This window comes from Salvelinus sp. IW2-2015, linkage group LG4p (genome assembly GCF_002910315.2).
Source record: "Salvelinus sp. IW2-2015 linkage group LG4p, ASM291031v2, whole genome shotgun sequence".
In the NCBI taxonomy this organism is placed as follows: Eukaryota; Metazoa; Chordata; class Actinopteri; order Salmoniformes; family Salmonidae; genus Salvelinus; species Salvelinus sp. IW2-2015.
Genome location: NC_036841.1, coordinates 23,946,710 through 24,018,798, shown reverse-complemented (window position 1 = coordinate 24,018,798; position 72,089 = coordinate 23,946,710). Strand labels below are relative to the sequence as shown.

General features: G+C 42.2%; 4 protein-coding genes and 1 long non-coding RNA gene across 6 annotated transcripts in view; all 5 read left to right on the top strand.

Annotated features, from left to right (window-relative positions):
• Positions 1-2,465, top strand: part of nlk2 (nemo-like kinase, type 2) — a 96,299-nt gene extending 93,834 nt beyond the window's left edge. The window contains 1 exon segment of the mRNA XM_023982922.3: positions 1-2,465. This exon segment is cut by the window's left edge and continues 429 nt beyond it. The gene's annotated coding sequence lies outside the window, so the exon portion shown is untranslated.
• Positions 2,466-11,510: 9,045 nt separating this feature from the next.
• Positions 11,511-13,318, top strand: lyrm9 (LYR motif containing 9). The gene is made up of 4 exons (XM_023982921.2): positions 11,511-11,763; positions 12,098-12,260; positions 12,411-12,503; positions 12,610-13,318. Exons 2-4 carry the CDS (start codon positions 12,135-12,137, stop codon positions 12,622-12,624), a joined length of 234 nt encoding a protein of 77 aa, XP_023838689.1. The 5' UTR covers positions 11,511-11,763; positions 12,098-12,134; the 3' UTR covers positions 12,625-13,318.
• Positions 13,319-26,837: 13,519 nt separating this feature from the next.
• On the top strand, positions 26,838-43,207 carry LOC111960728 (uncharacterized). Its single transcript, XR_002876896.1, has 3 exons — positions 26,838-26,924; positions 41,167-42,854; positions 42,968-43,207. It is a non-coding gene; the product is annotated as an uncharacterized lncRNA (long non-coding RNA).
• Positions 43,208-46,971: 3,764 nt separating this feature from the next.
• Positions 46,972-63,766, top strand: nos2b (nitric oxide synthase 2b, inducible). Of its 2 annotated transcripts, XM_023982918.2 has the most exons (26): positions 46,972-47,061; positions 47,334-47,390; positions 47,487-47,585; positions 47,771-47,910; positions 48,352-48,514; positions 48,685-48,776; positions 50,377-50,518; positions 50,672-50,811; positions 51,611-51,785; positions 52,009-52,110; positions 54,955-55,149; positions 55,287-55,369; positions 57,220-57,364; positions 57,684-57,788; positions 57,899-57,948; positions 60,118-60,292; positions 60,540-60,672; positions 60,803-60,881; positions 60,988-61,178; positions 61,307-61,476; positions 61,722-61,932; positions 62,121-62,208; positions 62,355-62,476; positions 62,636-62,784; positions 62,951-63,145; positions 63,288-63,766. In XM_023982918.2, exons 2-26 carry the CDS (start codon positions 47,334-47,336, stop codon positions 63,336-63,338), a joined length of 3,252 nt encoding a protein of 1,083 aa, XP_023838686.1. In that variant the 5' UTR covers positions 46,972-47,061; the 3' UTR covers positions 63,339-63,766. The 2 variants fall into 2 exon arrangements, with proteins under 2 accessions (XP_023838686.1, XP_023838685.1); XM_023982917.2 differs by lacking the exon at positions 46,972-47,061 and having other exon boundaries at positions 47,283-47,390.
• A 3,447-nt stretch (positions 63,767-67,213) lies between these two features.
• LOC111960726 (small ribosomal subunit protein mS23) lies at positions 67,214-69,052 on the top strand. The gene is made up of 5 exons (XM_023982916.2): positions 67,214-67,404; positions 67,693-67,872; positions 67,974-68,051; positions 68,155-68,278; positions 68,430-69,052. The coding sequence occupies exons 1-5, from the start codon at positions 67,361-67,363 to the stop codon at positions 68,565-68,567; spliced, it is 564 nt and encodes a 187-aa protein (XP_023838684.1). The 5' UTR covers positions 67,214-67,360; the 3' UTR covers positions 68,568-69,052.
• The last annotated feature ends 3,037 nt before the right edge of the window (positions 69,053-72,089 follow it).

The window sequence follows — 72,089 nt, the reverse complement described above, 5'->3', positions numbered from 1 at the left end:
TCTGCCTGCATTCCCAGAGGGCAACGCACAGCTCCCGTCCACTTCCATACATGCATAGTCATCACTTATTTATTAAAGGAGGGAGACGCGTTCCGGAAAGGGTGTTCTTTTTATATATAGCACAGGATTTAAGACACTACCTGCTCACGCTAGTTAACCCCCCCTCCCTCAGAAATCATAATGTTCAATTAGAGATAATGCTTTTTATTTATTTGTGGTGTACTGTTAAACAGTTTAGTCAGAGGGTTTCATTGTTTGTTTTGTCAAAAAGAAATCCTGCTCTATTGCTGTTTGTTCTATGCCTGCTGTCCCCCGGGTTAGAAGTCAGTATTTGTGAAGAGATGTGTGTGCTCTGCATGCCACTTGGTTGCGATACGTATGGCGAGAATACGTACACCCCACCCGGCACACACACTCTCATGACTAACCCAAATATGGTGCTGTGTCAGTATTAGCTGGGTAAAATCTGGTAACCCTGGAATGTGGTTGCATCAAAGAATAGGCTATTAGTGGGAAAGAAGCGCCACTGAGAGCTGAAGATATCCTCCGCTCTGGGTACAGTAACATGGCGGGGGACAGAGAGAAGGTAGTTTAGGGTACATATTGACATTGTGGTATTCAGCGCAGATTTTGTGCTACAGGAACAAGAAGGCCATTTTGGGGTGGTACTTGGTCGTTGCGTTTTCTCTCTGGAGACTCTTAGAGACCGATTTCAAGTAATATGCTGTTAAACGTACTGTACCATATGAACAGGCATGTTAAGAGTGTAAGGGATACAGTCATTCACTGGTTCCCCTGCCATGTCTTCTGAATCTATAGTCCTACCATACACTGTCCATGTTCTGTCAACACATACCTAGTTAAAGACAGACAAGCAAAATAATACGAAGATCAGCCAAACCAAAATTATTTAATTATTCTAAAGAGAAAGCGAAACCAAGATTTAAATAAATAAATAGATGTTTGATGATACGGGGATGCTGCCATTTCTGGAAGATGTTGATTTATTCCATAGGGTCCCAACAAGTGGGATGTGTGCGTGTTACTTATACGTGTGTCCTGTCACGTGCAAATTAATATGTTTAACTAACTACAGTGAGTTGCTTTGGTGAGGGGGTGTCACCTTATAAAGGGAATGGCGTCAAAGAGATAGATATTCCCATCAATGAATAAGGTCAATGAATAATTGACCCAGTAATATTAGGTCTACTTTAAGCCTCACTCCCCATAGCGATGTTTCATGTCACCCACATTTGCACCTACGCCAATAAAATAAACTTGCAGAAGAAAACTATTTAATATATTTTTAGATTATTATTTTCTATTTCTTTCAGTCAATGTTCAATGGCATGATCCATGGAATATYATATGTCAATAGGTGAAAAACAAATAGATTTCAAACCAAATCTACAATGGAGGAAAAGAATCAGTAAATGAAAACTCAAAACAATACTGCTGTATAGGTGTATTAGCCTGCACATTTTTAGGGCTGTGCATTTTATTTTATTTTTGAGACTTGCATATAAATGTATATATTTTTTATGTTTTCCCCTGTACACGAGTGTGTAGAAGACATAAATAATCCAAAACAAACATGATTCAGAAAACAAATGAAAAAACACATAACCAATTATGTTAATTGTGTCTTGTGTGTACTGCAGAGCTGTGGATATATTGAAGTAGAAGGCTTTTTTCTTATTATTATTTCTACCTTAGAGAAACACTTTACTATTGTGTGTATATGTATATAAAGAATTACAATGTTGCTCTCTACCTCTTGAGCTCTATTACTTGGTTTGTTTACCTCCACAAATGTATCATTTCATGTGGAGAATTAAAAATAAAACTTGAATGTCCCTTACAGCTTTTATATATATAAAAAAACAGCTAGTTTTCTTTTTCACTCATTTGAAAAACATTTTTTAATTTGCCAGAGGTAGGATTCATCATGTCATTGTATTAAAATACCCTATCAATAGCCAAGCAATTCCAGACTGTTAGTTGACGTTGAGTCATATATTTGATAGGCTATGACCCTCCCCGTCTCCCTGTGTAATATCTGTGTGAAGAGATTTTGTGTTGAAATGAAGTACAAAAACCCACTGATACTAATTTTCGATATATAATAACAAAGCAGACAGAAATATGATGGTGGTGCTGTGAGAGAGACTAACTTGAACTCTGCAACTGATATTTGGGCAAAATTTGGATAGGTACTACTTGTGCTGTCACACATTTTATAAGACATTTGAAGTTTATACTCAGAGGTAATGTAATTTGAATACAATTTACGATAAATATATCTATAAAGCTCTGCTTACAAGGACCTTAAAGCCAATGTGAAGTTGAGACCGSAAATGACTCCTCGGATGTGCTCAKGTGTGTGTTGGGAAAAATGTCCGGTCTCTAAAAYTGTAGATTTGAAGTACAGTGGTGAAACTCATTAAATGTGACCTTTTAAAGAACTTCAGTGCTGTGGCTCTTGTTATTCTATTTCCTACTTCAGTATAGACCTAGACTGTTATGTAGATCATGTATTATACATAATGTCTGATTTCATCCTGGTTGATTGTGTTGTCTCGTGTTGATCAGTTGGTAAGCATTGATCTTGCAAGGCCAAGGTTGTAGGTTCGACTTACTACTTACTGTAAGTTGCTTTGGATAAGAGCATCTGCTAAATGACCAAAATGTAAAATTGTGTGATTATTTCATGAGTTTTACTGCCACCCACTGGAGGACATTAGCTTAAACAGTCTAAGCAATTCCAAAACTTGTGATCACACTGGTATACAATCAAATCACACATTGCTTTCACATTGGATTTGACCCTTTTATGTTCCATTGAGGGCAAGTGTATATCAATATAGACAGAATCTCAATTATTGTCCATATGATAGGTGCTCTGTGCAAGTCCAACCTCAACACACCTTATTGTGCCAAGTCTAGGACAAAAAGGCTTCTCAACAGTTTTTACCCCCAAGCCAGTTTTTACCCTCCTGAACAGGTAACCAAATGGTTACCTGGACTATTTGCATTGTGTGCCCCCCCATACCCCTCTTTTACGCTGCTGCTACTCTCTGTTTATCATATATGCATAGTCACTTTAACCKTATCTACATGTACATACTGCCTCAATAAGCCRGACTAACCAGTGTCTGTACATAGCCTTGCTACTGTTATTTTCAAATGTCTTTTTACTGTTGTTTTATTTCTGTACTTACCTACAGACACACACACACCTTTTTTTCGCACTGTTGGTTAGAGCCTGTAAGTAAGCATTTCACTGTAAGGTCTACACCTGTTGTATTCGGCGCACGTGACAAATACACTTTGATTTGAAACTTTGATTTGATGGTGACTGTCATGCCATGGTTAGCATCTACATCAATTCAATTATTTATGTCCTTTCTGGAGTACACTTCATCCGGGTTAAGGTAGGGTTTGGCTGAGCTAGGCAGTCATTGTAAATAAGAATTTGTTCTTAATTAACTGACTTGCCTAGTTAAATAAAGGTTAAATTAATCTAAATAAATGAAAAATGTTTACCTGTATCCTGTAAAAAGTTATGATGGTTTAAACATAGTGTGCTCTGTACAACATCAAGCACGACTTGACAAGTTTTCCCCTTTTTATTCCCACAGCAAATTACGTCTCCAGTATGGACATTATAAACATGACCCTTTTAATATGATAATAATTGGACAATTTAAAAGTTTTAATTTGTAAAAAAGATTTGTTAATGGATTTAATTAATGTAAATCTGTTTGTTTTTTATAAGAAAGTATCTGTTCTAAAAACTTGAAAATATCTTAAAGAAAGCATATTAGCAAGTAGTTCAATATGCAAAAATATATATATTTAATGGACACTCAGCGTCCGTGACATTGTTTTTAACCTCTGTTACTGATAACAGAGTTATATGTTCTCAACATAAGAATGTGAGCAGTTTTAATCTTTTATGTTTCTGCAAATGCTTTTACATCCGGCAGGTCTACACAAGGTGAACTCAACACAAAATAATTAAGCTTGTGTTAAGATCAAGCTTGCAGGGAACATTGCTAAGCCCAGAAGCCGCATTCCTCTCTGGACCTCCTCGTCATGTCTCCCCCACAGATATCTCCTCACTCTCTTGTCACCTTTCAATTTGACAGGTGGAGCACTACCCCTTCGTGATTGACATCACTTCAAACCAATGACACTGGGAAAAGCCATGTGCTAACGGAGTCACAATCCCACTATAAAAAAGGGCATATCTTTTTTATAATCAGTGCCAAATCTTAATGCTATATATATTTAGGTATTTGTTAGTCCTTTAATTCAATACTAACAACTAATAGTTCAAATATATCTCCAATGCTAATATTAGATGTGTAAAATGATAACAAAGCAGACAGAAATATGGATGGTGGTGCTGTGAGAGAGGCGGACTAACTTGGACTCTACAACTGATATTGGGCAGGTACTTTGGATAGGTACTCTGCTACTACTTTAAATCTAATTTTACATGCTTGCATTAGTTAGTTGATATGGAATATAGTTCTATGTAGTCATGGATCTATGTAGTACTGTGTGCCTCCCATAGTCTGTTCTGGACTTGGGGACTGTGAAGAGACCTCTTGTAGCATGTTTTGTGGGGTATGCATGGGTGTCCGAGCTGTGTGCCAGTAGTTTAGACAGACAGCTCGGTGCATTCAACATGTCAATACCTCTCATAAATAAAAGTACTGATGAAGTCAATCTCTCCTCCACTTTCAGCCAGGAGAGATTGACATGCATATTATTAATATTAGCTCTCTGTGTACATCCAAGTGCCAGCTGTGCTGTCCTGTTCTGAGCCAATTGCAATTTTCCTAAGTCCTTTTTTGTGGCACCTGACCACATGACTGAACAGTAGTCAAGGTGCGACAAAACTAGGGCCTGTAGGACCTGCCTTGTTGATAGTGTTGTTAAGAATGCAGAGCATCGCTTTATTATAGACAGACTTCTCCCCATCTTATTAGCTACTACTGCACCAAAATGTTTTGACCATGACAGTTTACAATCTAACTCCAAGTAGTTAGTCATCTCAACTTGCTCAATTTCCACATTATTTATTACAAGATTTAGTTGAGGTTTAGGGTTTAGTGAGTGTTTTGTTCCAAATACAATGCTTTAAGTTTTAGAAATATTTAGGGCTAACATATTCCTTTCCACCCACTTTGAAACTAACTGCAGCTCTTTGAGTGTTGCAGAAATTTCAGTCGCTGTAGAGGCTGACGTGTATAGTGTTGAGTCATCTGCATGCATAGAAACTCTGGCTTTACTCAAAGTCAGTGGCATGTCYTTAGTAAAAATTGAAAAAAGCAAGGGGCCTAAACAGCTACCCTAGGAAATTCCTGATTCTAACTGGATTATATTTGATAAGCTCCATTAAAGAACACCCTCTGTGTTCTGTTAGAGAAGTAACTCTTTCTCCACATTATAGCAGGGGGTGTAAAGCCATAACACATATGTTTTWTTTGAGCCAGTAAAGGGGGCTTTACTATTTTTGGGTAGCGGAATGACTTTAGCTTGCCTCCAGGCCTGAGGGCACACACTGTCTAGTAGGCTTAAATTGAAGATGTGGCAAATAGGAGTGGCAATATCGTCCGCTATTATCCTCAGTAATTTTCCATCTAAATTGTCAGACCCTGGTGGCTTGTCATTGTTGATAAACAACAATACTTTCTTCACCTCTTCCACACTGACTTTCCGGAATTCAAAAGTACAATTCTTGTCTTACATAATTAGTAACTTGATTATGCCATTCTCAGTGCAAATTTAGACAAAATAAAAAGACCTAGCTAGCTAAGACAAAGTCAAACAGTTCCTTTAAAAATTGTAATTCATTTTCTTAAATCGTGTTTGTCCGTTTCCACAGGGGCAATTCGAGTTCTAGCCAATGATCATCAGCCCCTCTCATTTAAGTGACAGCAAGCAAGAGGCTTTTCCAGCTTTATCCAATGAGGTTGCAGGGCGGGTCCAACAGCTCAGTGGACACAGCAGAGGTATTCAGACCCTATGACTTTTTTTTCTCACATTTTGTTATACTTGGATGTGTAGTGTCAGCGTTTGTTGCTGGCATGTCACCCCTAAGTTTGCTTATCTTGCCAATGAAAAGGTCATTAAAGTAGTTTGCAATATCAGTGGGCTTTGTGATGAATGAGCCATCTGATTCAATGAATGAAGGAGCCGAGTTGGKTWTTTTCCCCAAATTTTAATTTATGGTGCCCCAAAGCTTTTAACTATCATTCATTATATAATTATATTTGTTTCATAGTGTAGTTTCTTTTTATTTAGTTTAGTCACATGATTTCTTCATTTGCAGTACGTTTGCCAATCAGTTGGGCTGCCAGACTTAATTGCCATACCTTTTGCCTCATCCCTTTCAACCATACAATTTTTCAATTCCTCATCAATCCAAGGGGATTGAACAGCTTTTACAGTCATTTTCATAATGGGTGCGTGTTTATTAATAACTGGAATAAGTAGTTTCATAAATGAGTCAAGTGCAGCYTCTGGTTGCTCCTCATTASACACCACAAACCAGCAAATATTCTTTACATCATCAACATATGAWTCACTACAAAACTTCTTGTARGACCTCMTATACACTATATTAGGCCCAGCCTTTGGAACTTTTTTTTCTCCTAGATATGGCTATTATATTGTGATCACTACATCCTATGGATTTGGATACTGCTTTAAAGCAAATATCTGCAGCGTTAGTAAAAATGGGATCAATARATGTAGATGATTTAATTCCTGTGCTGTTTGTATCTACCCTGGTAGGTTGACTGACAACCTGATCCAACCTGATACAGTTTTTCCTGAGTGGGCAGCTTGATGATAGCCAGTCAATATTTAAATCACCCTGAAAATATACTTCTCTATTGATGTCACATACATTATCAAGCATTTCACACATATGATCCAGAAACTGACTGTTAGCACTTGGTGGTCTATAGCAGCTTACCACAAGAATGGGCCTTAGGTGAGGCAGATGAACCTGAAGCCATATTACTTCAACAGTATTTAACATGAGATCGTCTCTAAGCTTTACAGGAATGTGGTTCGGAATATAGACTCCTCGGATGTGCTCGTGTGCGTTAGAAGAAATGTCAGTTCTTTCGAAAAGTATAGAATTGAAGTACAGTGGTGAAAGTCATTAAATGTGACTTTTAAAGAACGTCAGTGCCAGTCACAGTGAGTGGATAAAAACACTGGGGAACCAAGACAGAAAAAAATTGCCAAATTACAACTTGTGCTGTGATAATTGCGTTGTTTATTCTATAACCTGTTAGTTCATACGCCTTGTGACCGTGATGTATATAGGCCTAAGGCCGAGACAATATGACAGTGGCAGAATAAATTCAACCGCACCTTTCTTTCATAATGAAACTGGAGAGTAACCGCTGTCAGGTGAAGTCCACAAAGCATATTTCATATAACCAACAGTTACATGGTCAAGCGGCAGGTAGCCTAGTGGTTAGAGTGTAGGGCTTGTAACTGGAAGGTTGTTGGATCYAATCCCAGAGCTGACAAGGTCAAAATTGGTTGTACTGCCCCTGAGCAAGGCAGTTAACATACCATTACCCAGGTGCTGAAGCTGTGGATGTTGTTTAAGGCAGCCCCCTGCATTCTCTAATTCAGAGAAGTTGGATTAAATGCAGAAGATACATTCAGTTGGACAACTGACTAGTTATCCTCCCTTTCCTAAATGTTTCTGACATTTTTGGCCTACTAAACAACTATTGATTTAGAACCACGGAGAGTCACCGCAAGTCCCAAAGAAAACAGGAGCTGCCTCCACTATTCCAGCACCATTTTAACATCATCAAATCACCTATGCTTGGTCTACTAGTGACAACTAAAAGATACCACAAACAATTTAGTCCAATCGACAGAAGCTAAATATGATGTGGCTGTCAATGGTTCTGATTTGTGTGTGTGTGTYGACATGTTTAACTATACTTGTGGGGACTTCTGGACCAGAAGTCCCCACAAGAATAGTAAACAAACAAAAATTGGACCAACTGGGGACATTTTGTTAGTCCCCAAAAGGTAAAATGCTATTTGTAGGGGTTTAGGTTTAGAATTAGGGTTATGGTTAGGAACTAGGGTTAGGGGTTAAGAAAATAGGATTTTGAATGGGAATAAATTGTATCCCCACAAGGTTAGTTATACAAGACTGAGTGTGTGTGTGTGTGCGTTCATGAAAATAGAAAAAAACATGTTTGCTCACTCTACTTGTAGAGAAATGCCAATGACATCCTCCTTTCTTACATGTTGACAAACCGGCCTATGACTCTGTCATACAGTATATGTTTTATTTTTTGTTGTACTAGACTACCTGGCTAAAATTCTTGCTCGCTAGCCTAACTTCCTTTCATGGGCGACGTTAGCTAGTTAACATTAGCCTTCGACATCTAGCTACATCTTGAACTTCTATCCTCTCAGTCCGGGGACACAATCTATCAATTTATGGTTGGATCAGAATCACCTTTATAATAATTGGCCAGTATCCAAGTCCAAATCCCTATCTCCATCCATGGCTAATTTAGGAAAGGGTCCACTTTAGCTAGCCAGCCAGTCACCGGAGGACAACACAACGAGATGAAAKAATTCAAGTTGTTTCTGTTAAAGACATATTTCTCTTGATGCGAAGAGATCGGAGTGAAGCCAAACTGGCTTCCCTTGACACTTTTTTCCCTTTCTAGTGCGCAGGAGCATTCACAGGTGAGCTCACTCAGTTTATCTCAGTGCTGATTGGCTATGATTTCATACTTTTTTTATCAAGGGAGGCCAAATGCTCGCTGGCTTCCCTTGCATTCAATGCTACGGCGGCAACAATGTCATACTCTTCATGATCAGAAAGCATCAGATAGATGGCCTACACATAGAGACAGAGGGGCGCTGTTTTGCTCACTCAGATACTTTCTCCAGTGAGATAAATGTATTTGTTTGTGAATGGAAGGAAAATTATGAAAACCTACCTAGACTGTTGAATACAGTATGTAATGAATGTATTATAGATCATGGGGTGTAACGAATTTCTCTTGCCCTGGGCGCTGCAGGACTGATAAAGCGCAAAGGAGAGGAGGTAGAGGTGACGCTCTAGCAGTGGCAGTGCTGTGTGTTTAGGCAACTGTGAGTGTGAGCGAGTGACATGGAACAGGGAGGGAGAGAGGAGAGACCGCAACCAACCAAGCTGACTCGCACTATAGTAGACTAATAGCTGACATAGCTATTAATAGCAGCCTAACTGTTGGCTTTTGGTCGTTGTAGCCTCTCCTTCTCCTTTAACTTTTTTATTCCATTTTAATTCCATCTTCCATTGATTTAGAMATCTGCTAACGTTTTCCCCACTTGGAGGCTCTGACTGTAGCCTATTGCCACTTGTGGTTGGCCAACAACAAGCTACTCATGCCCCTTTTGTGAAAAGCAAAGAGCAGCAGCATAAATTATAAAGTTCTCTCTCTCTCTACTGCAGCAGTCGTGTTCGGATTCATATGGGTCCTTCTGGACAAGTCACTTAAAATTAAACATACCCGTGACAATCAGATCAGATTCGACACAGACCCATGACGTTATTTCGAATTCTGGATCCGGACCCAATCAGGTCCCGGAGTGGGTTTCGGGTATTCGGGTACAAGTGGATCCGTGAAGAGCTCTAGGGTAAAGTGACTAGGCATCAGGATAGATAGTAAAACGAGTCAAATAAAGTAGCAGCAGCATGTGATGAGTGTGAAGTATGTGTGGGGGTGCTTGTGTTGTTGGTGTGTGTGGGGGGACGCGGGGGGGGGGGGGCGGCTGTGGGTGTGGTATATAGTGAGTATACACACACACACATACACACACACACACATACTGCCTTCGGGAAAGTATTTAGACTACTTGATTTTTTCCGACATTTTATGTTATTCTACAATTGATTACATTGTTTTTTTCCTTCAATCTACACACAATACCCCATAATGCCAAAGCAAAAACAGTTTTTTAGTAATTAAAAAAKCCTGAAATATCACATTTATATAAGTATCCAGACCCTATACTCAGTACTTTGTTGAAGCACCTTAGACAGTGATTACAGCATTGAGTCTTATGTATAATGCTATAAGCTTGGCGCACCTGTATTTGGTGAGTTTCTCCCATTCGTCTCTGCAGATCCTCTCAAGCTCTGTCAGGTTGGATGGGCGCTGCACAGCTATTTTAAGGTCTCTCCAGAGATGTTTGATCGGATTCAAGTCCAGGCTCTGAACACTGACCCCGCCGGGGGAGTGGGGAAGGGGATCACTGACCCGTAGGGGGGGGGGGGTAACGGGAACACTGACCCACTCTGGGGGAGGGGGGGGGGACCCTGAGTCTTTGACTCCCCACTGCATATGGTGGTCTAGTCAGTAACAGACAACAGGTATTTCCTAGTCACTATTAGCACCTGCGGTGTTCCCGAAGCAGAACAAGGAGACATTTAGATTAGACCACATACTTTTAATTTATTTTTTTTGTTCAATATGACATTGTACAGTGTACCCTTGTTTTCAAAGGTCATTTCATAGCTTAGAAAATGTCAATTCTCAGGGTTGTTGTCAAGAATCCTTTTATTTTGGCTGGCAGGGGGTCAAAAGGGACAGCAACATGAGTGTTCACCTGAGGTAAAGGGGAATCCTGTGGGAGTGACTGTGTTGATGGAGTGGATGGGTCAGGTGTCAGCAGCGCTGCACAGGGCACACAGACAGCCAGGCGGGGGTGATTCTTGTTTCCCTGCAGTGGCCAGTCTCTATCATTCCATTGCTGTTTTTCTCTCCCCTTCACAATGAGGCCATTCATCAGCACACACAGCGGAACTGTGAAAACCTTTGCCTAGGTGCCCTGAAACAAGGGGCTTGTGGCAAACCAGCTGGACGCCTGTGACTCATCCAACAGGACTGGGGTGCGGACAGTCAAGTTGACTCACAATCACCACCTCACACTGCACAAAGCAGCTATTAAACTAGGGTTGTATTTTATGATACAGAGTAGGATTCTCTCTGTAGATGGCACAGTGCCCTCTGAAACCTGAGGATGAAAGCTTTCAGTTGATGAGCAAGATGATTTATGCTGTTATTCAGTGGGGGTGTTGTGGTTTGCGTTGTTACGTAGGTAGAAAGCACCTGTGTCAACATGTTGTGGGTGTTGGGTTATTCCAWYTCTTAGATTCCTGAAGAGATTATTGCTCAAGTTATTCCAAGTCTTAGATTCCTGAAGAGATTATTGCTCAATTATTAATAGGTTTATAGCCTGTTGCATTCTGTTCTCTTCAAGACATGTTATTTCCATAGCCCAATATTATGGTGCACTATGTTTTCTGATTTATGAATGGAATATTTATCTGGAATATTTTAGAATGAGCAAAAAAAATGTATTCAGAATGAATTTCCTACATTGAAAATATAATTGACAGAATATCCATATGCATTCAGGAACTGTTTATATGTTCTAAGTTTCCGTCAGTGTTGGTTTAAAGAGTACACAAATATTTTATAACTCGACCTCGATTTAACGACGACTTTTATGCGTGCCTATTACAGTTTTACCGCATGCATATTCATTTACAAGGATTTATTTACTAACTAATATTGTTTTTWAAAAATGACAGTGGACATAACGCTACTTTACTTTGAACAGTAGGCTAATTCAAAGAAAAACGGAAGTTGCCTGTCTGCCACCAGTGTCGTGAAGAAGTACAGTAACCGCAAGCTACCAGTAAGTCTACAGTCACAATTGAACATACATTCTGAATCTGATCATTAACTTATACAACAGTATCAATTGATATTGATCACATAAAATTAATTGATAAACGCTTCCAAAAAGGCAAGCACATCTCATTTATTGACGTCTTGTAGGGCAGGAGCGTTGCAGATCGTATTTTTTGCAGTCGGGCTGCGTTTCTCAGCAGATTGCTCGATCATCATGTTAATGCTATTCTTGGAACATTAAACATGTCTTTAGGCGTTGTGAGCTCTGACAATATCAATGTGTGACTGCAATTAAGACTACTTGAAATGTGCCCAGTTAATTGTCCTGCTATTCACAGGAGCATATTGAGGAGGAAGTAATTCTGCACGGGCAGTATGCCCCCATTACCAGGCGCTGAGTTGGTTCGTACACCGGTTCATCTGTATCGTTACCTTCTTAGATGTTGCAAGCAATTGCCAACCCGTGCAATGCAGCAACATTATCAACATGCTATAAGACAGGTACAGTCTGATTGTAGCCCATTACAGTTCTTACAGTGTAGGCTACGTAGTGTATAACTTAGACATATCTGATGGTATTGAATGTTACAAAGAGCTAGGTTATAATGGCCACACTTGGTCAACAATTAGCTTTTTTTTGTATCAAACTAGGGTTACAATAGTCACACAGACGAAGACGATCCTGAGAGGATTCAACTGATCATACAAAGAGCTATATCAGATGCAGATTGGATTCTCGATAAAGTGAGCATTGCCCTTGCTGTTTTCAAACTCATTTTAATTGACAAATCAGACAACAGTATGTGGAAAGACTAACTTTGATAAGTTCTCAATCTGTTGTGTTTTCCAGTATAATAAAAAATGAGATGTGTGAAATAAGAGGACAAGACTGCTGGCTCCATTGGACTTCCATGTGGAACAAGCCTTGATCAAAACAGGATTCAGCTTGTTCTGCCATGCAAGAAACATCCCAGGGACAGATGCATCATGCAATGTAGCAATAAGAGAAGTGATGTTTACCAACCCTCTTTACTGAGGGACCAACGGACAGTCCACATTTGTGTTTTAGTGCTGCACTACACACCTGATTCATCTAGTCAAGGGGTTTGATTTGTTTATTCAGATATGTTAGTGCAGGGCTTGAACCAAAATGTGGGCTGGTTGTCCCGAAGTAGAGGATTGGGAAACACTGACATAAGTGTAGCTGACATTACTAGTCCTCAAAGCAATATTTGCACATGCTGTCCACTTACGTTGATCTAATGTGTTTTTATTGTTACTACAAAGATCTGTTTGTATATCCGCCAATGTTACAATACAGTAGCAGGATGAGAGTTATGTTGAGTCTGTATTTATCATATGTAAACCATAACGCTAGCTACGTTTCCATCCAATTGGCGTCAGATTTTCATGCGAATATTCTAAAATCTGCATAAAAAAAAAAAATTTACACCAAATTTACTTGTTGCGGATACAAATCAGTGCACAATGACTGGGTGCACACACAATGTACTTTRTTGCTTAAGTTTTCATGTACCAAATAAAAATATAAAGTTCAATGTGTTTCCAATCAAATTTGATTCCCTCCCTCTTGTAAAGTTTGTGTCATCATCCCTTCATTACCTGTACCATATTTGAGGAAATACCAAAAATATATTTGTACCATAGACTGATTCATTTAAAACTTAACTTGCAGTAAAGCTTTCATGACTTAATATTAGCTTACAAGTATTTGATAATAGGAGTTGGGGGGAAAGGGACTTGTGCATTGATAAGCACACCAAAGAAACTATATGTGTAAGAAAGACAACACTTGTAATGGCCCACGTCACACCATAGCCTGATGAATTTGATGGTTAACTTTTTCCCTTTTTGATTTAGGCAAAATTGAAAATGTGGCACAGACTCAACATTGATTGTTTCWGCATTGTCTCAAGCAAGAGTTCGGCGCTCGAGCAAGCGGCGCGTGCACGATCAATATCTACCTGGATGAAGCCTGAGTTGGAATGTGAAGCTACCTAATGTCTAAAAAGCCTGAGTGCATCTAGCTAGATTTATAGTGTACTCCTAAGGGTTTTCTGAAGTTAGCTAGCTTCAGTTAACTTCACATTCCAGCTCAGGCTCCATGTTATGAAGGTGGATATTGATCGTGCAAACGCTGTTAATTCGAGGCAGCTTGTAACTGCGAGTTTATAGCGAACGCCAAACTCTTCATTATAAACTGGGTGGTTCAAACCCTGAATGCTGATTGGCTGACAGCTATGGTATATCAGACAGAATAACACGGGTATGACAAAACTAATTACGTTGGTAACCAGTTTCTAATGGCAATACGGCACCTCGGGGGTTTGTGATATATGGCCAATATACCACAGCTAAGGGCTGTATCCAGGCACTCAGCGTTGCGTCACAGCCCTTAGCTGTGGTATATTGGCCATATATCACACTCACAGTTACAAGCCGCTTTGCTTAATTAACCAGGTTTCCATCCAACCTTTTTATGCAAGTAAAGCACAAGGTGCTTTGCTAAGTCAAGTAAAACAAAATATCACCTGTAAATTGTTCTGTGGAACGTGATACAGTACGTTTCCACTGTAAGTAGGCAATCAATAGAAAAGACAAAGGGGCTGTTGTTCATCAATGTGTTCATCAATTCACTGAGGGGGCACAAAGTATGTGAGGATGGCTGGGGATGGTCCGTAGGGGGGCTATGCACCTCTTCTGTATGTTGGAGAATTTCGCATTTTTCAAACACCTGAAACAGCTTCTTCCTGCAATCTAGAGCCATAGTCATTATGCTTAATTCTATGTTTATAAAATGGTATCTTTCTGCATATCTAACAATACTGGAGCCGTCTGTATGCTCCTGACTGGTGTTTCTTTTTTTAAGAAACTAAATATGCTTCTCTGCATCTCTGCTAAAATGTGTAAAAGATTGATAGGAATTTCTTATTCAGTACATTTAGTTATTGCTTACTTTTCTAAAGTCTACCAACCTTGCCAGCAAGCATGACACCTAAGATAGTTAGACAAGCTAGCTACTCTAACTTGATTGATGGCCTGAAATGGCATCTTGGTAATGAGGTTGGGAGATTGGGAACCTACCTGGGCTAGATCGTTATTTATATATTTTTGACAGGACAAATCTGAGGGGGCACATGCCCCTGTGCCAGTGGCAGTCGGTGCCATTAAATATATATATTTTATGAGCATGGCCTGATTTRTATTACAGCATATTGGATGACAGTCATTCCATTCATCCAACTCGATGTAACATGGATAGGTTTTGCCTATTTACTACATGATACTCAAATGTTCCCTATACCCATCATGAGGTTGCTACAACATAACCTATGAATAAAAGTTTACAACGTAGGTGCACAGGTCAAGCAAAATTTGAGTAATCAATGTGACCAACATGTTCTCATCCCTCGGCATCTAAACCTAACGAATGGACATCGTCCAATGGTAAGGGCACTAAACAAAGACGTGGGGACATGTTTTCGCACACACACGCACTTCCGGATCCGGTGTCGATCAACCAGTAGCTTGCTAACAGGTTGATATATAGCTATACTAGCATATGACTTACTTGACTTTTGATTAAATGTTTAGAGAAAGGAGGACCAAAGGGGAAAAATCCCTCTACCTCCGGTTTCAACTGTCAGTTGGAAGAAGAGGGACAGCAAAGGCAATCCAGCAACCCAGATCAGCAAGAAGGCATGCAAAGGGGTCTTTACCTGGTCAGTTTTTAGATATCACCATTAAATCTGACCATTGCCCTCAAGTACTTGGATGAGGATTTTGTACTTGGACAAGTTTTCTACCAGGATGTAAAGATTTATGTATGTCACTGATTGGCCAGAGTTCACACATCTGGTGTCCCATTTACCTGATTAAAAGGAAGGAATGCGAGTCAGCAGTATTTTGGTCCTCAAGCGTAAATTTGAATAGACTCCCTTTCAGCCAATTATGACACAATCTGGATGCACTCTGTAGTATTTAAAAAAAAATCTGACTTTTTTATAAATATGGTTGAATTCTGACACATCTATTAACTTATTTGTCATGTTTTATTTACAGATCTTTTCAATACCACCACTGACTGGACCAGTGTTCCCAAGACAGTTAGTATGTACTGTATAACATTTACTGTCTTTACAAATGTTCTTGACAAACTTAGATTATAATAAATGGTTAGGGTGCTCATACACACTGATTTGTGTGATCAGCAGCAGTCAGGAACAACTCACGATCATACTGTAGATGTAATAAATTTGAGTGCTATAATATCATCAGTCACTTTAAGAGTAGTTTTTCCCCAGTGCTGTGCATAGCCATTAAGCCATACTTATGGGCCTACTGTTGTTATTTACTGATGATGTAATAATGCTACCTCACACTTGAACTTTCAGTTTTTTGTAATGTCTCCCCACTATCAACAGTTGTCTGATGCTGCTTCTTGAAAGAACTCAAGGTAAATGGCGCCCGAAGAGAATGGCTGACATTTTACATGCTCCTGACAAATTGTGCTATTGTTCGTTTTAATTTTTAATTTWWWAAAAATGTAATTTAAATTTCTTTTCTCCCCAATTTCGTGGTATCCAATTGTTAGTAATTACTATCTTGTCTCATCGCTACAACTCCCGTACGGGCTCGGGAGAGACGAAGGTCGAAAGCCATGCGTCCTCCGAAACACAACCCAACCAAGCCGCACTGCTTCTTAACGCAGTGCACCTCCAACCCAGAAGCCAGCCGCACCAATGTGTCGGAGGAAACACCGTGCACCCGGCCACCTTGGTTAGCGCGCACTGCACCCGGCCCGCCACAGGAGTCGCTGGTGTGCGATGAGACAAGGACGTCCCTACCGGCCAAACCCTCCCTAACCCGGACGACGCTAGGCCAATTGTGCGTCGCCCCACGGACCTCCCGGTCGCGGCCGGCTGCGACAGAGCCTGGGCGCGAACCCAGAGTCTCTGGTGGCACAGCTAGCGCCTCGATGCAGTGCCCTAGACCACTGCGCCACCCGGGAGGCCCTATTGTTCGTTCTTTGCGTTGTTTGTAACTTATTTTTTACATAATGTTGCTGCAGCCGTCTCTTATGGCTGACAATAACTTCTGGACATCAGAACAGCGATTATTCACTACGAACTGGAAGAAGCTTTTTCCTTGCACGAGTCCGACGAGAAGGATATACTGCTCTCCTGGGAACAGGCCCAGATCCCCGTCATTTGCGTGAAGAAAAGAAGGAGGAATAGAGGACGCAGATTGGGCTGCCTTCTAAGAATCTGTAGGCAAGCGAGTAAACTCCCACTGCCATCAATTCTACTTGCTAACATACAATCATTGGAAAATTAAATTGATGACCTACAATTATCCTACCAACGGGACAATWAGAACTGTAATATCCTGTGTTTCATCAAGTCGTGSCTGAATGATGACACGGACAATATAGAGCTGCAGGGATTTTCAATGCACTGGCAGAACAGAGAAGCTACGTCTGGTAAGACGAGGGGTGGGGGTGTGTGTCTTTTGTCAATAACAGCTGGTGCACAATGTCCAATATTAAAGAAGTCTTGAGGTATAGCTCGCCTGAGGTAGAGTACCTTATGATAAGCTGTAGACCACGCTATCTACCAAGAGAATTCTCATCTATATTATTCGTAGCCGTCTATTTACCACCACAGACCGATGACTCTGCACTAAGAGCGCACTCAACCAACTCTATGGCCATAAACAAACAAGAAAATGCTCAACCAAGTGGCGCTTCTAGTGGCCCGGGGACTTTAATGCAGGCAGATTTAAATCAGTTTTACCAAATTTTTACCAGCATGTCACATATGCAACCACATGTGCAAATGGAAAAAAATCTAGACCACCTTTACTCCACACAGAGATGCATAGAAAGCTCTCCCCAGCCCTCCATTTGGCAAATCCGACCATAATTCTATCCTCCTGATTCCTGCTTACAAGCAAAAACTAAAGCAGGYAGTACCAGTGACTCGCTCAATACGGTAAGTGCTCAGATCGCACGGATGCTACACTACAGGACTGTTTTGCTAGCACAGACTGGAATATGTTCTGGGATTCATCCAATGGCATTGAGGAGTATACCACCTCAGTCATCGGCTTCATCAATAAGTGCATCGACGACGATGTCACCACAGTGACCGTACGTACATATCCCAACCAGAAGTCATGGATTACAGGCAACATCCGCATCGAGCTAAAGGCTAGAGCTGCCGCTTTCAAGGAGCGGGACACTAATCCGGACGCCTATAAGAAATCCCGCTATGCCGTCAGACGAACCATCAAACAAGCAAAGCATCAATACAGGATTAAGATTGAATCCTACTACACCGGCTCTGACGCTCGTCGGATGTGGCAGGGCTTTAAAACTATTACGGACTACAACGGGAAGCCCAGACGCAAGGTGCCCAGTGACGCGAGCCTACCAGACGAGCTAAATGCCTTTTATGCTCACTTCGAGGCAAGCAACACTGACGCATGCAGAAGAGCACCAGCTGTATGTGATAATGCTCTCGGTAGCCGATGTGAGCAAGACCTTTAAACAGGTCAACATTCACAAAGCCGCGGGGCCAGATGTATTACCAGGACATGTACTCAAAGCATGCGTGGACCAACTGGCAAGTGTCTTCACTGACATTTTCAACCTCTCCCTGACTGAGTCTGTAATGCCTACATGTTTCAAGCAGACCACCATAGTCCCTGTGCCCAAGGAAGCAAAGGTAACCTGCCTAAATGAATAACGCCCCYTAGAACTCACGTCGGTAGCCATGAAGTGCTTTGAAAGGCTGGTCATGGCTCACATCAACAGCATCCCCCCGGATACCCTAGACCCACTCCAATTCGCATACTGCCCCAACAGATTCACAGATGACGCAATCTCAATCGCACTCCACACTGCCCCTTTCCACCTGGCCCTAATTAACATCAACAGGGCTGTAGTAGAGCAGGTTGAGAGCTTCACGTTCCTTTGCATGGGATTTGGCATGGGTCCCCAGGTCCTCAAAAAGTTCTACAGCTGCACCATCGAGAGCATCCTGACCAGTTGCATCACCGCCTGGTATGGCAACTGCTCGGCATCTGACCGTAAGGCGCTACAGAGGCTAGTGCATATGGCCCAGTACATCACTGGGGCCAAGCTTCCTGCAATCCAGACCCTATATAATAGGCGGTGTCAGAGGAAAGCCCATAAAATTGTCAGAGACTCCAGTCACCCGAGTCAGAGACTGTTTTCTCTGCTACCGCACGGCAAGCTGTACCGGAGCGCCAAGTCTAGGACCAAAAGGCTCCTTAACAGRTTCTACCCTCAAGCCATAAGACTGCTGAACAATTAATCAAATGGCCACCGGACTATTATATTGATCCCCTCCCTCCATTTGTTTTGTACACTGCTGCTACTCGCTGTTTATTATCTATGCATAGTCACTTCACCCCAAATTACCTCAACTAACCTGTACCCCCGCACACTGACTCTGGACCGGTACCCCCTGTATATAGCCTAATTATTGTGTTGTTTTTTATTTATTTTTTACTTTAGTTTATTTGGTAAATATTTTCTTAACTCTTCTTGAACTGCACTGTTGGTTAAGGGCTTATAAGTAAGCATTTCACAGTAAGGTCTACACTTGTTGTATTRGGTGCATGTGACAAATAAAGTTTGATTTGATTCAATGCTGTTCTAGATTCTGCACAGTTTATTATAGAAATTGTGAATATCTCCACAGACCTGCAACATTTGCTGCTATCTTGAACATGCACGTGTTCTATGATCACATAAGAAGACAATTGTAGTTACAGTAACCCCAAAAATGTGGCCATGGATGTATGTAAGATTACATTCACTTTAGGTTATTTACTGTATTACAAAAGTAATATTGAATTGTTTGGTTGCAAACCAAATATCAACATTTGAGCGAGATGTATACAGCTTGGATAGCCACGTGTATTTTTGGTTGGGATGGGGACTTTAATCACACAAACATTCATGAACTTGTCAACAAACTGGAATGCAATTTGAAATCTTTAAACCCTAGGCCTATACCTCTRGTCTATTTTAGTTGAATTCTGGGTTAAGTTGAAACAATGGCTTTTGATAACTTTTTGCAAATGCTTTAGCCTAATAGTATCATATCAAAATTATATCATTTATTTTGCTCTGTTAAACCTACATTTTTGCAAATTCTATGTATTTTACAAGTTGATTCCATATCACAATATGTTGACAAATTATGTTAATGGTGTAAATAAACAAATGCATTCAACAGTGTCTGTGTTTCGTACCACCTCATGAGGCTGGTTGAGAGAATGCCAAGAGTGTGCAAAGCTGTCATCAAGGCAAAAGGTGGCTACTTGAAGAATCAAATTTTTAAAATATATTTTGATTTAACACTTCTTTGGTTACTACAMGATTCCATATGTTATTTCATAGTTTTGATGTCTTCACTATTATTCTACAWTGTTGTAGATTGTGTTGAGGCACAGACCTGCAGAAGGGTACCAAAACATTTCTTCTGCATTGAAGATCCCCGAGAACACAGTGGCCTCCATCGTTCTTAAATGGAAGAAGTTTAGAACCACCAAGACTCTTCCTAGAGCTGGCTGCCCGGCCAAACTGAGCAATCGGGGGAGAAGGGCCTTGGTCAGGGAGATGACCAAGAACCCAACGGTCACTTTGACAGAGCTCCAGAGTTCCTTTGTGGAGATGGGAGAACCTTCCTGTTATGAGAATTCCGTTATCAATGTTCATAAACTAAACTTCAATTAAACTACTCAGTCTGCAACCCAGAATTTGTAAGATTCTGGTTGAATGAAACAGACAGAGTCCCAGCTTACAGTCAAAATGTTTATTCATACAATCATACAATGCACATTTGGTCATCAATGCCCCTCCTCTTCTCCTAGCACTATCAATACTATTTACAATGTCTTCTCCTACACATACATTGCTTATCATATCCTGCCACATGTTACACAATCTACTGCAAACCTAACGGTTTCTCCCCTCCCTGGGTGGGGAGKCSTCTTTTCCTGTTATCAGTTTCACAGTGGTCACAAGTTGTCTGCCACAGTTCCTTGCCTGTTGACAGTTCCTTTTTTCCAATGCACACACTGTCTSGCCTATACTCCTAAATGGTGAAGTCTTAGCTTGTCCTATGCACACACATTAAAGAATTCTAGTCTTATGATTCAAATACATTTCACTCCAGTATACAGTGACAGGGTGGAATATTTTTTTGTCATTATCTTAACATTACCTTAAACATATAAATAATTTAGTCATTATCTTACCATTACCTTAAACATATAAATAAGATTAATTTATATTATATCAATCCASCCTTTGACTAAATATTATACACACACGATTACACATCTATTTTTATTGGAATTATAAATGTCACTCAAAATCAATCACACAAAACCAATATATGTATTTACATCTCATACTCATCAATGACTGTCCTAGACCTACATCCAATTATAACTCTTCTTTTCAGGATTTTTGTCATTATCTTCATTAAAGAAACAGTCTAAACATTAAAAATGGTCTCATCCAACATGGGCTCCTCGTAAGTGAATGAACCAGAATCATCTACTAGGTTTGGAGGCATGTATTCATCATCCCACTGGTCAGAGGTCGGAATCGGTCCGTATATCATCATCTGTTGCGTCATCGTCCTCTCCYGAGTCCTGGAAATGAGACCTCGCATGCACGGAATCAAACAGCAGCCACATAATACCAACACGGTCATACAGGTGAAAGTTGCCCATAACACAGTGATTATGACATTTTTCCATTTCCCAAACATACTGTCAGACCAATTTGTTAGAGAACTATCCACCCCAGAGTTCTCTGCTAATTTGTGAGCTAATGTGGTTAACCTCACTAGGGTATGTGGGACGGTAGCGTCCCATCTCGTCACCAGCTAGTGAAACTACAGGGCGCCAAATTCAAAACAACAGAAATCCCATAATTAAAATTCACCATTTTAAAGATACACTTGTTGTAAATCCAGCCACAGTGTCCGATTTCAAAAAGGCTTTACGACAATTATGTTAGGTCAGAGCCAAGTCACAGAAAAACACAGTCATTTTTCCAGCCAAAGAGAGAAGTCACCAGAAATAGAGATAAAATGAATCACTAACCTTTGATGATCTTCATCAGATGACACTCATAGGACTTCATGTTACACAATACATGTATGTTTTGTTCGGTAAGGTTCATATTTATATKAAAAAATCTGAGTTTACATTGGCGCGTTATGTTCAGTAGTTCCAAAATATCCGGTGATTTTGCAGAGAGCCACATCAATTTACAGAAATACTCATAATAAACATTGCTAAAAGATACAACTGTTATGCATGGAATTTCAGATCCACTTCTCCTTAATGCAATCGCTGTGTCAGATTTCAAAAAAACTTTACGGAAAAGCACAAAATACAATAATCTGAGTACAGCGCTCAGAGACCAACACAACCCAAACAGATATCCGCCATGTTGTGTAGTCAACAGAAGTCAGAAATAGCATTATAAATATTAACTTACCTTTGATGATCTTCATCAGAATGCACTCCCAGGAATCCCAGTTCCACAATAAATGTTTGTTTTGTTCGATAATGTCTATAATTTATGTCCAAATACCTCCTTTTTGTTCGCGCGTTTAGCCCAGTAATCAAAATTCATGAGGAGCGATCACTAGGTGCAGACGAAAAGTCAAAAAGTTCCGTTACAGTCCGTAGAAACATGTCAAATGATGTATAGAATCAATCTTTAGGATGTTTTTAACATAAATCTTCAATAATGTTCCAAACGGAGAATTCCTTTGTCTGTAGAATTGCAATGGAACGCAAGCTAACTATCACGTGAACGCGCGTGGCCAGCTTGTGGCTCTCTGGCAGACCTCTGACTCAATCCCCTCTCATTCGCCCCCACTTCACAGTAGAAGCATCAAACAAGATTCTAAAGACTGTTGACATCTAGTGGAAGTGCAATTAGGAAGTGCAATATGAACCCATAGACACCATAGACACTGTGTATTCGATAGGCAAAGAGTTGAAAAACTACAAACCTCAGATTTCCCACTTCCTGGTTGGATTTATTCTCAGGTTTTTGCCTGCCATATGAGTTCTGTTATACTCACAGACATAATTCAAACATTTTTAGAAACTTCAGAGTGTTTTCTATCCAAATCTACTAATTATATGCATATTCTAGCTTTTATGGCTGAGTAGCAGGCAGTTTAATTTGGGTACGCTTTTCATCCAAAATTCTCAATGCTACCCCCTACCCTAGTGAAGTTAAACTAGCCAGGGCCTTGGTCACTGATCCGTCTGGAGCTGTGTTATCGGGGATGAAAGTACAACATTCCGATCCGAATATCCCACACACCCCACCCTTCTCAGCCAGTAGCATATCCAATGCTATTCTATTCTGCCATACCATCAAACTAGTTGCAGCTGTTTGTTCTGCTAACCCTTTTATCGCATCTCTAGTATAGATGATGAAACGTTGTTGGTTAGAGTAGATATAATTTATCCAATCTACATTTTTATTGAGAGTTGACCACCAGAAGATGCTTGATTCCAATCCAGCCAATATCTGATTCCTAGCTTTGAACTCATCAGGCACCCCCCTTGGAACCCCAATGCTGTCAATGTAAACACTATTGTCAAAAGATCCTGACGGAGCACTCCTTCTCTCTCTTCTACCTGGCACTAGGTGTTTGTGTTGGATAAGGGTGAAGGGCATGCCCAACTGTACTAATGCACACATTTTTATCTTACTAAAGTCCTCGGAACTCAACCACCCAGTCAGGTCCCTCATTGTCTCGTTGATTGTAACATTCTCTGTCCTATTGCATGTTCTTACGTCCCCTACGTCCCGTCCGTGTGTTTTGTATCGAGCCATACAATAATAGTCTCCTCCTGCAACTGTGAAAGGGGGAAGTCTGGATCTAATGGGCACATGGGGATACAGATAATGTAGATCAGTGCAACTGTCATTGTCTGGCTTCCCTGCCTTCATGAACAGCTTTACCATACAGGCCATTCCACAGGGTGAATTAATTCCATCGAGTGGAAAGGGGATGGTTGTCAACTGAGGTTTGGCTGTGGCGCAGGRATAACATTCTTCTTTAGCTACTGATCTGGCTGTATACTGAATCCATTCCAACCATAGGTTGGAATCCCCAAACCCAGTCTCCACCTCAATCACTTCCTTAAACTTCTTATGGCTGCAATCCCGTTAACGGGATGATTTGACAACAGCCAGTGAAAGTGCATGGCGCCAAATTCAAACAACAGAAATCTCATAATTAAAATTCCTCAAACATACATGTATCTTATACCATTTTAAAGGTAATCTTGTTGTTAAACCCACCAAAGTGTCCGATTTCAAATAGGCTTTTCAGCGAAAGCACCACAAACGATTATGTTAGGTCACCACCAACTCACAGAAAAATTCAGCCATTTTTCCAGGCAAAGAGAGGAGTCACAAAAAGCACAAATAGAGATAYAATTAATCACTAACCTTTGATGATCTTCATCAGATGACACTCATAGGACTTCATGTTACACAATACATATATGTCTTGTTCGATTAAGTTKATATTTATATCCAAAAACCTCAGTTTATATTGGCGCCATTTTCAGAAATGCCTCCAAAATATCCGGAGAAATTGCAGAGAGCCACGTCAAATAACAGAAATACTCATCATAAACTTTGATGAAAGATACATGTTTTACATAGAATTAAAGATACACTTGTTCTTAATGCAACCGCAGTGTCAGATTTCAAAAAGCTTTACGGCAAAACACAATATTCAATAATCTGAAAACAGCGTTCAGCCACAAAAGCAAGCCATACAGTTACCCGCCAAATTGTGCAGTCAACAAAACTCATAAAAAGCATTATAAATCTTCACTTACCTTTGCTGATCTTCGACGGAATGCACTCCCAGGACTCCCACTTCCACAAGAAATGTTCGTTTTGTTCGGTAATGTCCATAATTTATGTCCAAATAGCTATTTTTGTTAGCGTGTTTGGTAAACAAATCCAACGTCAGGAAGCGCGTTCACTAAAAGCTGACGAAATGTCCAAAAGTTCCGTAACAGTCAGTAGAAACATGTCAAACGATGTATTGAATCAATCTTTAGAATGTTTTTAACATAAATCTTGAATAACGTTCCAACCGGAGAATTACATTGACTTCAGATGAGCGATGGAACAGAGCTCCCTCTCATGTGAACGCGCATGGTCAAAGCATGGTCAGGTCATGGCAGACCTGACTAATTCCCCTCTCATTCGGCCCCCCTTCACAGTAGAGGCATCAGACAAGGTTCTACAGACTGTTGACATCTAGTGGAAGCTGTAGGAAGTGCAAACCCATCCATATCTCGCTGTGATTTCAATGGGATCTTGGTTGAAAATCAACCAGCCTCAGAATTCCCACTTCCTGTTTTGATTTTTTCTCAGGTTTTTGCCTGCCATATGAGTTCTGTTATACTCACAGACATAATTCAAACAGTTTTAGAAACTTCAGAGTGTTTTCTATCCAATACTAATAATAATATGCATATATTAGCAACTATGACTGAGGAGCAGGCCGTTTACTCTGGGCACCTCTGTGCACCTTTCATCCAAGCTACTCAATACTGCCCCTGCAGCCATAAGAAGTTTTAACAGTTCCTTTTTTCCTATGCACACACTGTCTCGCCTATACTGCTAAATGGTAAAGTCTTAGCTTGTCCTATGCACACACATTAAAGAATTCTAGTCTTATTATTCAAATACATTTCACTCCATTATACAGTGACAGGGTGGAATATTTTTTGTCATTATCTTAACATTACCTTAAACATATAAATAATTTAGTCATTATCTTACCATTACCTTAAACATATAAATCAGATTAATTTCTATTATATCACTTCCAGAAGGACAACCATCTCTGCAGCACTCCACCAATCAGGCCAGATGGAAGCCACTCCTCAGTAAAAGGCACAAGACAYCTWGCTTGGAGTTTGCCGAAAGGCACCTAAAGGACTCAGACCATGAAAAACAAAATTCTCTGGTCTGATGAAACCAAGATCGAACTCTTTGGCCTGTATGGCAAGCATCACATTTGGAGGAAACCTGGCACCATCCCTATGGTGAAGCATGGTGGTGGCAGCATCATGCTGTGGGGGTGTTTTTCAGCGGCAGGGACTGGGAGACTAGTCAGCACCAAGGGAAAGATGAACAGAGCAAAGAACAGAGAGATCCTTGATGAAAACCTGCTCCAGAGCGCTCAAGACCTCAGACTGGGGAAAAGATTCACCTTCCAACAGTACAATGACCCTAAGCACACAGCCAAGACAACGCAGGACTGGCTTCGGGACAAGTCTCTGAATGTCCTTGAGTGGCCCAGCCAGAGCCTGGACTTGAACCTGATCGAACATCTTTGGAGAGACCTGAAAACAGCTGTGCAGCAACGCTTCCCATCCAACCTGCCAGAGCTTGAGAGGATCTGCAGAGAGGAATGGGAGAAACTCCCCAAATACAGGTGTGCCAAGCTTGTAGCGTCATACCCAAGAAGACTCGAGGCTAAAATAGCTGTCAAAGGTGCAAAAAGCAAAGTACTGAGTAAAGGGCCTGAATCTTATGTAAATGTGATATTTCAGTTGAACATTTTTTAACAATTTGAAAAAAACTATTTAATWTATTTTAAAATAAMGCTGTAACATAACATGTGGAAAAAGTCAAGGGGTCTGAATATTTTCCGAATGTCCCGTATGTAGGGGTGTAATACTGTTATGCTGTATGATGTACTGTTTCATCTTTTGTTTCATTTGGGATGTAAGTGCATGAATGTGTTTGGACCCCTGAAGAAGCTAATGGGGGATCTCTAATAAATTCAAATACAAATTGCATAATAACATCAATGTCATAACTGTTCTTCCCCTCCCTGTTCCTTCCCTCCCTGTGCCTTCCCTCCCTGTTCCTTCCCCTCCCTGTTGCTGTTCCTTCCCCTCCCTGTTCCTTCCCCTCCCTGTTGTTCCCTTAGATTCCGTTTCGATTAACATCCCTAACTCTGGACTTCACTACGTCTCCACTGTTCTTATGGAGTTCCTAGCATTCCATTCTGAAATATGAAAAAGGTAATATATTTCAGTCATCATTCATTTTATTCTTACAGCTGATAGAATGGTCATTTATTTTAGTCGTTACCTCAAACATAGCAACACATGCTGTTAATTAGTTCACTTTCACCTTCATTGCATTGCTGGTACAAAAACATACAGCTAAGATAAATCTCTGTACTATAGAGATTACAGCCCACATTTCCATTGATGTACCGTGGAGACAAAGAAAATAGTCTGTGACAAATTTAAGAGAAGTCCATGTATCTTTGTACTTCTTTGGTTTTCCACTGCTCTCCTGGACTCTTCTTTCCATGCTTCTCTGCATAGTAATACTTTTTAGTGTCAAACTGCCTGAGTTTTTTTGTCACACTTTTTTACTGTGCATTAACATCTCATGAGAGGAAACATGATCTTACCTGCATGATTTGTTTGTTATGTTAGTTAGTTAGTTATGTTTGTTTATAGTTGTTTGTTTATAGTTATATCACTCAATTTTGTTTTGTTTTGTCTAAATCCAAGTGGATTGTATGTGGCAAAAACTTTACAGTCACAACCAGAGGTTATATGGAGTCAGTGAGTAAATGAACCACCACCACGTACTCCCGTGAGTTTCTTCTCTCTTTCTGAGATAAAGCTCACACTCTCCAAAACAGCATTGCCTTGCCTGAGGGTTGTTCTACAAAGTCAAAAAGGGAAACTAAGCAGAGCAGGCTCGAGGTGGTGTTATGAACAGACTACGGAGGTGGAGGCAGGGAAGCCGTCCCCCGCTCCCGGTGATCACCCTGTCAAATGTGCGGTCATGTAATAATAAACTGAATGAGTTACCGGCAAGGGCTACATTTGAAGAGGACTTTAGGAGATGCAATCTAATCTGCTTTACAGAAATGTGGCWCAAGCAGGACAATATTGATGTGAACATTGATGGATACACCGTTATTAGAGCAGATCAAGAAAAAAACATCACGTAAATCAATAGGTGGGGGGCTATGTACACTGAACAAAAATATAAACMCAACATATAAATTGTTGGTCCCATGTTATATGAGCTGAAATAAAAGATCGCAGAAATGTTCCATAAGCACAGATTTGTTTATATCCCTGTTAGTGAGCATTTCTCATTTTCCAAGATCCACGTGACAGATGTGGCATATCAAGAAGCTGATTAAACAGTATGATCATTACACAGGTGCACCTTGTGCTGGGGACACTAAAAGTGCACTCTAAAATGTGGCGTTTTGTCACACAATGCCACAGATGTCAAAATTTTGGATGGAGCATACAATAGGCATGCTGACTGCAGGAATGTCCACCAGAGCTGTTGCCAGAGAATATAATGTTAATTTCTCTACCTTAAGCCGCCTCRGTCATTTGACAGTACGGCCAACCGGTCTCACAAACGCAGACCACGTGTATGGCGTTGTGTGGGCAAGCGGTTTGCTGATGTCAATGTAAACAGAGTGCCCCAATTAACAGTCTGATCACCTCTATGCGAAGGAGATGTGTAGCTCCGCATGAGGCCGCYCTGCACATCTACCATGCGAGTTTGTACAGATTACCATTATTCTGGTCTATGTGCCTGAACCTAACATTACGGAAGCTGCTGACAGGATTACAGACAATTTCAATGATTGTCTGACCAGCCAGTATTTGTGCTTGGGGATTTGAATACGCTCTTCCTCTCCATGCAACTCCACACTCTGCAACAGTACGTTACCTGTCCGACTTGCTCAACTCGCATCCTGAACCAGTGTTATGGCAATGTAGATGATGCATACAAGGAAGTGTGCAGAGCACCCATCGGGAAATCAGACTATAACATTATCCATCTCCTACCGAGATACASGCAGAAGGTGAAACGCGAAAAACCTGTAGAGAAATCCATTCAGATATGMACAAAAAGCAGGGAGGAGCTCAAGGACTGCTTTGATGTGACACACTGTGAGGTGTTCTTTGACTCATGCAGGGATCCCCACAAGTTGACAGACAGCTTCACATCATACATCCAGTTCTATGAGTATACTGTTATTAACACAAAAACTGTCAGTGTATTTCCCAACAAAAATCCCTGGGTGTCTAAGGACTTGTGCTTAGAAAAATGTGCTTCAATGAAAGAAATAATGATTATTCCTGAAAGGAGATGCTGATGCTGTAAAGGAGAAAGAAAATGAATTCCGGTCAAAAGTTTGGAAAGCTAAAAAGGACTTCAAGGATAAAGGGGATGAGGAGCACCCAGGAGTTCGCGATGGACTTTCGGACACTGGCCACCGGCGCGGGATGGAACGACAGGGCCCTGATCGACCACTATCGCTGCAGTCTTCGCGAGGACGTCTGTCGGGAGTTGGACTGCAGGGACACCACCCTCACSTTCMACCAGCTGGTGGACCTGTCCATTCGGCTGGATAACCTGCTGGCTACCCGCAGACGTCCAGAGCGGGGTCTGTAGGTTCTCTCCCCCAGCACCACCGCTCCAATACCCATGGAGCTGGGAGGTGCTGCGCTCAGGGAGACCGGAGGGGGTTCCTTCACGTGCACCATCTGTGGCTGCAGCGGTCACACTGCCAGTCGGTGCCGGGTTGGTTCCTCTGGGGYTCGAGGCAGCAGGCAGGGCACTCTGGCGTCACCCCAGGTGAGCCGACACCATTCTCACCCAGAGCCCTCTGTTGCACACATGTTTTTTGTATGTTACTTTTCCTGACTTTTCCACGCATTCCCAGCATAAGGCGCTCGTCGATTCTGGCGCGGCTYGGAATTTCATAGATTGATCATTCGCCCATAGTTTAGGGATCCCCATTGTTCCAGTGGCTATGCCCTTCCCAGTTCACGCCTTAGACAGTCGACCATTAGGGTCAGGGTTGATTAGGGAGGCCACCGCTCCCCTGGGCATGGTGACGCAGGGGGGTCACAAGGAGAGAATCAGTCTCTTCCTCATTGACTCTCCTGCGTTTCCCGTGGTGCTAGGCGTACCCTGGTTAGCCTGTCATGACCCCACTGTTTCATGGCAACGAAAGGCTCTCACGGGGTGGTCGCGAGAGTGCTCAGGGAGGTGTTTAGGGGTTTCCGTTGGTGCTACTACMGTGGAAAYTCCAGACCAGGTCTCCACCGTGTGCATTCCGCCCGAATATTCCGATTTGGCTCTCGCCTTCTCTAAAAAGAAGGCGARTCAATTACCACCCCATCGTCGGGGGGAATGTGCGATAAATCTCKWGGTAGATGCTGCACTTCCCAGGAGTCACGTGTATCCCCRGTCACAGGCGGAGACAGCGGCTATGGAAACATATGTCTCCGAATCCCTGCGTCAGGGGTACATTCGGTCCTCCACTTCACCCGCCTCCTCAAGTTTATTTTTTTGTGAAGAAGAAGGAGGGAGGTCTGCGCCCGTGCATTGACTATCGAGCCATAAACCAGATCGCTGTGAAGTACAGTTACCCGCTACCTCTCATAGCCACATCGATTGAGTCAATGCACGGGCGCACTTCTTCACCAAACTAGATCTCAGGAGCGCTTACAACCTGGTGCGTATCCGGGAGGGAGACGAGTGGAAGACGGCGTTCAGTACTACCTCAGGGCATTATGAGTACCTTGTCATGCCGTACGGGTTGATGAATGCTCCATCAGTCTTCCAAGCCTTTGTAGACAATATTTTCAGGGACCTGCACGGGCAGGGTGTAGTGGTGTATATTGATGACATTCTGATATACTCTGTTGCACGTGCCAAGCATGTGTCCCTGGTGTGCAAGGTGCTTGGTCGACTGTTGGAGCATGACCTGTACGTCCGTCTCCTTCCTAGGGTACCGCATTTTCACCTCAAGGGTGGAGATGGAGAGTGATCGCATTTCAGCCGTGGGTAATTGGCCGACTCCTACCACATTAAAGGAGGTGCAGCAGTTTCTAGGGTTTTCCAATTACTACCGGAGCGGCTCCCATTACCTCACTGCTGAAGGGGGGCCTGGTACGTTTGCAGTGGTCGGCAGAGGCGGACAGGGCTTTTGGTCACCTAAGGGCTCTGTTTTCCTCGGCTCCCGTGCTGGCCCATCTGGATCCCTCTTTGGCATTCACAGTAGAGGTGGACGCGTCCAAGGCTGGGATAGGAGCCGAGTCCTCTCAGCGCTCGAGTACGCCACCGAAGCTCCGCCCCGTGCCTTCTTCTCGAGGAAGCTCAGCCCGGCGGAGCGAAACTATGACGTGGGGGACCGTGAGCTGTTGGCTGTCATCAAGGCTTTGAAGGCGTGGAGACATTGGCTTGAGGGGGCTAAACACCCTTTTCTCATCTGGACTGACCACCGCAATCTGGAGTACATCCGGGCAGCGAGGAGACTGAATCCTCGCCAGGCAAGGTGGGCCATGTTTTTGACCCGTTTTGTTTTCACCCTTTCGTACAGACCAGGTTCCCAGAATGTCAAGGCAGACGCACTGTCCTGGCTGTACGACACAGAGGAGCGGCCCATGGATCCCACCCCCATACAACCGGCCTCCTGCCTGGTGGCGCCGGTAGTATGGGAGCTGGACGCAGACATTGAGCAGGCGTTACGTGCAGAGCCCGCTCCCCTCCAGTGTCCCGCTGGGCGTCTGTACGTTCCGTCTGCTGTCCGTGACCGGCTGATCTATTGGGCTCACACGTCACCCTCCTCTGGTCATCCAGGTATCGGTCGGACAGTGCGCTGTTTGAGTGYGAAGTACTGGTGGCCCACCTTGGCCAAGGACGTGAGGGATTATGTTTCCTCCTGCTCGGTGTGCGCCCAGTGTAAGGCTCCTAGGCACCTGCCCAGAGGTAAGTTACACCCCTTACCCATTCCACAARGGCCATGGTCTCACCTGTCGATAGATTTTCTCACAGATCTCCCTCCCTCACAGGGTAACACCACGATCCTGGTCGTTGTGGACCGTTTCTCCAAGTCCTTCCGTCTCCTTCCTCTGCCCGGTCTCRCTACGGCCCTACAGACTGCGGAATCCTTGTTCACTCACGTCTTCCGGCACTACGGGGTGCCTGAGGATATAGTGTCTGACCGAGGTCCCCAGTTCACGTCGAGGGTCTGGAGAGCGTTCATGGAGCATCTGGGGGTCTTGATCAGCCTTACCTCAGGTTTTCACCCCGAGAGTAGCGGGCAGGTGGAGAGATGTGGATGTGGGTAGGTTTCTGCGGTCTTATTGCCAGGACCGGCCGGGGGAGTGGGCYGKATTCATGCCCTGGGCAGAGATGGCCCAGAACTTGCTTCGCCACTRCTCCACTAACCTCTCCCCCTTCCAGTGCGTTGGCATCCTTGGCATCAGAGTCAGACCGAGGCTCCTGTGGTGGACAACTGGTTCCGGCGCGCGGAGGAGACATGGGACCCCGCCCATGTTCACCTTCAGCGCGKCGTGCTGCGCCAGAAAGCCAGCYCAGACCGTCCCCGCAGWGAGGCGACCCGAAACCTGCCCCTCCGCCTGCCCTGCCGGAAGCTGGGTCCGCGTTTTGTGGGGCCGTTCAAAGTCCTGAGGAGACTAAACGAGGTGTGTTACAGGTTACAGCTCCCCCCGATTACTATATTAACCCCTCATTCCATGTGCCTCTCCTCAGGCCGGTGGTGGTTGGTCCGCTCCAGGAGCCTGAGGTGCGGGAGGTTCCCRCGCCCCCTCTGGACATCGAGGGGGCCCCGGCGTACGCCGTTCGCTCCATACTGGATTCGAGGCGTCGGGCGAGGGGCCTTCAGTACCTSGTGGAGTGGGAGGGGTACGGTCCGGAGGAGAGATGCTGGGTTCCGGTGGAGGACGTGTTGGACCCTTCAATGCTGCGGGAGTTCCACCGTCTCCGTCCGGATCGCCCTGCACCTCGCCCTCCGGGTCGGCCCCGAGGCCGGTGTCGTCAAGGGGGGGGGGGGGTACTGTCACGACTTCCGCCGAAGTCGGTTCCTCTCCTTGTTCGGGCGGCGTTTGGCGGTCGACGTCACCGGTTTTCTAGCCATCGCCGATCCACCTTTCATTTTATATGTGTTTTGTCTTGTTTTCCCACACACCTGGTTTACATTCCCTCATTATTTGACGTGTATATAACCCTCTGTTCCCCCCATGTCTGTGTGTGGAATTGTTTGTTGTAAAGTGTTGTGCATATCTAACTGGGTTGCGACGGGTTATTTAAACCCATATTTTGTTGTTTCTGGGTGCAGTTTGTTTTGCCTAAATTAAACTGCTCCGGTTGTTACCTATGTCTGCTCTCCTGCGCCTGACTTCCCTGCAGCCAGATACGCACCTCTTACAGTGGAACAGAGGTTCTGTACAGGCAATCCAAGATACGCATGGGAAGGGCTTAATGCAATGATGGGAAGAGAAAGGAAAAGAGAGAACAATAAAATTACAGACTGTTCATCCTTTGTAAATMYCCTGAACTGATTTATGGAAGATTTGACACCTTKGATTTAAAGACGAATGTGAACAAATCTGTGACAGCATCCCCAAATCCTCTCCTGTCCAGATAACAGAGAATGAGGTGGCCACATCATGTTTGTGACATTTCTAGCCACACAAAGCCCCGTGCCAAGACGGACTACTGAGCAAAGTACTGAAGGTCTGKCCCGACCAGCTCAAGGTAGTCTTCACACAACTGTTTCAACTCCTGTTTTAACTCCGACGTAACCGTAACTGTAGTGTTATTACCCACGTTGCAGTATGAAGCCAAAAGAACAGTGACCAAGCGTTAGATATCCACCTAATTTTCTAACGCTTTTAGAACACGGAGCCCAAACGCAGAAACTATGGGTGCAACTTTTTCCAACCTCGCTTGACATCATGGGAAAATCAAAAGAAATCAGCCAAGACCTCAGAATMATSTTTTTAGACCTCCACAAGTCTGGTTCATCCTTGGGAGCAATTTCCAAATGCCTGAAGGTYCCACGTTCATCTATTCAAACAATAGTACGCAAGTATAAACACCATGGGACCACGCAGCATCATACCGCTCAGGAAGGAGACGCGTTCTGTCTCCTAGAGATGAATGTACTTTGGTGCGAAAAGTGCAAATCAATCCCAGAACAACAGCAAAGGACCTTGTGAAGATGCTGGAGGAAACAGGTAGAAAAGTATCTATATCGACAGTAAAACGAGTCCTATACCGACATAACCTGAAAGGCTGCTCAGCAAGGAAGAAGCCACTGCTCCAAAACCGCCATAAAAAAGCCAGACTACGGTTTGCAACTGCACATTGGGACAAAGATTGTACTTTTTGGAGAAATGTCCTCTGGTCTGATGAAACAAAAATAGAACTGTTTGGCCATAATGACCGTTATGTTTGGAGGAAAAAGGGGGAGGCTTGCAAGCCAAAGAACACCATCCCAACCGTGAAGCACGGGGTGGCAGCATCATGTTATGGGGGTGCTTTGCTGCAGGAGGGCTGGTGCACTTCACAAAAAGATGGCATCATGAGGACGGAAGATTATATGGATATATTGATGCAACATCTCAAGACATCAGTCAGGAAGTTAAAGCTTGGTCGCAAATGGTCTTCCAAATGGACAATGACCCAAGCATACTTCCAAAGTTGTCGCAAAATGGCTCAAGGACAACAAAGTCAAGGTATTGGAGTGCCATCACAAAGCCCTGACCTCAATCCTATAGAAAATGTTTAGGCAGAACTGGAAAAGCGTGTGCGAGCAAGTAGGCCTACAAACCTGACTCAGTTACACCATCTTGTCAGGAGGAATTGGGCCTAAATTACCCAACTTATTGTGGCAGCTTGTGGAAGGCTACCCGAAACGTTTGACCCAAGTTAAACAATTTAAAGGCAATGCTACCAAATACTAATTGAGTGTATGTAAACTTCTGACCCACTGGGAATGTGATGAAAGAAATAAAAGCTGAAATAAATCATTCTCTCTATCTATTCTGACATTTCACATTCTTAAAATAAAGTGGTGATCTTAACTGACCTAAGACAGGAAATTGTTACTAGGATTAAATGTCAGGAATTGTGAAAAACTGACTTTAAATGTATTTAAAGGTGGTAGTGAACGTCCGACTTCAACTGTATATTTTGTACACTGCCTGTGACTGTTGCTGGTGGCGAGAGAGCTTTCAGTAAGCTAAACCTGATCAACTATTTGAGGTCCAGTATGTCCAAGGACAGGCTTTGCAGTCTTGCCATGCTGTCCATTGAAAGTCAGTTAGCTAGAAAGCTGGACTTCAAAGACTTGATCAGTGACTTTGCTAGCAAGAAGGCTTGGCACTGGTTCTTGGTTGGAGTAAGGCTGAGCAAGGGCCAGTGATAACTGTTAAATGGCATGGCTATGGATATTGGATCACTACACACATGATGCCCACAGGCTGAGAACAAGACTGAGAACAAGATATATCTCAAAGTAATGGCTGGATTGCCATAACAATTGTTGTGCACAATCAAGACCTCGAGMGTAGGAAACCTATTGATTTGGTGACCACTTGACCTTTCCTCTAGCGCCACCATCAGGCCTTTTTACAGCTGCTTATTTTCTAGTTTTTATGTATACTTAGTTCMAAAATCTGCTCTTGATTCTATTATTTTGTTATGTCATTCTATAGATGATCATGTTAATTTATTTTATTTGAAGAGGTTAATGTATATTTAAGTTATATTTATTTTAAGATATTCATTCATGTTAAGAGAATTTTCCTTTCAAGAATTTTACCATTAAAATTACAATTAGACTGTAAAAGGCCTTTAGCACATTTCTTATAGAGGGTATCAGTCTTGCATAAAATAGTGAATTCCACTGTATGCAGAATGTTGCATGCGTGTCTGCACAGTGTTATATTTTCACAGCTCACGGTCAGTAAATATCGTACAGTAAATATTGGACTACAAGAGAGTTGCAAGCCTGCAAAGGTAGAGTTATTTAAAGCTTTGAATGGGTCGATTGGGTTCTGGAGGTGTGTGGTTACAGCAATTGCGCAGGGTTGGTGTGGTCTGTGGTGATGGGGCCTAATGTGATATCTTTTCATGGGGTATCTTTTCATCTTTTCATCCCTGGCTATACATAATGTCAGAGCTCTGCCTCTGTGTTTTACAGCACTGTATGGGTTTTGACTGACAGCMMTTCTGAACTTGAGCCCCACYTACAACAAGAAGTTGCACCAACCCTCCCGGAATTGGGAACTTTTGCACATTTTTGTTGTCTGAGTGAGGGAAATGCTGTAAAGTAAGATGACTATGTATTTTGAAAGATGAGAKGTTGAAGATTATAATAAATACCGCTTTGATGTCATACAAGCAAGCCAAACACCCGTGAGTCCAAATGTGCACTTCACATCTCCAAATCATAAAACACATGTCATATACAGTGTCAATGTTTCTGATCACTGTTTGATGTACAGTTACAAGACGACATGTCGTCAMACCCTGGGTTGCTCTGAACWGAATGAACCTATGTTTGTTTATTGTGAAGAACATTTTCCTACCACTCTTGCATCTGAATGCACTCGTGACTCCTTTCTATGCGCACCAACTACAATCTGTTTCTCTGAATTGCCTTGTGTAAGATCATATTTTATAACTTAGCTATTCATGTTGGCAATAGAACAAGCTTTCAAATCCTGCCCACTGGATTGTGATTTATAATTAACCATTTTTGGATTACGTAAAGAAATTGCGTGATGCAGGATTGTGTTCCAAACGAAACAACTACAAGTGTGCTTGCTCTAGTTCCTCAACGTCACAGCTAGGAAAGCAAAAAAATAACCTTTATAGTTGAAGACTCTTCTTTGAGTCATAAACGTGCATTGAAAGTGCTGAGGAACTGMTCACACTTTGGAGAGGTGTGTGGCCACTTAGAGACACCAGTTAGTCCTCGCACTCAATCCCTTGTATTTATTTTTTATTCTGTTGCACCTATCCCACATTTTCACGGAAAAGTCTTATGCTACTGAATTAATGTTTCAGATTTCGTTATCAACAAATGCGGCGAAAAGTACAGCAAATGTAAAATACACAAAATCAACATTAATGTTTGGGTGCTTTTCATATTTCTGTAAGAAACGTTTAAATGTAGCCCTATCCATATAGGCCAAGTGTTAAAGAGGTTCTCTGGTAAATAACTAAATATAACTAAACAATACTAAGATATAACAGGATCTTAAAACTACACACAATACCCCATAATGACAAAGCAAAAACGGGTTTTTAGACATTTTTGCAAATATCACATTTACATAAGTATTAAGACCCTTTACTCAGTACTTTGTTGAAGCTCATTTGGCAACTATTACAGCCTTGAGTCTTCTTGGGTTTCACTCTACAAGCTTGGCACACCTGTATTTGGGGAGTTTCTCCCATTCCTCTCTGCAGACCCTCTCAAGCTCTGTCAGGTTMGGTGGGGAYCATTGCTGGACAGCTATTTCCAGGTTTCTCCTGCATTGTCTTGGCTGTGTGCTTAGTGTCGTTGTCCTGTTGGAAGGTGAACCTTTGTCCTYAGCACTCTGGAGGTTTTCATCAAGGATCTCTCTGTACTTTRCTCCTTTCATCTTTCCCTCGATCCTGACTAGTCTCCCAGTCCCTGCCGCTGAAAACATCCCCACAGCATGATGCTGCCACCWGCATGCTTCCCRGTAGGGATGGTGCCAGGTTTCCTCCAGACGTGACGCTTGGCATTCAGGCCAAAGAGCTCAATCTTGGTTTCATCAGACCAGAGAATCTTGTTTCTCATGATCTGAGAGTCTTTAGGTGCCTTTTGACAAACTCCAAGAAGGCTGTCGTGTGCCTTTTACTAAGGAGTGGCTTCCATCTGGCCACTCTACCATAAAGGCCTTATTGGTGGAGTGCTGTAGAGAATGTTGTCCTTCTGGAAGCTTCTCCCATCTCTACAGAGGAACTCTAGACCTCTGTCAGAGTGACCATCGGGTTCTTGGTCACCTCCCTGAKGAAGGCCATTCTCCCCCGATTGCTCATTTTGGCCGGGAGGCTAACTCTTGGAAGAGTCTTGGTGGTTCCAAACTTCTTCCGTTTAAGAATAATGGAGGCCACTGTGTTCTTGGGGACCTTCAATGCTGCCGACATTTTTTGGTACCATTTCCCAGATCTGTGCCTCGGCACTATCCTGTCTCGGAGATCTACAGACAATTGGTTCTTGCTCTGACATGCACTGTCAACTGTGGGACCTTATATAGACAGGTGTGTGCCTTTCCAAATCATGTCCAATGAATTGAATTTACCACAGGTGGACTCCAATCAAGTTGTAGAATCATCTCAAGGATGATCAATGGAAACAGGATGCACCTGAGCTCAATTTCGAGTCTCARAGCAAAGTYTCTGAATAAATAAGTTATTTCTGTTACATTTTTTAAATAAATTTGCAAAAATATCTAAAAACCTGTTTTCACTTTGTCATTATGGGGTATTGTGTCTAGATTTTGCTGATACATTTTGTTTAGAATAAGGCTGTAACAAAACTAAATGTAGAAAAAGTCAAGGCGTCTGAATACTTTCCGAATGCACTCTATATAAACATTTATGGCAATTTAGCTAGCTAGCTTGCTGTTGCTAGCTAATTTGTCCTGGGATATAAACATTGGGTTGCTATTTTACCTGAAATGCACAAGGTCCTCTACTTCGACAATTAATCCACAGKTAAAACGGTAAACCGAATTCGTTACTCGTCATCCCTCCTCCTTCCTTCGGGCTTCTTTTTCTTCTTTGGACTTTATTTGGTGGTTGGCAACCAACTTTACAGCATTACTACAACCGACCAGTGTGAACCTAAGTTCATCTTTCAATCACCCCTTGACTTTTTCCTAATTTTGTTGTGTTACAGCCTGAATTAAACATTTATTAAATTGAGATTTGTCACTGGCCTACACACAATACCCCATAATGTCAAAGTGGAGTTATGATTTTCCAAACTTTTACAAATTAATTAAAAATGAAAAGCTGGAATGTCTTGAGTCAATAAGTATTCAACCCCTTTGTTATGGCAAGCCTAAATACGTTCAGGAGTAAAAAGGTGCATAACAAGTCACATATGTTGCATGGACTCTGTGTTTAATAATAGTGTTGAACATTATTTTTGAAGGACTACCACATCTCTGTACACACACACAACTATCTGTAAGGTCCCTCAGTTGAGCAGTGAATTTCAAACACAGATTCAACCACAAAGACCAGGAATATTTTCCAATGCATCGCAAAGAAGGGCACCTATTGGTAGATGAGTACAAAATGAAAAGAAAAACAGACATTGAATATCCCTTTGATCATGATGAAGTTATTAATTYCACTTTGGATGGTGTATCAATACACCCAGTCACTAGAAAGATACAGGGATTTCACCATGAGGCCAATGGTGACTTTAAAACAGTTACAGAGTTTAATGGCTATGATAGGAGGAAAAACTGATGATGGATCAACAACATGGTAGTCCCTCCACAATACAAAAATAATTGACAGAGTGAAAAGAAGGAAGCCTGTACAGAATAAAACATATTCCAAAACATGRATCCTGTTTGCAAAAAGGCACTAAAYTAATACTGCAAAAAGTGTGGCAAAGCAWTTACATTTTTGTTCTGAATATAAAGTGTTATGTTTGGGGAAAATCCAATACAACACATTACTGAGCACTGCAATCCATATTTTCAAGCATAGTGGTGGTTGCATCATGTTATGGGTATGCTTGTAATCGTTAAGGACTGGGGAGTTTTTSAGGATAAAAAAMAAACGGATTGGAGCTAAGCACAGGCAAAATCCTAGAGGAAAACTTGGTTGCCTGCTTTCCAACAGGCACTGGGAGATGAATTCACCTTTCAGCAGGACAATAACCCAAAGCACAAGGCAAATTCTATACGTGAGTTGCTTACCAAGAAGACTGTCAATGTTCCTGAGTGGCCTAGTTACAGTTTTGACTTAAATCTACGGCAAGACCTGCAAATGGTTGTCTAGCAATGATCAACCACCAATTAGATAGAGCTTAAAGAATTTAGAAAAGAATAATGGGCAAATGTTGCACAATCCAGGTGTGGAAAGCTTAGAGACTTACCCAGAAAGACTCACAGCTGTAATCACTGCCAAAAATGAATCTGACATGTATTGACTCTGGGGTTGAATACTTATCTAAGATAAATTGATTTATGTTTCATGATACTTTTTTACAAATGTTAGTATTTTGTGTAGATCGCTTACAAAAAAAAGACAATTAAATCCATTTTAATCCAGGTTTGTAACACAGCAAAATGTTTAAAAAGTCAATGGGTCTGAATACTTTCTGAYGGCACCGTACATCCGGAGGGGTGTGTAATGAAGGTACCTGACCGGTGAGACAATGGCCCTGAATGTTCAGAGGCATTGAACTTTTGATGGACCGATTGGCYTTGAGGAAAAACAAAATGTCACCTGTACGTTGATCTGTGGATGACACCTCCCACTGCATTAACTACCTGTACAGTATGTTTCCACTGAAAGAAGGCGATCGATTGAAGAAACAATAGGGCTATTGTTCATCAATGGGGCTGTTGTTCATGTGTCTGCCATATCGCCTAGGTCAGGGTTTCCCAAGCTTCTCCTTTGTCCCCCCCCCAGACATTTCAAATGTTTGTTTTAACCCTAAACTGGCACACCTGATTCAATTAGTCAAAGACTTGATGATTAGTTGACTAATTGAATCAAGTGTGCCAGTTTAGGGTTAAAACAAAAATGTGAAATGTCTGAATGGGCCAGAGAAGAGGGTTGGGAAACCCTGACCTAGGTGCTTTTTGACAGTTCTTGGCTATGTCACGGAGTGAATAGTACAGTATTTTAATATTTTATTTCATATTGCATGTGCTTTATATATTTATTCTATATTTAAAATTGTGTGTGCTGTTTTCTATGGGCTTGATTATTTKTATTGTACTGCATGATCACGTGTGATGACTATTTAATTGCATGGACTTTTGTTCGACATTGAATCAAACTTRCCTGATGACACCTCCCACTGCATTAACTACCTGCAAAGCCATTTGCTAACGCCATTCCTACAGCCCTATAAAAAGAGACTATCAGACGTACCCGAGGGCTCTCGGATTTGGGGGTGGAAACCCTGTCGACCGCCTCCTTCCTGGCGGGCAGCCACCTCCTGCAGCAGCACGTCCTCGTCTCCCGTCATCCCAGCAGGTCCAGACAACCAATGACTCCAGAAGTCCGACTCTTCACTGAAGGACGGATCCTTCGAAGAGCACCTGAACATTCAAAACACTCAGCCCATGTATCCCAATTTTTTTTTAAAGTGATTTAGTGAACAGAATTCCAAGAAATGTCATTCACTGGAGGTTTCCTCTGCTTATTTGATTTCAGTATCTCCTCCACCATGAGGGCTCGAGGAAGCTTGTGGCTTGAGTAAAACCCGGACTGGTCTGCGCCATCTGAACTATTCTCTATCCACTCTCAACGAACTGGACTGCGAAATTCTACCCACTCCCACACTCTGGCCGATACAGTCGCAAACCCCGGGACAGTGCACAACGGACTAGATTGAGTTGTACCCACTCCCACACTCTGGCCGATACAGTCGCAAACCCCGGGACAGTGCACAACGGACTAGATTGAGTTGTACCCACTCCCACACTCTGGCCGATACAGTCGCAAACCCCGGGACAGTGCACAACGGACTATATTGAGTTGTACCCACTCCCACTCTCCGGCTGACTCGGTCGCAAATACCGGATGAAGTACTCTGGATTGGGCTACTTGCACAGCACTTGAGTACTCATGTTAAAAGGAGATTTTATAATAATTTGTATTTAAAATAAACATTGTAATTTTGTACTTACCTCTGACCCTCTGGTGTCTGTGTTGGTGTGGCCCGGGATCCTAGAACCTGTAAGGGAAGAAATGGGTTGAGTAATTAGTAGTCGGCAGGATACCCTACCACACTACTCAGCACAAGTTGTCAGATTAACCGAACCCTGGTAGAGCTGACATTGTCCATCCTTCTGTTGTTAACACAATGCCTTGGTACATGGGTTTACCATGGTTTCCAAAATATGCAGGAAAAGATGGCTAGATTAAGTTTGTGCAATGGTTAGATCAAATGGAAGCAATGCTGCAGGCTCAAGATCTCAGTACAATACAACACCTAGACACAGGGAAGGTAGAAAGAATTGGGAGGGATGAGTAGACCTATGTAGTTGCCTGTATGTCTTTTGCCCACAGCCCCAGAGCCAATTGAGCTGGCAGCTGAGCAGCCCACAGCACCAGGGTTAGCCCCAGAAGCAGATAAGGTAGAGGAGAAACAAACCCCAGTTAGACGCTCWGCAAAACAAACTAGAGGTGAGAGGCCACTAAGGAATAAATACTGGTCTTTAACATGGCTAATCAGAACGACACCAAAAACAAAGGGGGGAGAAGAGTCACGGAGTGAACAGTATTTTCATATTTATTGTATATTGCATGTGCTTTCTATGGGCTTGATTATTTCTATTGTATTACATGATTGCGTGTGATGACTATTTGTTTGCATGAACTTTCTTTGGACATTGAACCGTTTCCTGATGACACCTCCCACTGCKTTAACTACCTGCAAAGCCATTTGCTAACAGCATTCCTACAGCCCTATAAAAAGAGACTATCAGACGCACCCGAGGGCTCTTAGATTTGGGGGTAGAAACCCTGTCGACCGCCTCCTTCCTGGCGGGCAGCCACCTCCTGCAGCAGCGCGTCATCGTCTACAGTCAGTCCGACAGGTCCAGACAACCAACGACTTTGGAAGTCCAACTCTTCTGATTGTGATGGGCTTGTCTTCTTTCATGAAAAGGGAAGTAAAAATAATCACACAAGTTGGTGTGAATGTGATCCAACGATTGGTTAAGATGGTGGTACTGAGGACCCCTGTCTGTATCCCTGACCTATACAGATTGTTCCCTAGACTGGGTGGCGTACTTGTTGGTGATTTGGAAGGTGATACCGGAGACCGAGAGGTGATTGAGGCGAGACGTAGGTGAGGCATCTCTGAAGGACGGATCCTTCGAAGAGCACCTGAACAGGTAATTAAACATTCAACGCTCTGCCTTTGTATGACAACTATACATTTTTGTGATTAGTCAACAGAATTCCAAGAAACATCATTCACTGGAGGTTTCCTCTTTTTTGATTTCAGTATCTGCATGCCATGCGGGCTCGGGGAAGCTCGTGACTGGAGAAAAAAACAGGACTGGAGTCTGCCAACTGAAATATTCTCTAGCRGTTCCCAAATGACTGGACTGAGTTTTTAGTTCCCACACCCCGTCAGATTTGGTCGCAAACCCTGGAACAGCGCATAACGGACTAGACTGAGTTCTATGTTAAAAGAAATTTTATTATTATCATTTGTATTTCAAATAAACATTGTAATTTTCTACTTTCCTCTGACCCTCTGGTGTCTGTGTTGGTGTGGCCCAGGATCCTAGAARCTCTAATTCATYGCTCTCCAACCCTGTTCCTGGAGGGCTACTGTCCTGTAGGTTTTCACTCCAACCCTAATCTAGCGTACCTGATTCTAATAATTAGCTGGTTGATCAGCTGAATCAGGTTAGTTACATCTTGGGTTGGAGCGAAAACCTACAGGAGGTTTAGGTGTACCCCTATCCTGAAGTCAAATGACCTAGTGGCCTCATGGGTGGAATGTTATTAATATCTTTCATTATTTTTATTTATTTTTTAATGCAGAATATCCAGTGTTTCTATGTCAAACGGTTTTATTATATTTCAGTCTTCTGTGGTGTAGTGTATATAAATACATTTCAACTATCTGACATAGTACAGGTGTCTTCTTTCTTTAAGCCCATAACCATGTGTGTGAGGTGTATACTTTTGTTCAAAAGTATATTTGCATAAGACWACCAAGAAACACTGTGTGACCCTAATTTAGCCCACTGCAGTGAAAGGTTAAGCTTGTTTTCTAATGGGTTTTCAAGCTTCTGAATCGGGTGGGTAAATGCTGCCAGTAGATGGCAATGTTTCAAATAGGCCTAGCTTGTGCATCACTATCATTAGCGTGATTGGACCAAGCCAGCGCAGCTTGTGAAGTTGCCTGAGCCGTTCGCAATCCACACCGACCAACTTCAAACTGACAGCCAATCGCTGTCTGATGTGGTGCCGTACCTTCTCTACTTTGAGGCAAACTTGCAGTCAAATACTGTTGCAAAACAGTTGGCACATGTCCTCCTGAAGTCACTGCGTGATCGCTTCGCCTGCATACTGACTCCTCTAGCAACCAACTTCAATCCAACCCCTGCAGCAGCTTGCCTGATGGACCCAAGTGTGTGCCTAGTACGCACTCAACAGAGATGGAGCCATTGATGAGGGAAGCAGAGTCTTTTGTATTCAGAAAATCTCAGCGTACAGCRGTGGAGCAGCAGGACCCCAGGCCCTGTGTGGACTGTTAAAATACCTGGAAGAGGTAAAGGGATGCATGTTTACAGAGTCACCTCTCCAGTTCTGGCAGGCAAGGATGGCTGTTTATCCAAAGCTGTGGCACTGGATCGGGTTTCTYCCCCTGCATCCCAAGCGTTCGTGGAGAGAATATTCTCCGTCTGTGAACAACTGTCATCCAGCTTGAGAAACTGAACACCCACTTCTCTGGAACGCAGAGGCTTCTTTAAGATAAACCAGAGCCCACACACAAGCTGGCTGGCTGTTAACTGATATTGTCTTTGTTGTAGTCAGGGATACACAACATGTTTAATATTACGTAAACACAACATAATTTGTTTTTTTCCCTCTCTGTCAGATTAAGGTAAAGGTACTTGATTTTTCTTACATCTACTACAAAAAAATGTGAAAACATTGGATTGGTATAAACATGAACGAGAGTTTCCTTCCACCATATTTCTTGCACTAGTCTAGGTGCTTATCCTTTTAAATCCAAGTCACATTAGGATTGATTGATTGATAATTTAAATTGAACCAAACCTTTGTCCTGGCCCATCACCTTATGTATTTATTACTTTCCCCCAGTGGCAAGAAGTGACGACACCCCCCCACCCCCCCTAACGTCCCACGCAGAGGATACTTTCTGTCCCTAACACTAAAAAAATACAAAAATGAAATACAAATGTTTTTATCAAAATGAAACTAAATAAAACTATTTTAAACTAATACAAATAAAACTAATTAAATCACAAAACTATAATAAGAATCGTAACAGTTCTTGGGTACACTATAGAAAGTGTGGATATACTGTCACGACTCCCGTCGAAGTTGGCTCCCCCGCCTGTTCGGGCGGGGCTCGGCGGTCGTCGTCACCGGCCAACTAGCCGCCACCGATCCCTTTTCCCTTTTCTGTTAGTTTTGTCTTATTAGTTGCACCTGTTCCGATTTGTGTTTTCTTGATTTGCTTCCCTATGTGAGCGCGTGGAACCCGCCCTTTGTTGTGCGGGATTAATTTTGTGTTCACGTTTGTGTCGTAGGTGTTGTTGTGCTTCCGACCGTGTTTACCCTGTGTTTGGGTTGGTCAGTGTTTTGCGCCCTGTGTTTTAGGCATTACTATTTTCGGTGCCGGAATAAAGTGCATTTACCCCCTGGAACACTCTGCTCTCTGCACTTGATTCCTACCAACACACCTAGTCAGCCATGACATATACAGTACAATGGTAACATCTTTTAGGCCAACCAATACATACAGATAACTTACAATAAACCTGGATATTTTTGAACGCAACCTTTCATTACATGTTTGCTCTGTAATCAAGCCAGGGTTGAAGTCCAGATGTATGGTTGTTTCCTGGAGCATCGGGGAAATGCCTGAATATTCCAGCAACAACCATTTTATTTACTGGTATAGATGTATGATTACAGCAATACAGAGCACACAGTGGTAAATAAATAAAGGCACTTGGGTGCAACTTGTCTGACTTTTTAGGTACAATACAGTTCAGAGGAGTATAACTTTTGACAGACCGATTGGGGTTGAGCTAGTTTCAATATATAAAATACCACCTCTACGTTGTTCTGTGGAGCATGATGACTACATTATATTTCCAATAAGGAAGCTTTTATCCCAGCTCTCTGTCTTCCTTCGGGTAAATCTCATCTGGASATGCTTCAGTCTTGACTCTCACACCAAGACAATGCAGGTGATCAGGTTGTATCAGAATAACTCCGAGTTCAGGAATGGGGATATGAGATGTTGTCCATGTTCCTTGTTTACTTTCCAAAAATGTACTCACGTCACATAGCTAAACATTGAGTAAGGCAATTAGTAACCAATGTGAGAGAAGCACTTGACACCCAAGTGCTTCCTTGTGCAAGCCTGGCTCCAAATCAGACGGAAATACTTTTCTCAATTACACCTTCCCTTTCCTGGTACCGTGTACATGTAGGTGATGCAACCCAGGCAGCTGTCTTGTTTTCCATYACATCAAACGTATAACACTATTTCCCCGATGCTCCAGGAAACAACCATACATCTGGACTMCAACCCTGGCTTAATTACAGTGCAAACATGTAATGAAAGGTTGCTTTCAAAAAGTGATTGAATTCATGTGGATTTACTCTCTTTATGATGTTATATTCTGTTACATAGTGGCCTATTTACATTGCCTGTACCCCAGCACATTGACTCGGTAATGGTACCCCCTGTATATAGCCTCTTATTATTTTATTGTGCTCTTTTTTATTTTACTTTTTACTTTAGTTTATTTAGTAAATACTTTCTTAACTCTATTTCTTGAACTGCATTGTTGGTTAAGGGCTTGTATTCGGCGCATGTGACAAATAACATTTTKTTTTATTTTGATTTGATGTCTACGCTTTGCAGTTGTCATCCAAAACTAGAAAACGTGAAATTATGTGAGAAATGTCTTACAAAAATGCAATTATTTGCAAAAACAGCATTTCCGTTGATCCATCTGCTGTGTCTTGTCATGTAATGAATGTACTCCATATTTAATGAATGCCTCAACAGATCTGTYGGAATGCAATATTGTATTTCTAAAGGGACTTTTCCAACCTGTTTGTTAGAGTCTTTCATTTCTAATGGGGATTGCCAAACAATGTGTTGAAACCAAGCCAGATTCAATTAGACCTACCTCAAAAACAAGCTGGCCACAAAAAATGTTATTTGTAAATACTTATAGCCTACCTGCCTGTAACACAACGGGGGCAGGTCCCTGTAAGCCTGCCCAAGTTTCGTTACAGGCAGGTATAAATTGAAAAAACTCCGGAGGAAAAGTTTCAGAGAGGAATTGAAGCTCATCTCACCTTGAGTTCAAGGTAAGAATAAATACCGGGATTATTATATAATTGAAATTCGAATGTTTTTAAGAGTTTATGCCACAACACTGAAAGCTATTGAGCACATTTMAACTTWAACATTTGGTTTTTCACTTTAATTAAACAAAATATTCATATTTGTTTGTTACTCAATGAACTTAAAATTATTTAACTCAAAGTAAAATAACCATAAGCACTTACATTTTGAATCATTTAGATAAATGGCATTTCCAAATATGATAATGAACTGCATTTATTTTACAATTATGAAGATGAAGCTGCTTCAGGATGATGAAACCAAAACGTCTCACCAGACTAAACCAAATAAAGTAAGAATTGAGATTACAGACGAAATAAATTTAGAAAATGTGCTAAAAGCAAGCGACATAAYTTTAACCCGTTTCTCCTGTATGTTCATCACATAGTGGGAAACGAGAGCCAACAGGTGTCCGTTTTCTATACCTGTGCGTAACGTGAAGGATGGCTCAAGTCTCAAAGACATGCTGCACCACCAGGCAGTCAAGGTGCGTTTACAGTTTATGATGCTTWGTGTGTGGCGTGGTATTGTACCGCAATTTATTTGTTTTGCTCTTTTGCTCGAATTATGAAGCTGCGCCTGAATTGTAGTGTTTTCTATTTCATAACAGATTGAACACTATAAAATAAAGCAATGGCTTTGAATTGAAACGTTATTTTATTTCATATGCAGAACCAACCATGCACATCAAKAGTTTGTGAAGGTTCTGTCATGACTCCGAAGGCTCTAATGCGAGGTCCCAAAGATGCTACTCTTGAAATCCTACCTCAGGCTATCGACCTAATCAACCAATACTACAAGTCCTTCAAAATGTAAGTAATAAGTGTAATTCTTCTCTAAAGACGATGACGATTATTATTATTATTCCAAATGTGTGCAACSCATTGCCTGACACCACTAAGTGCAMAATCTGTKAAATACACACTGTTGGTTAATATTACAATATTCTTTAATGCCTTATAGGCATTTATTGTTTGTAGCCTATATTTTCTGTCGTTCATTTAAGAGCCTTTATAAACCCTTTACTGTACAAGGCCTTCGTAGATGCTTCATAAATTATGACTATGGGAAAACAGTTACTCCAGTTAGCCTTTATAGCCTACTGTACGAATMTGCTTATAGATCATTTATGAAGCATCTATGTGGGCCTTACAAAAGGTTTGTAATGMAAAAATGTTTTATCCCCTCTTTATTGTACTATTTGTTTGTTTTCCATGATTTACACATATCCTAATTTAATCCCAAATGCATAGCCCCAAAATTGAACACCACCTCGCCAGATTGGAGGAAATTACTATGGAGATAGATTCCACAGGAACCTATCAATTGACTTTTGAGGAATTGGCGTTTGGTGCTCGGCAAGCATGGAGGAACGCCCCAAGATGCATCGGCAGGATTCAGTGGTCCAATTTACAAGTAAGAAAACATACAAGGCAGAAGAGATACATTTATGTTTCTCATTATCTATTGGGTATCAATCTCAGTATCTATTCTTGTTTGTGTTTTTRATGCATGCACATGGGCGTGTGTGTTCTATGTGTAAATTAACCTAATTAATTATACATGTTTCTTGGATTGTTCTGCAGCTGTTTGATGCCAGAAAGTGCAAGACTACTCAGGATATGTTCCAGTTTCTGTGCGAACACTTACAGTTTGCCACAAATGGAGGAAACCTAAGGTAAACAAACACAGCACAAGYAAGAAAAGGGGCTAAATTAAATCCYCTGCGRGGGACWTCCGCATTATAYCGCGATTGTAATTGAAAGGTCATTTTCGATTGAGCTATCATATGCAGCGTTAACGTGAATGAAGTCTCAGCGAACACAGCAACATTGCCTTTCAATTTAAATCGGGCTATAGCGTGCATTTTAGACAATCTAGTCCTAGGTGACCGACAGCCCTACTTTCTGAGGTAGCCTAACTAATGCAGCATTCTTCGTGAAACATGACATGATTGGAAGTATGAGATAATAGGCAGAGGGCAGAAAACACKGAGTAAAGATYATCTCTTCKAAAGAAAACTCTCAACTCASTGCAGTGGTGGAAAAAGTACTCAATTGTCATACTTGAGTAAAAGTTCAGATAACTTGACATAAAATGACTCAAGTAAAAGTGAAAGTCACCAAGTAAAATACTACTTGAGTAAAAGTGTAAAAGTAWTTGGTTTCAAATATACTTAAGTATCAAAAGTAAATGGAATTACTAAAATGTAACGTTACTTAAGTATCAAAGTAAAATTATAAATCATTTCAACTTCTTTATATTAAGAAAACCAGATGGCACAATTTTATTTTGTATTTTTTATTGACGACACTCAGACATAATTTATGAACGAAGCATTTGTGTTTAGTGAGTCTGCCAGATCAGAGGCAGTAGGGATGACCAGGGATGTTCTCTTGATAAGTGTGTGAATTGGACCATTTTCCTGTCAAAATGTAACAAGTACTTTTGGGTGTCYGGGAAAATGTATGGAGTAAAAAGTACATTATTTTCTTTAGGAATGTAGTGAAATAAAAGTAAAAGTTGCCAAAAATATAAATAGTCAAGCTCAGAACGTCTCAAGCTCAAAAACGTCTTAAGTATTTAAGTATTATTTTTACTTAAGTACTTTACACCACTGACTTTGTGTGAAGTTAGAAATGTGTAAAATGTAAACTACAGGTTTGATCCACTAACTGTAAATTGCTCTGGATAAGAGTGTCTGCTAAAATACAAAAATGTAAATGTACTTTTGTAAAATACATTCTGCTAATACACCTGTATCACATGTTATTTCTTGCCCTTGACTTGAACCTTCAACCCTTTACTCCGTGAGGGCAATACTGTAGGTCAGGGGTCCCCAATTACATTCAGCCGTAGGCAGATTTTTCCTTGAGCGGATGGTCGGGAGGCCAGAACATAGTTATAAATAATTTGTACGCTGCATATTGACTGTAAGAATCCCAAACAGATATAGTATTTGAGAAAAACAGAATCATTTGAAACCTTGATTACATTGGGATACGATCACATATGCCTCTCTATTTATGCATTAAGCTGATTTGAGCTGATTTCCTAGTGACTGTATTAGTCTTTTATGTCAACAAAAAAATGATTAGGCTATTTATATATTTCTTCCTCAGAAAACAAGTAAAATTGCCCATGGGCTGCATATTGGGGAACCCTGCTATAGGTCATTCAGTTTGTTAAGGGACCGTTTTTCAAGGTCCTTCCATGAGTTTTTTAGTTTGTCCATGTATGTTATAACAGATCTTCTTCTTGTGTCTTATTTATTTCAGGTCTGCGATTACCGTCTTTCCTCCGAGAAAGGAAGACGGGCATGATTTCCGGGTGTGGAACAGCCAGTTGTTGAAGTATGCAGGTTACCAGATGCCTGATGGCAGTATCCAGGGAGACCCATCCAGTGTAGAATTCACTAAGGTACTATATCTAGTAGCTATAGCCACCATGCTCTACCCCAGCTATTTCAATAACATCCATTCAAACATCTAAGATAGAGCTCAGATACTGTATGTGTTCATTTGAGAAGATACATTTTTAAAAGTTAGTTACTTTTGTCCTGTGTTCTTAAAGATCTGTATCCAGCTTGGATGGAAACCTCAATACGGCCTCTTCGATGTGTTGCCACTAGTCCTACAGGTCAACGGGGAGGACCCAGACCTTTATGAAATCCCTRCACACCTGATCTTGGAGGTTTCCATGGAACACCCCCAGTGAGTGACTTGTTTGGTTTCTATTGGATGGTTATTTAAACACACTTTTGAGAACAAATACAAGGTCAAGCCTGCAGAGAGTTATCATAGCTATTCCACTACATACAATGACTTTCATTGGCAAAGAGATGTTGCTTGGTTACGATACCACTACATAACAGTTATGTTATGACACACGTGTATGCAAATCCATTTGATTCCATACTAGATTTTCCACTGATTGCATTCATCAGAGATACATAGGATTCAGACCATCAGGCCTCCATAGCCATGGTGATGTTTTTAAGTAGTAGTTATCTAATTAAGTCAATGTGTTGTGTTGCTGCCTGGYTAATTTCAAACCATTGCCCACAGTTGCTCAAGAACTTGAATTATAAAATAGTTTTTTAAAATCAGCCGTCTGGAGCTCTTGAGGAACGGAGCTGAATGGGAGAGAGTGAAGAGCTCTATAGAACTTGTCTGCAAGGCAACATTCCTTTATCCAAATAGTTTCCCAAAGCCAGCTCTAGGAGGGCCCAATGACCTGTACCATTTTCTTTTATTTAAATGTCTAACCACTCCAAAGTGGTCCTTCATTCGTTTCACTGGACACAATACGGAATTGAGTCAAGTGTTTCAAGCACCTTTGGTAGTGAGCACAACTGTGTGTATGTAACTCATTGTGTATGAAAAAGATGTCACATTGAGGACTGAATGATTKACTACAGAAACTAACCACATCTATCCTAGTGGTGGTGTTTTTGGGCGTCCTCTTTTATATATTATTAGCAAATATATTGTGTTGATCTTTCGTCATTAGGCATAKGTGGTTCAAAGACCTAGGACTGAAGTGGTATGCTCTGCCTGCGGTGTCCAACATGCTGATGGAGATTGGTGGACTTGAATTCCCAGCCTGTCCCTTTAATGGCTGGTACATGGGCACTGAGATTGGCGTGAGGGATTTCTGTGACTATCAGCGTTATAACATCTTGGAGGTAAGACTCACWTTCATAGGTAATCACCATGGCTACAGCACAGGGTTGTGCTCAGCAGGATTAGCAAATGTTTTGAAATGGAGGAGGTAACCTCATCAGCAATAACCAAAAATCTKATTTTCTGTTTAAAAATGTTTTCTTGTTTCACGCCTCTGCAACACAATTCTGGCTGACTTGACAATGATGCAATGGATGAGAATGTTTTGGCTTCCTGTCCGTACAGGAAGTGGGTCGCAGGATGGGCCTGGAGACGCACAAGCTGTCCTCACTGTGGAAGGACCAGGCCTTGGTGACCATCAATGTTGCAGTCATATACAGTTTCCAGGTAACCTTCACATATACAGGGCCAATCCAAAGGCATGTTATTCTTTTTTCTCATCTTATTCAACTGTTACCATYCGCCTGCCTGCTAAAAAGATAGCTCAGATGTACGAGTGCCTTTTGAATGATGTTATTCCCAGTAGAAATCCCAAGTTATGTTCTTGTTGTTGCTGTTGTTTTGTTAATTTAAAAAAAAAATACCTACAATTTTCTAATCAAATCAAATCCATTTTCATTTGTCACATGCGCCGAATACAACAGGTGTAGACCTTACAGTGAAACGCTTACTTACAAGCCCWTAAACAACAATGCAGTTTTAAGAAAAAAATACGTGTTAAGAAAGTATTTCCTAAATAAACTGAAGTAAACAATAAATAAATACAAATAAAAATGAAAAAAAGACAAAAATAGAAAAATAACAAATAATTAAAGAGCAACACTAAAATATCAGTAGCGATATTATACAGGGGGTACCGGTACAGAGTTAAAGTGCGGGGGCACAGGTTAGTTGAGGTAATATGTACATGTAGGTAGAGGTAAAGTGACTATGCATAGATAATTAAACAGAGAGTAGCAGCAGRGTAAAAATGGGGGGGTCAATGCAAATAGTCCGGGTTGCCATTTGYTTATCTGTTCAGGAGTCTTATGGCTTGGGGTAGAAGCTGTTAAGAAGCAGTTTGGACCTAGACTTTGTGCTCCGGTACTGCTTGCCGTGCTGTAGCAGAGAGAACATTTTACGACTAGAGTGGCTGGAGTCTTTGGAAATGTTTAGGACCTTCCTCTGACACCGCCTGGTATAGAGGTCCTGGATGGCAGGAAGCTTGGCCTCAGTGATGTACTGGGCTATACGCACTACCCTCTGTAGTGCCTTGCGGTCGGAGACCGAGCAGTTGCCATACCAGGCAGTGATGCAACCATTCAGGATGCTATCAATGGTGCAGCTGTAGAACGTTTTGAGGATCTGAGGACCTATGCCAAATCATTTCAGTCTCCTGAGGGGCAATAGGCATTGTAGTGCCCTCTTCATGACTGTCTTGGTGTGTTTGGACTATGACAGTTCGTTGGTGATGTGGACGCCAAGGAACTTGAAGCTCTCAACCTGCTCTACTACAGCCCCGTCTATGAGAATGGGGTGTGCTCGGCCCTCCTTTTCCTATAGTCCACAATCATCTCCATTGTCTTGATCACGTTGAGGGAGAGTTTGTTATCCTGGCACCACACTGCCAGGTCTCTGACCTGTCTCATCATTTTCAGTGATCAGGCCTTCCACTGTTGTGTCGTCAGCAAACTTAATGATGGCTTTGGAGTCGTGCTTGGCCATGCAGTCATGGGTGAACAGGGAGTACAGGAGGGGACTGAGCACGCACCCCTGAGGGGCCCCCGTGTTGAGGATCAGCGTGGCAGATGTGTTGTTACCTACCCTTACCACCTGGGTGCAGCCCATCGGGAAGTCCAGGATCCAGTTGCAAAGGAAAGTGTTTAGTCCCAGGGTCCTTAGCTTAGTGATGAGCTTTGAGGGCACTATTGTGTTGAACACTGAGCTGTAGGTCAAGGAATAGCATTCTCACGTAGGTCTTCCTTTTGTCCAGTGGGAAAGGGCAGTGTGAAGTGCAATAGAGATTGCGTCATCTGTGGATCTGTTGGGGCAGTATGCAAATGGAGTGGGTCTAGGGTTTCTGGGATAATGGTGTTGATGTGAGCCATGACCAGCCTTTCAAAGCACTTCATGACTACAGACGTGAGTGATACGGGTCAGTAGTCATTTAGGCTGGTTACCTTGGTGTTTGGCAGGCAGGGACTATGGTGGTCTGTTTGAAACATGTTGGTATTACAGACTCGGTCAGGGACAGGTTGAAAATGCAGTGAAGACACTTACCAGCTGGTTTAAGCATGCTCAGAGTACACGTCCTGGTAATCCGCTGCCCTGCGGCCTTGTGAATGTTGACCTTTTTAGAGGTCTTACATCGGCAACAGAGAGCGTGATCACACAGTCATCCAGAACAGCTGATGTATCATGCATACTTCAGTGTTGCTTGCCTCGAATCGTGAATCGAAGTCATTCAGCTCATCTGGTAGGCTTGTGTCACTGGYCAGCTCACGGCTGTGCTTTCCGTTGTAGTCCGTAATAGTTTGCAAGCCCTGCCACATCCAACGAGCATCGGAGCCGGTGTAGTAGGATTCAATCTTATTCCTGTATTGACACTTTGCCTGTTTGATGGTTTGTTGGAGGGCATAGTGGGATTTCTTCTAAGCGTCTGGGTTCAAAAGCGGCAGCTCTACCCTTTAGCTCAGTGCGGATGTTGCCTGTAATCCATGGCTTCTGGTTGGGTTATGTACGTATGGTCACTGTGGGGACGACATCATAAATGCACTTATTGATGAAGCCAGTGACTGATGTGGTGTACTCCTCAATGCCATTGGAAGAATCCCGGAACATATTCCAGTCTGTGCTAGCAAAACAGTCCTGTAGCTTAGCATCTGCGTCATCTGACCACTTCCGTATTGAGCGAGTCACTGGTACTTCCTGCTTTAGTTTTTGCTTGTAAGCAGGAATCAGGAAGATAGAGTTCTGGTCAGATTTGCCAATGGAGGGTGAGGGAGAGCTTTGTACACGTCTCTGTGTGTGGATTAAAGGTGGTCTAGAGTTTTTTTCCCTCTGGTTGCACATGTAACAWGCTGGGAGAAATTACGTAAAACGGATTTAAGTTTCCCTGCATTAAAGTAAGATGCTTCCATCCCATAATATTTTGCCAGAGGATGCTACACTACAATGACAATGGTTCAGCCGTCATCTGGAGTTTTCCTTGAGATAAATGCACTCCTTTTGTCTCATTACTGTACGCTGCAGAAGAACAAGGTAACCATCACAGACCACCACTCTGCAGCCGAGTCCTTCATGAAGCACTTGGAGACAGAGTTCCGGCTGCGCGGCGGCTGCCCTGCAGACTGGGCCTGGCTGGTTCCTCCCATGTCTGGCTCCCTCACCCCCGTCTTRCACCAYGAGATGGTCAACTACATCCTCTCTCCCTTCTTCTACTACCAGGTAGATTCTGAGACACCATCCTGTATTGTGCATAGTATATAGGCTYTATAATTCATCTGGTTAAGGTCCACCTTACAGAATTACAGGGCAGTTGCTATATGATCGTCTGTGACTGTTGTTGTTGTTGTTGTTTYAAGCCTGACCCCTGGARGACCCATGTCTGGAGAAATGGAGAGATGTGCCTGAAGAAGCAACAGATCAGCTTCAAAGCGGTGGCCAGGTAATCCTCCATGGACTATGACAACCATATCTTTAATGATTTATAAACACATTCATGATGAGTTATAAATTATAATGCAGTCCTAATCATATKATTGACATAGCTATACAGTGCCTTGCAAAAGTATTCATCKCCCTTGGCATTTTTCCTATTTTGTTGCATTGCACCCTGTAATTTCAATGGATTTTTATTTGGATTTCATGTAATGGACATACACAAAATAGTCCAAATTGGCGAAATGAAAACATTTCTTTTTCAAAAATTCAAAAAATAAATGAAAAGTGGTGCATGCATATGTATTCCCCCCCCTTTGCTATGAAGCTCCTAAATAACATCTGGTGCAACCAATTACCTTCAGAAGTCACATAATTAGTTAAATAAAGTCCACCTGTGTGTAATCTAAGTGTCACATGATCTGTCAGATGATCTCAGTATATAAACACCTGTTCTAAAAGGCCCCAGAGCCTGCAACACAACTAAGCAAGCGGCACCACCAAGCAAGCGACACCATGAAGACCAAGGTGCTCTCCAAACAGGTCAGGGACAATATTGTGGAGAAGTACAGATCAGGGTTGGGTTATAAAAAAATTGCCGAAACTTTGAACATCACATGGAGCACCATTAAATCCATTATTAAAAAATTGAAAGAATATGGCACCACAACAAACCTGCCAAGAGAGGGCAGCCCACCAAAACTCACAAACCAGGCAAGGAGGGCATTAATCAGAGAGGCAACAAAGAGACCAAAGATAACCCTGAAGGAGCTGCAAAGCTCCACAGCGGAGATTGGAGTATCTGTCCATAGGACCACTTTAAGCCGTACACTCCACAGAGCTGGGCTTTACGGAAGAGTGGCCAGAAAAAAGCCATTGCTTAAAGAAAAAATAAGCAAACACGTTTGGTGTTCGCCAAAAGGCATGTGGGAGACTCCCCAAACATATGGAAGAAGGTACTCTGGTCAGATGAGACTAAAATTGAGCTTTTTGGCCATNATAAGCAAACACGTTTGGTGTTCGCCAAAAGGCATGTGGGAGACTCCCCAAACATATGGAAGAAGGTWCTCTGGTCAGATGAGACTAAAATTGAGCTTTTTGGCCATCAAGGAACACGCTATGTCTGGCACAAACCCATGGTGGTGGCAGCATCATGCTGTGGGGATGTTTTTCATCYGCAGGGACTGGGAAATTGGTCAGAATTGAAGGAATGATGGATGGCGCTAAATACAGGGAAATTCTCGAGGGAAACCTGTTTCAGTCTTCCAGATTTTTTGAGACTGGGATGGAGGTTCACCTTCTAGCAGGACAATGACCCTAAGCACACTGCTAAAGCAACACTCGAGTGGTTTAAGGGGAAACATTTAAATGTCTTGGAATGGCCCAGTCAAAGCCCAGACCTCAATCCAATTGAAAAGCTGTGGTATGACTTAAAGATTGCTGTACACCAGCGGAACCCATCCAACTTGAAGGAGCTGGAGCAGTTTTGCCTTGAAGAAGGGCAAAAATCCCAGTGGCTAGATGTGCCAAGCTTATAGAGACATACCCCAAGAGACTTGCAGCTGTAATTGCTGCAAAAGCTGGCTCTACTAAGTATTGACTTATTTCTTGTTTGTTTCACAAGAAAAAATATTTTGCATCTTCAAAGAGGTGGGCATGTTGTGTAAATCAAATGATACAACCACCCCAAAAATCTATTTTAATTCCAGGTTGCAAGGCAACAAAAAAGGAAAAATGCCAAGGGGGGTGAAAACTTTAGCCAGCCACTGTAAATGCATATAATGGTTGAGTTTGAGCTAAGCCATGCTCATAATGCATTACAAAGTATTATCATTCATGACTGGTTCCTTCCTATAGGGCGGCGTTCTTTTCTTCAACCCTCATGAGCAGAGTGCTGGCTAACAGGGTGCGCTGCACTGTCCTGTACGCTACTGAAACAGGGAAATCACAGACATTGGCCCAGAGASTGAACTCCATGCTAAACTGTGCCTTCAACTCCAGGGTAGGAGATCTATCTCATCTCTATAAAGGCTGATAGAGGGCCTACTGCCTCAGGCTAATGTGCTTCAGGGCATTTGTGTGTGTTAACCACTGTGAATAAATGTAAAACTCTAGTTTAATTGGAATCTATATGTATGTGAGGACTATATTGAGCTCAGTAAGAGTTCATTTACATGACAAATAACGGGGAGTTATCTAGTAGATGTGCTTGTATAATGTACAATAATGTACAATCTGTTGATGTCTTAAGTCACTAATGTCCTCAAAATTGCCCAGAATGTTTACAAAGTTAACTAAAGCTGCTCTGTATATCTTTAAAGTTGCTCTGTATGGAGGACTATAACTTCAGTGACATGGAACAGGAGAGCCTTCTGGTTGTGGTAACTAGCACCTTTGGGAATGGAGACTCCCCTGGAAATGGAGAGGTGTGTTTTTGTGTTTCTGTATTTTGAAGATATTAACAAAAGTATTTTCCCCCACATTTATAAAATGTAATGTCTCAATATTCAACACATGTTAATATTTCTTTCTCTAGAGTTTTAAGAAACAGCTTTTCTCCTTGCAGTATCTCAGGAACAAGTTAAGGTAAGTAGTATCTCTAGCATTTCTCTCTGCATTGTCCTCTCCGTATTGGGCTGTACATGTCGAGTGCCTTCGGAATCAGACCCCCTTGACTTTTTCCACATTTTGTTACGTTCTAGCCTTATTCTAAATTATTTGTATTTTTTTTAATCCTCAGCAATCTCCGTACAATACCCAATAATGACTAAGCAAAAATAGGTTTTAAGACTTTTTTGCAACAACAAAAAAAGAAATGCAGAAATAACTTATTTACATAAGTATTCAGACCCTTTGTTATGAGACTTGAAATTGAGCTCAGGTGCATCCTGTTTCCATTGATCATCCTTGGAGTCCACCTGTGGTAAAATCAATTGTTTGGACATGATTTGGAAAGGRACACACTTGTCTATATAAGGTCCCACAGTTGACAGTGCATGTCAAAGCAAAAACCAAGCCATGAGGTCGGAGGAATTGTACGTAGAGCTCCGAGACAGGATTGTGTCGAGGCACAGTTCTGGGGAAGGGTACCAAAACATTTCGGCAGCATTGAAGGTCCCCAAGAACACAGTGGCCTCCATCATTCTTAAATGGAAGAAGTTTGGAACCACCAATACTCTTCCTAGAGCTGACCGCCCGGCTGAACTGAGCAATCAGGGGAGAAGGGCCTTGGTCAGGGTGGTGACCAAGAACACGATGGTCACTCTGACAGAGCTCTAGAATTCCTCTGTGGAGATGGGAGAACCTTCCAGAAGGACAACCATCTCTGCAGCACTCCACCAATCAGGCAGTAATGGTAGAGTGGCCAGATGGAAGCCACTCCTCAGTAAAAGGCACATGACAGCCCGCTTGGAGTTTGATAAAAGGCAACTCTCAGACCATGAGAAACAAGATTATCTGTTCTGATGAAACCAATATTCAACTCTTTGGCCTGAATGCCAAGAGTCACGTCTGAAGGAAACTTGGCACCATTCCTACGGTGAAGCATGGTGGTGGCAGCATCATGCTGTAGGGGTGTTTTTCAGCGGCAGGGACTGGGAGACTAGTCAGGATCGAGGGAAAGATGAACAGAGCAAAGAACAGAGAGATCCTTGATGAAAACCTGCTCCAGAGCGCTCAAGACCTCAGACTGGGGAAAAGATTCACCTTCCAATAGTACAACGACCCTAAGCACACAGCCAAGACAACGCAGGACTGGCTTCGGGACAAGTCTCTGAATGTCCTTGAGTGGCCCAGCCAGAGCTAGAACCCGATTGAACATCTCTGGAGAGACCTGAAAACAGCTATGCAGCAACACTCCCCATCCAACCTGACAGAGCTTGAGAGGATCTACAGAGAAGAATGGGAGAAAGTCCCGAAATACAGGTGTGCCTGTCACGACTTCCGCTGAAGTCGGCTCCTCTCCTTGTTCGGGCGGCGTTCGGTGATCGACGTCACCGGCTTTCTAGCCATCGCCGCTCCATTTTTCATATATCCATTTGTCTTGTCTTATTTTCATACACACCTGGTTTTCATTTCCCCAATCAATCTACTTGTATTRAACCCMCTATTTSCCATCATGTTTTGTGTGTAATTATTTTKATGTTATGTTGTGGTTGTTYAGCGCTTTACTTTATTGTTCCGTTTTTAGAGCGCGTTTGTTTTTGTTGTGCTCCCGGTTTGGAACTAAAATAAAGTGCGCTTTATTTAATCATACTCTGCTCTCCTGCACCTGACTTCACCTTCATACACAGCCTGACAGTGCCGAGCTTGTAGTGTCATACCCAAGAAGACTCAAGGTTGTAATTGCTACCAAAGGTGCTTCAACAAAGTACTGAGTAAAGGGTCTGAATACTTATGTAAATGTGATAATTCTGTTTTCATTAAAAAAATAAAAATAGCACAAAAAATAAACTGTTTTTGCTTTGTCATTATGGTGTATTGTGTTCAGATTTGTAAAAAAACTAAAACATTTTTGCTTTGTCATTATGGAGTATTGTGTGTAGATAGATAAAGGAAAAAAAATAACAATTTAATCATTTTAGAATAAGGCTGTAACCTAACAAAATGTAGAAAAAGTCAAGGTGTCTGAATACTTTCCGAAGGCACGTACATGTCTTTAAGATGTACTCATTTGATGAAGTTGCAGCTTGACTACAGTTTCTGAGACACCTCTTTAGTTTTGAAACTGGTCTTATCTCCTCTCTCCTCCCCCAGGTACTGTGTGTTTGGGCTGGGCTCGAAGATGTACCCACAGTTCTGTGCATTCGCCCATGCCGTGGATGCCAAGCTGGAYGAGCTGGGGGCAGAGCGGGTGACGCCCACTGGAGAGGGGGATGAACTGAACGGACAGGAGGAGGCCTTCTCTGCCTGGGCTCTCACCGCTCTCAAGGTAGGCGGACAAGGGAGGATGTCACTCTCTTAAAAGTGGATCTTAGCTACGTGTCGACGAACCTGTTTGCAGTATATTTTATAGCATACATATTAACATACTCCTGGTATGTCTACTACAGTATATGCTCAAGTATCATTACAAAAAAGACCTGTTATGATCTTTACTCTCACAAGCATTTGCATATCATATTGATCTACGTAGTGTTTTGAATCATTGAGCCTAAGGACCCTTTCTCTGCTTCCAGGATGCCTATAAGGAGTTCAACATCCAGGGACAGCTGAGTCTGCAGCTCCCTGGGGCAGAGCGATTCTGRGAGGCCTGGGACCCACTGAGATACCGCATAGCACTGGAGAGCTGCCCCCAGGACCGCATCACAGGTACTACACATGGACCAGTGGATGGACATTTGACAAGGGACTGGTGTAGCACTATAAAGCATTATAAACTAGTCTTGTTTTTCAGTCAGCCAGTTGTATGTGATGATTTTCATTGTCCTCTCTTTCACAGCACTTTCAGCCATTCACTCTAAAACGGTCTTCCCTATGAAACTGAAGAGCAAACATAATCTACAGAGCCCCCATTCAAGGTTCAGTTCTTGTCATCTAGCAAGTTATTATTACAATTCTTTCAATGTTTTTGACAGGACTCAATTTTGACAGAGTTTAATTCAGCATTGTCATTCTTGTTTCTAGCCGGTCCACCATTTTGGTGGAGTTGGAGAGGGAGAGAAGTGCAGAGGTCATGAACTTTTCTCCAGGAGACCATGTTGGTGTTTTCCCAGGGAATCTCCCTCAACTGGTGGCTGGCATCCTAAAGTTCCTTCCCCATATGCCCCCAACCAACCAGTGCCTACGACTGGAATACCGTTCTGACACCTGCCGAGGTACAACACTATTCATTAATAAGGGTGCTGATTGAGGTAACCACGGTAAAATCWGATTTTTGTGAGGAAGACARGTCTTCGAAAAAATGCCGCTATTAAGATTACTCTGCATTTCTATTTCCCAAAAGATGATGAGAAAAACTGGCAGACTGTCGGACGCATCCCAGCATGRCCTTTGTCTCAGGCACTCACCTACTTCCTGGATGTGACCACGCCKCCCTGTCAGAACCTCCTCCARAAGCTCTCTCAGTTGGCGAAACAGGACGGGCARCGCCAGCGTCTACTGACCTTGGCAAAGGTAACTTCTGTTTGTCTCCAGGACTAGTGTTCATTATTGTCTTTGAAAAAAAGAAATATATCATGAAAGAAGAGGTTTTGACMTACCACCTATTGGAATTGTATAGAATTGAAGAAAATGTAAAAATCATTGGTTCCTGTAGCACTATTTCATACATAGAACTCTGTAAGCCTATGCTCTTTCCAAAAAATAATATCAACAGATATTTTGCAAGTTATTTAGCTTCTGTCTTCATTTGCCGTCAGGACTCTCAGGAGTACACGACCTGGAAGATGTTCCGTGTTCCCAACTTCCTGGAAGTCCTGGAGGAGTTCCCGTCTTTAGAACCCTCTGCAGCCTTCCTCCTCAGCCAGCTGCCTCTGCTCAAGCCCCGCCTCTACTCCATCAGCTCCTCCCCTCAGCTCCACCCCAATGAGCTACATCTCACTCTGACAGTGCTCAACTATCACACACAAGGTACAGAACATTAGATTAGATTTTTTTTTAACATTCAGTAAACACTCTCATCCAAGGTACAGGACAGGGCAAATCAACTTAGAAATGACAATACAGCAGTTATCAAATGCTTTGAAAGGAATTTGAACTGCTATCTCTTGGCTGGGAAAGTAACTGTACTGTATTTTTCTGTAATGGTCTTACACTAGATGGACAGGGTCCTCTTCACCACGGGGTCTGCAGCACCTGGCTGGATACCATTAAGAAAGGAGACCTGGTACCATGTTTTATCTACAGGTATAGAACATTGTAACATACAGTATGTCAGTAGGCTGGTACACTCTTCAATTGCACAAAATGCAAGGTTGTAGCCTATCCCCAGTAAAATGAATTGAGATTATTATTTAAAGTGAAGCTAACTGATTATGGGTTATTGTTTACAGTTCAGGTGGGTTCCACCTCCCAGCAGAGCCCAGCACTCCAGTCATTCTGGTGGGGGCTGGCAGTGGCATCGCGCCCTTCCGAAGCTTCTGGCAACAACGGTTACACGACATGAAACACCCAGGTAGTGTGTGTGCCTGTCTGTGTGCCTGTCTGTGTGCATGTCTGTGTGCCTGTCTGTGTGCCTGTCTGTGTGCCTGTCTGTGTGCCTGTCTGTGTGCCTGTCTGTGTGTCTGTTGATACAAGCTCTCTGACCTTAAGGGCTATGGTTTCGTCTTGACAGAGTTCTCTGGAAGTCCTATGAGCCTGGTGTTTGGCTGCCAGAGTTCGGAGACTGACCATTTATACCAAGAGGAGACACTGGAGATGAGAAGGCGAGGGGTCCTGAAGAGTGTTACCTCCGCATATTCCCGCCAGCCAGGTCTCCCAAAGGTACTGTTGTATCATTTTGAAACAAATCATATACTGAGTGAGCGTTTGAAAAGCTTGATTGAATCAGATTGGCTTGAGATTCAATGGAAGATTGAAGCTTAAAATTTGTCCTATTTCCCTGTACTGTGCCTCCTATTCCTAACTTTTGGCCTCTGTGTGTGAGCAGGTCTATGTCCAGGATGTACTGAGGGAGAGGATGGCAGAGGAGGTGCTGAGTGTGTTGCACCAGAAGGAGGGTCACTTCTATGTGTGTGGGGGTGTGAACATGGCCCAGGGAGTTACTCTAGCAGTACAGGAGATTCTGAGCAGCAAGCTTGGCATCACCCTCACCCAGGCAGGAGAATACCTGGCCCAGCTAAAGGTTGGTTCACTTTCCTCTCAATCATTAATATGAAAACGAATATGAATGCCATGATGCCTCTTAATCTAGTTACAATACTGTAGTAAGTGGACAGTGTTTTACAATGCTTTTATGGTTTGCATGTTTGTTTCTTTATTTGCAGATCCAGAAGAGGTACCATGAGGACATCTTTGGAGCCCAGTTTCAGAAGTGAGGTGGTCGGGCTCTGCTGGCTTGTGGGAATAAACTCAATGGACGGAGAAAGATCTAGACATAACATGCATTTTTCGCTATTCCTGTGAWGCCCTGTTTTTGTTTTTGGTGATAGATTAGGATTGTCACTTTGGAACATGTTTGTAGCTGTTGGTGGTCCCAAGCATACCACCTAGCCATCCTTTGGCCCTCTGCCTGAAAAATGTCACTTTAAGTATATTTCAAAGAGATGATTATAACATTTACATTCACATGATGATATTAAAGATTGATTATAGATGCATAGGTTTTAAGTCTATGTAGCGTTTGTACAATATAACAGAATGTGGGATTGTTGGATCTGAATAATGAAAATGTTTAATATGCTTGTAAGCAGAATGTGTTTTACATGTTGTGAACATTAATTTAAATAAAAATCATATTACATAATCATTGTAGTCAGAGGCGATTTAACATGTACCCCTTCACTTTTCCACATTTTGTTACATTACAGCCTTATTCTAAAATGTATTAAATAATAAAAYATCCTCAGCAATCTACAGCACACACAATACCCCATAATGACAAAGCAAAAACAGGCTTTTAGAAATGTTTGCAAATTTATACAGAATAAAAAACAGAAATACCTTATTTACTTAATTATTCAGACCCTTTTCTATGAGACTTGAGATAGAMCTCAGGTGCATCCTGTTTCCATTGATCATCCTTGAGATGTTTCAATTGATTGGACATGATTTGGAAAAGCACACACCTGTCTATATAAGGTCCCACAGTTGACAGTTCATGTCAGAGCAAAAACCAGGCCATGGGGTCGAAGGAAGTGTRCGTAGTGCTCCGAGACAGGATTGTGTCGAYGCACAGATCTGGGGAAGGGAAGGTCCCCAAGAACAGTGGTCTCCATCATTCTTAAATGGAAGAAGTTTGGAACCACCAATACTCTTCCTAGAGCTGGCCGCCTGGCTAAACTGATCAATCAGGAGAGAAGGGCCTTGGCCAGGGTGGTGACCAAGATTCCGATGGTCACTCTACCAGAGCTCTATAGTTACTCTGTGGCCAGACGAAAGCCACTCCTCAGTAAAAAGCACATGACAGCCCACTTGGAGTTTGACAAAAGTCCCCTAAAGACTCTCAGACCATGAGAATCAAGATTCTCTGGTCTGATGAAACCAAGATTGAACTATTTTTCATGAATGCCAAGCATCATGTCTGGAGGAAATCTGGCACCATCACTACGGTGAAACATTGTGGAGGCAGCATCATGTTGCGGGGATGTTTTTCAGCGGCATGGACTGAGAGACTAGTCAGGATCGAGGCAAAGAACGAAGCAAAGTACAGAGAGATCCATGATGAAAACCTGCTCCAGYGTGTTCAGGACCTCAGGCTGGGGCGAAGGTTCACCTTGCAACAGGACAACAACCCTAAGCACACAGCCAAGACAACGCAAGAGTTGGCTTCGGGACAAGTCTCTGAATGTCCTTGAGTGGCCCAGCAAGGGCCTGAACCCGATCAAACGTCTCTGGTGAGACCTGAAAATAGCTATGCCGCAAAGCTCCCCATCCAACCAGACAGAGCTTGAGAGAATCTGCAGAGAAGAATGGGAGAAACTCCCCAAATACAGGTGTGCCAAACTTGTAGCATCATACGCAAGAAGACTTGAGGCTGTATTCGCTGCCAAAGGTGCTTCAATTAAGTACTGAGTAAAGGGTTGGAATACTTATGTAAATGTTATATTTAAAAAAAAAATCWAATATAAACTAGCAAAATGTTTAAAAAAWWTTTTTTTTGCTTTGTCATTGTGGGGTAGTGTGGGAAGATTGATGGGGGGAAAAAAAACATTTAATAAATTTTAGAATAAGGCTGTAACGTAACAAAATGTGGAAAAAGTCAAAGGGTCTGAATATTTTCCGAATGCACTGTAAATCTTGGTGGGGCAAACTCCATTTAAAATAAAATGCATGTCAGCAAAGCCACTGCACAACACAACACTAAACAATACATTAATTGTACTCTAAGGGTGTCAAACGGTGCCCACAAACTGTCAGGGTCTACATAAAGCTGTCCCAACAGCAGTCCCAACATCTTACCACTGCTACAATCAGCAGAGCCTTGTCTGGCAGCGAAACAGTTCATTCAGCCTCATTTATTACCTTTAAAAAAACAAAGCTGATATGGCTGATTTGCTTAAACYAATGTGGTTTCAACTGACAATAGAGATGTACAAACTATGGAATAAGGGGACGATGAGCGGATAAGAGGCCATCTGTAATTTAGATTAAGACACTAATGAGAGAGCTAGGACGTACGTAGTCAATATAACTATTTGTTCAGCACTTTTGAAATGTACAGTGCCAGAATACAGAACATGGGCCGTTCTTACAGTAAAACTCCCTGTACACCAAGTCAGAACAGTAGGCWGAATTATGAGGGGAAAAATTACCAAATTATTAGGGTGAGGCACATGAGCTACTAACAGCTTACTTCACAACATACACTTCGTATTACTTTCTTAGCTACAGTATACATATCTCCCTGTCATATTACATCATACCTTACATCGTACTCATCGTACTCACCTTGTGCTGTGTTCACTTAAACAGGAATGTGGTGCGGCAGTCCTTCATAGACAAATTTTGTCATCAAACTCTGTCATCAAAGTCTGGCGTTCTCTGGATTTATGGTGCTTTCAAGACAACTGGGAACTCTGAAAAAAACAAGGTTGAATCATGAAGTCAGTGATCTTCAGGTCAGAGCTCTAGAAAGAGGTCCGAGTTCCTGACTTGGAATTCCGAGTTGGATGACCGTTCAAAACGTATTTGCCCGGTCGTAGCTCGTTTTTTTTCATAGTTCCCAGTTGTCTTGAACTCACTGAAGTCTGAGATTTCCCAGTTCTAAGTTTCCAGTTGTTTTGAACGTGGCAAAAGTCATGCTGGATTGAAAGCATGGGCAATGTTGAATGTTTATCCATTTAAGCTTGGAAAAGAGACCCTTAAACATAGACTTGGACCACACACTCACTCCACTGAATAGCAGGCTAGTGGTTGCAGTTAGCCACTGATACCTTCAAAATCACTCATTGTTGAATTTGAGATTTCCAACTTGTTGTGTAATGTTTATGTCCAATGGCCGATGAGCACCGATACGTTTTATCTGTCATCTATTTTCATAATTTCTCTTCATATGACAAGGATTGAAAAGGATTTGCCAGTAGATTGTCGACTTGATTCATGATGAAGACAGCTTTCTTGATAGCTAAGATTTTGAAAGTATGATGTTGACATGATCAGTCCAATCAAAGCTACGGTAGATATAACATGATTTGAATTTATTCTCTTGCCAATGATCTTGACCCTTCTTGGATGGGCACTTCGAATGTAGCTCTATGGCAGCACCCATGGGGCTTGAATTTTCGAGCTCTCCTTGTACAGTAGATTTTGCTGTGACTAGTGTCCCCATGAGTGACAGAACACTGAGCCAATCACGGCGCAACTAGAGAACATTACCAACCCCTACACTATTTTCTGCTGGCCGCCCCATCGCCACAGAAAGCACTGAGCTAGGCTAAAACACCTGCATTTTGGATCTGCCTTACTCAAGAAAGCAAAAAAGAGACCCTGTTTGTATGCGGCTTTATAAACTTTTTTTTGTTGCAAACTGATATGTGACACGTATTAATGCCAAAATAACATGCAAAACAAGCATAATAATTTTGCTAAACAGGCGGGGCTCCACCTGCCCTGAATAACGGGTCGCCACGGATTGTAGTTGATGCCTTATTGAAAGCCTCTTGTTTAGTGTCAGTGACCGCAGCGCTTAAAATGCAGACGACCTGGAACCCGCCCCATGTTTTTACAGTGCGCTTTCGGTGAAGTTTATCCCTGCAGAAATTACATGCGGAAGTGGTGGTCGTCCATGCTGGTGAAAATAGCCTCTGTTGTTGGTGGTTGCTAACTATGATCTTTGAGTTTACTGTATAACTACCTAGCTGCATTTTACACGCATAGTGTAGTTAAATTCAAGTCCATTATGGCTGGAAGTCGACTTGAAAAATTCGGAACCGTGTTCACGCGGTAGGTTCAAATGTCGTGTTGCTAATGTTAGCCAGCATCATTCTGGTGTCAAGGTTACTGGAGGATATTATCTAGTTTTGTAGACCCTTTAGAGTTTGCTATCTAACTAATGTTAGGTAGAAACAATTTTCTTTGATGGTTGAATMACTTTTCTGCAACTTGTAGCCGCATAATATAAATGAATGCTAACGTTAGCTAGCTCTTTGCAATTGAGAAATTGAGAGTGCATGGGATGCATTTGCTCCATTGTTTACGTTTTTGCTGATGGCTCACTGGTTTCTTTTTCAGAGTCAGAGATCTTATGCGTTCTGGAGTTGTCAAACAGTCTGACAAGCCCATTTGGTATGATGTATACAAGACCTTTCCACCCATGAAGGACCCACTTTATGTCAGACCAGTGGCCAAGAGATATGGGAAGAAAGAAGAGGCTGTGCCAGACATCTTCTACAGAGAGGATGAAATCAGAGCGTAAGCTAATTAAACGGTTTGCCTTAAACGTTTTACTGTCATTCAAAAGCTGTTAGGAATGGAAATGTCAATTTGTTGATCAGCACCAGACTCTCTTCCAGGAAATTTTATGAMGTGTATGGAACAGGCCCCAGAGCTTTTGATCTCTCCAAATCCAGCTTTGTTTCAACATGCCAACGGTATGGGCAAATTTTCACAAGTAATCACATTGTTGGTTTGTTAAGTTTTGGGATTCCACATGTCTCTAATGCTGGATCCTGTGGGTGTTTTTTTTGTTTGTAGGTTTGTGGAGAAGTACACAGAGTTCCAGAGCCAGGGAGAGCTGGAGAAACAGTCCCTGTTTGAGGAGACTGGGAAGGCTCTCCTTGCTGAGGGCTTGGTGTTGAGGAGGAGGGGTATTCCTGCGGTGAGTAGACTGTTCAAATGATACAACTTATTAATTGTAATGCTGGCTGCCCTTTTCCCAAATACTGTAAAGACAGATKTGTACTAATCACTTACAATCATGAGACCTTCTGTTAAACTGACTGGCTGCACTTTTGCCGCTTGGCCTGCAGGTGGTGTCAGAGACCAGGAATCCAGTGTTGGGCATGAAGCTGACAGACATGCTGGCGGAACAGCAGACAGATGCACCTGGCGGAACACGGACACCAGGAGAAGAGAAGCCAACACAAGCACCAGTGACTCCACAGTAGGCCTCTGCAGCATGGCTTCAACCACACTCTTCACCTAGATGGAACCAACCATCCACCTCCACTGACTAAAAAGGGGACTTTCAAAATCTGTCCAACACTAGACATACTCCTCAGTCCAGACTTTCTGAACAATGTGGATTAACAAGAAAGACTACTTGTTATGACTTACGACAGGCCACCCCTGTTGATATGAGATGATGATCAATTAGCATTGTGAGTGATAGGTAAAGTTACTCTATATTCTAGAATGTGGCCTCTTTTCCTTTTTTCCTCTGCCGCTCATCCTCTGTTATGTTTCAGTCACGCTGCAGAACATTCATGCAAGACAAGCAAGCTGTGAGTGAAAGTTGATATTGCATTCTCCATTTGCTGCTGTGACAGTGTAATTCGGCAGTGCCTGCCTGCCTGAGCATCTGGGATGAAATGGAGATATTAATGCCGTATTGCTTCACAGAGAAATACCACTGAGCACATAACCACATCAGCCGACTGGGGATAGGAATGTGAGTAAAGAAGCATCAAAGGTGCCATATTAAAAGAAATGCAAGGTAACATCTGTGGAAGGTATTCCACCAGATAGGAAAGGTTTGACATCAACACCTATACACTGAATGATTGATAATTAAACTCTACAAAACTATATTTTAGGTTCGTGTCTACTGCCACAATTCAAATAAGCACCGCACCAACATTGCATCCTGTTCTGAACATAATCTTGGCATATATGTATTTTTTAATACGTATCTCAAACTACCAGAATAACATTAAACAGTAACCAGTTATTATAACTTCTGCAMGTTACCCTTTCTCTTCTCTCTAATCAGGATAATCATCCTTCTTCCTGTTCTCACCACTTGTAGAGGCATTGATCCACTATATGACCTAGCAGCCCTGCAGTTCAACTGCCATTTGAAAATAAATCTYAAGAGGGCTTATATCTAGAGCCTTGGCTTTGATGTGGAACAGCACTGGTCGGGGTTATTTGCTCTGGAAAAAGCTAGCATCCATGAGCGTTTTCACAGTACCACAGTTCCCACTTCTCTTTCCTCCATCGTCTTTTCAAAAAGATGACCTTGGCGGTGTTTCTCATTATCAGCTGTCTTTCTGTTTATCGAAAGGGAAAACTGTCCATCTCACAGTCTATTCTGCGCTCGCACAGAGAGGAGAAATGATATCAACAACATAATGGAATGGGTGATTGTCTGCACACAGTCAAAGCGAAAGCAATTCTGTGGCGGATGGATGGCAAGACTGTCTGAGGGCCTAATGAACAGGAGGGAGGGATAGAATTGGGGAGAGATGTAGAGGAGGAAAAGAATCGGGGAAGGAGGGAGAGAGTCAGGTTGGGAATGAGACGAACAATCCTTGTATGTCTGCCATGTCCTAAGGCTGAGGGGAGAAACGGACACTCAGTGGGGTGTGTTGGCTAAACCTGTGGCTTGACGCAATCCTTAAAGGTGTTGATTTTGCACTGTTTTCCTTTTATCTTATTTTAAGTGTTAAATAATATATACTGAACAAAAATGTAAACAATTTCAAATATTTTACTGTTACAGTTCATAGAAAGAAATAAGTAAATTGAAATAAATTCATTAGGCCCTAATTTATGGATTTCACATGAATGGGCAATGGCCACATCCGAGCCAGGCCCAGCCAATCAGAATGAGTTTTTCTCCACAAAGGGCTTTATTACACACAGAAATACACCTCAGCACCACCACCCCCTCCTCAGATGATCCCGTAGATGAAGAAATCGGATGTGGAGGTCCTCGGCAGGCGAGGTTGCACGTGCGCTGTGTTTGTGAGGCAGGTTGGATGTACTGCCGAATTCTCTAAAACGATGTTGGAGGCTTACATTTTCTGGCAACAGCTCTGTTGGACATTCCTGCAGTCAGCATGCCAATTGCATGCTCCCTCAACTTGAGACATGTGGCATTGTGTTGTGACAAAACTGCACATTTTAGTGGCCTTATATTGTCCCCCAGTACAAGGTGCACCTGTGTAATGACCATGCTGTTTAATCAGCTTCTTGATATGCCACACCTGTCAGGTGGATGAATTATCTTAGGCGAAGGAGAATTGCTCACTAACAGGGATGTAAAAAAAAAATGGTGCTCAAAATTTGAGAGAAATAAGCTTTGTGTGTTTGAAAGGTTTCTGCGATCTTTTATTTCAGCTCATGAAACATGGGACCAACACTACATGTTGCGTTTATATTTTTGTTAGGTATAGTTTCAGTAGAGGGGTGGGTGAGCATGTAGCCTGCTGAATATTCTGACATGCTTTTTGTATGTGTTGTATGCTTGAGTTTGTAAGTTCCAGGTGGAGAAATGTGAAGCGCAATCTTCGTTTTAAGATGGAATTAATACAATGAACTTTACAATGGAGGCCTTTAAAAACTGGAGAAACACTGTCTGTGTAGATGACTTCTTGGCAGCACCCCCAAGATTTCTCTATTTCCTTTCTAAATGTATTTTCAGGCAGGTAATTAACTTTTTTCCTGCCAGACTCCTGGCAAGGATCTCTGGATACAAATGATTCCAATTGAGCATGGGCTGGAATTTAATTGATCAAAATGCCATTCTCTCTGTCACTGGAGTGTGAGCGTGGATAACATTTTACTGCTTCTGGCATATATTTCMAAAGAAACACAATTTTTGGGCTGTGGAGGAGAGACTAGATGCCAACAACAGCATTTAAGGGTGAATTCTGTATGTGAAAAATGTTTGGGCTGAGTGTGCTGTGTTAGGGCAGTGTTCTGTGTATATGTAACCACAACTTTTGTTTCTTGTTTACACCTGGCTGGTTGTCAATGTGATCAGTGATAGAAAATAAAGCTGAATTAATTAAATATGTAATAATGTATTTCCTCCTTGAAATGTTGGGTAGCCTAGGTTGTGTAGATCAGTAAAATATATAATTGATTGTGTTTTAATTCTGGTTTGTAAGAGGCTATAGAATGTATATAGTCCGTGTACATACTGCACCATAGCCTATATACAATAGAACATTCAATAAGCCATTCAATGTCTGTATTTAACATTTTCCATATTCATAAATGGATCGAAATGGAAATGGAAATTTCTTTCTCTTCAATTCTTTATCCCACTCTGTCTTTGTCTTCCTGCTCTATGGCAGTGCTGTCACAAAGATATCTAATCTCGTTGGCATTATACAGTCAGTGTCTGAAAGCGCCTTAATTGTTTTTGCCTTTCTATTGCTTACAATAAAGCCAGGCTTGTCAGTCACAGTGGGTGAGGGAGTTAGAATTTTTTTATGTCATGTTTTATTTTTCTATTTGATATCCTGCATACCCAGTAGCCATTATGATGTCCTTATCATACAATCCTTTTCCACCTTAAACAGCCTAGCCTATGCTAGGAAAAATCCCTCTTGAGCTTGGATGAAAGTTTTACAGTTTTTCACCTGATGTGTAGTTTTACCTGGAAGAGCTATTGATTTGGGCTGGACAATTAACATTACAACAGTTCATACTCATAATGCATTCATATGTTCATCTTG

Coding starts and splice junctions, on each gene's coding strand:
- lyrm9 (XM_023982921.2), top strand. CDS start 12,135: ATGCCCCCATTACCAGGCGCTGAGTTGGTTCGTACACCGGTTCATCTG. Junction 12,261..12,410: donor ATCAACATGCTATAAGACAG/GTACAGTCTGAT, acceptor GTATCAAACTAG/GGTTACAATAGTCACACAGA.